This window comes from Uloborus diversus, chromosome 7, assembly GCF_026930045.1.
Source record: "Uloborus diversus isolate 005 chromosome 7, Udiv.v.3.1, whole genome shotgun sequence".
NCBI classification, from domain to species: domain Eukaryota; kingdom Metazoa; phylum Arthropoda; class Arachnida; order Araneae; family Uloboridae; genus Uloborus; species Uloborus diversus.
Genome location: NC_072737.1, coordinates 110,421,541 through 110,493,629, shown reverse-complemented (window position 1 = coordinate 110,493,629; position 72,089 = coordinate 110,421,541). Strand labels below are relative to the sequence as shown.

Below are 72,089 nucleotides of genomic sequence, written 5' to 3'. Positions count from 1 at the left end.
AGCCGTATGCAGCGATTTCAAATAAAACATGCGTGTAATTGTAATTTTGTGAGATTGAGTTATAATTAACAATCCACTTATTACAATTTCATTCACTGTTTTTAAATAACTTCGCGATAGCTGGTACTTGAGGGATTTCACCCCAAAAAGGTTAGTCTTTTGTACTTAATTTTAGTCAGTATTTAGCTATAACTTAATTTGTCAAAATTTAGATTAAGTTTCTTAATTTAACGTATAGCTGTCCATTTGAATGTATCGTTCGAAAAGGATAAAGACTAAAATAAATGATATCGATTTTGTTAAAGAAATTAGTTGTTAAAGTAAAATATTATTGGGAAAATGAAATAGCCAAAGTGATTCTAATTCATGAAGGTTGAAAATTTTGTTTTATTCTAACAAGAGTGCTTGTATGAAAAAAAAAAAAAATAATAATAAAGTAAAACACTATGCGATAAAATGACTAAGTTAAGTACTAATCAAAAAAAATAATTAATAGAGTTGATTAAATAAAATGTGATAAATTAAATGAAACTCTTGAAAAGCATATAAAGTGATGAAATGTAACTTGAGTGCGAAATTTGCTTACTGGAAAAAAATTAAATAAGTTGATTTTTAAAATCCATGAAAATTTCTTAATGATAAGTGTTTATTAATGCTAAGAGTAAATTGATGCCAAGTTTTGAAATGAATTTTAGTAGAAGTTATTTTTCGGTAAGTCTATTTTTAAAATTTGCTGACATGAAGTTTTGATACTCGACTTATAATTTTAACATTTCTTGGGTACTTCATTGATGTTTAACATTTTTGTGTTATGTGTTTTATTTTACCGTAGGTAAAAATAATTAAATAAAAGTGAAATTTATAAATTGTAATGAAAATTCTGTTAATGAAATTGGTTGGTTGTAAAGTAATATTTTGGAAAAGCTGTAATGAATGATAAATAGTAAAACGCAGTAAGTAAAATAGTGAAGTATGGTAAAGTAAAATAAAATATTCAGAGGGGATTTAATTCATGAAAGTTGAAAATTTTGTTTTATTCCATCAAGAGTGTTTGCATGAAAAAAAAAAAAATAAAGAAAGGGAAAATATGATTAACTTAAATATCGATGATAAAAAAATAATTATTAGAGTTAATTAAAAAATGCGATAAATTAAATGAAACTCTTGAAAAGCATATGTAGTGATGAAATGTAACTTGAGTGGGAAATTTGGTTACAGTAAAAAATTATTTAAGAAGATAATTTTTAAAATTCATGAAAATATTTGATAGTGATAAGTGTTAATTAATAGGAAAAGTAAATTGATTGTAGATTTTGGAAAATTAAATGGATAAATGTATAAAAATAATAACGTATGTGATAATGTAAAATATTAACAATGAAAAAAGAATCAAAGACGATTAAATGAATCTAAATCGTAAATGAGTTGCTATTTTAGTAAACTCAAACTAGAGTGAAAAGCATTTTAGTAGGAACATGTTAAAATCTCTTGTGCTAAGAAAAATAAATAACTTTTAAGCATAATTTTGTAACTGGAATAAATGTATGATAAAATGATTAAGTTAAGTATTAATGAAAAAGTAATTATCAGAGTTAATTAAATGGAATGTGATAAATTCAATGAAACTCTTGAAACGTATATGCAGTGTTGGAATGTAACTTGAGTGCGAAATTTGCTTACTGGAAAAAATTAATTAAGTTGATTTTTTAAAATCTGAGAAAATTTGTTAATGATAAGTGTTAATTACTACTACGAGTAAATTGATTGCAAGTTTGACATGATTGCAAAAATTGAAGACATGATAACGTTTTGAAAAATTTGAAGGTTCGATTCCTGTCACTACTTGTGAAAAATTTCTAAGTTTAAAAATATCGGAAAAAAAACGATAAAGTAAAAACAAGCGAGAAAATGATCAAACTCTAAAATATACTAAAAAAAATCGAAATCACGAAAAAATAATCAAAGTCTGAAATGCTTGAAATTAGTTAAAGACTAAAAAGTTAAGAAAATAGTTAAAGACTGAAAATAATTGAAAAACGCTAAAATAGTGAAAAAAAAAATCAAAGTGCTAAATGACAGGAAAAAAACGTTAAAGTTCAAAATGTGTGAAAGAATATTTAAGTTAATTATTTCTTCGAAAATTTAACAAGTAAGAAAAAATATTTTGTTGTATGAAAGTCAAAAAAAAAAAATTAGTTAAGAAAATTATTTCTTCGAAATTTTTACAAGTTAGAAAAAATATTTGTCAATTTGACAAAGAAAAAAGAAATTAGTTAAGAAAATTTAACAAGTTAGAAAAAATAAAAATGATAAAGTTTGAAATGCATGAAAAAGAAAATCAAAGTTTAAAATATATTTCAAGTCCACAAAGCATTGAACCAAATCTAAAATCTCGAATGGGTTGTATTTAAATAAATCTTTACTTAAGTGAAAACTTTGTCATTATGAAAAATAATAATAATGATGATAGTTTCAATTATGAGCTGAAATACAGTTAATGATATGCCATGATTAGTACTAAAGAGTGAATTAACTGATGGTTTTAAAATTAATTTAATTGTAATATTCGTTGTCATGGTACAGATTCACATTAAGACTGAAAGTGTAATGGGAAATATAGCATAGTGGTTAGCATACGTTTTTGCTAACTCAAAGTTTGGGTGTTCGATTCCCGACACTCTGTAAAATAAAAATAATTAAATTCGCGAAACTTTGGTTGTCTTGACAACCATTCGTCGAAATTATTCAAAGTCCAGAAAAAAATACTCAAAGTCACGATAGATGGCACCATGTGCATTTATCTCATGTGAAAATTATATTGAGATGTCAATTAGCGTACTCATATGTAGGCCTTCGTAGCCGAGTGGTTAGCGCGTGTGCTTAATATCCCTCGACTACGAAGACCTTTTGGTGTTCGATTCCGAGCAGCGACACTCTGTAAAAATAAAAATAATTAAATTCGCGAAACTTTGGTTGTCTTGACAACCATTCGTCGAAATTATTCAAAGTCTGGAAATAAAAAATCTCAATAGATGGCGCCACGAACGTTCTTAAAAGTTGCCATCCTAAAACTCTGGTTGTCATGACAACAAGTTCAAAATATTCTAAGTCCAAAAATGCGCGAAAAAAAAAAAAGCGCGCGAAAAAACCTCATCACCTTCTACGGGTTCTCGCGGCGGCCCCGGTTGTGGGGAGGGGGAGGCAGCGCAACCCCAAGGTCGGGGGGGCGGTGGTCGACGGAGGTGGGGATCGACGGAGGTGGGAATCGACGGAGGTGGGAATCGACGGAGGCGTTAACGCCTCAACGCCTCCGTTGTCCCAGAACTGTCAATTATTAACTACTCTTATTAAGTTATTTATTGTAGAGTTTTGACAGTAATTCTTCTAAAATATGTAGAATACCATATCTTGAGAATTAGTCTTTCCTAAACAACGCACACAAATTTCATTTTTGCAAACATTAGCTTTGTGTCAGTGTTTACTCTTCAGTTTTTATTAAAAATGAATTTATTACATATATATGTATGAAAAAAATATAGTTCTTTGATAAAGGTATGAGTTTAAGATAATACAATATCTATAATTATAGATCTACACATTATTTAGGTCTCTTTTATCATGAGTGTTTCTCCATTCTGATGAATGTTATCTGTTAAAAGTAACACTTATGAGATTTATAGAAGAATTCTTCGCTGGAATAAATTCTATCGGTGTTTTCGAAAATTTAATTTAGTCTCTTGTTATTCTTAACAAAAAATACATTACTGCCTAATTGTATATTTCTATACTTAAAAAAAAAAAAAAAAATGCAGAACAAATGATAACTCTTATGAGAGATGATTAAAATACTCTTCACATTGAATTGTACATTTCAATATGAACATATAAGGAATAAATATATCCATTTTTAGACTTAAACATTCTAAGAAGAAACAAATATGGCTTCCCTAACACTGTTGGTAACTACGGTAAAGAAACATTTTGCACTTAAAAAATACTTAATTCCCTGGGGTAACACTCATGACTTGTACATAAGGGCACAACCTGCATTGAAATTTTAAACTGTTAGATAAGCATTTCAGTAAAATCTATTTCAGCAGTGTGTAACTAACAAATATTATTTACTTCTTCAATGCACAAAAAGTGAAAAAGCTGATTGAAAGCGTACAAAAAAGATTTAGGAAATGTGAATTTTCTAGTCAGGACAAGGAAATTTCCGTTACTAGTAACTAAAGTATTAGTGTTGGTCGTTGTTTAGTGGACTGTATAACTTATTTTGAGAAATAGTTGAGGCTGACACAATTGTAGTTTTGCTTGTATTGAAGAACAATTATATTGTATACATCATGCCGCCGCAGTCTTACAGTTTCTTCCGCTCGTTCCAGAGACCGCAATATAAAACTGCAATCCCAGAGACGTTGCCACAGGAAAAGTATAAATACATAAATTTGCATATGCACAGTAAAATACAATTAGAAAAGGCTTATTAATCTACGATCATAAAAAAAAAGCACTGAATGCAATGAAATAATCGTAAAGAATGCTTTACTACATGCTTTTGCAATGCAAAAAAAAAAAAAAAGAAAAGAAAAAGAAAAAAAACTTTATCAACATAAAAATGAATTGATAAAGTCAGGACACCAAACTGTCAATCGTTTTGAAAATCACCCTCTATATTTTTTTCTATACTGTTGTCTTCAAATTTTTTTGACCAACTAATTAAGATTTATACGTTGCCAATGTTTTAAAGAAACATTGTCATCATTTTTCATACTTGCAATCTTCCTCCTTTTTACCCGATTGCGCGTGCGCGACGCAAAGGAGGGTAATGCGTTTATCAGTCTATGTATGTATGTCTGTTCTTATATGGCGTTCTACAGGCTAAACGCCTTGGCCAATTTTGATAATTCTTACGTCAATCGATTTGTCTTAACCTTGGGAGTGCCACTAAACACATGACAGTAATCAAAAGTTCCATTTCAGAAACCAGTTGCCTTTTTGTCAAATTGGGATCGGCGCACGCTGGGTGTCGCACACTGTCGCACGTTACCTGCGTGCGACAAATGCAGGTAGTTTTCGCTGCCTGAGTTTTTTTGTTTACTAAGTCTACTAATTGGGATCTCAGTGGCCGAGTGGTCTAAGCGATTGCTTCTCCCACTTGAGGCGGTGGGTCAAGACACCCTCACTATGGATGTACTTTCTCCTCTTTTTGATGTAAATTCTTTCATGTGTTCTTTATTTGTCTTCTGTACTGTAATAAAAAGTATGTTAGGCGTAACGAAGGCAAGACACTCAGATTCTAGTCCTCATCATAATAAACCCGTGCAATAAGCACCAAAAGAAAGAAAGTCTACTAATTCGATTTTCATCTCTAATAACATGTTGCATTTGTTTTTGCCTCGATTCAAGGGACTGAGTTTCGCGACGTGCACTTTCTCGACAGGCTTTTTTAGTTTTGCCAGAAAGATTTGACTAACGACGTTTCCGATTTCGCGTCATCATGAGTTATACAGGCTGTTTATATAGCTGTGCTGTGGTTGACTTAAGTTCGAGCATTTTTTCCCAAGGTCAAGTACTTGTAGCTTTAAGCCAAGTTAGGTCCGTAGAGGGACTAATTACCAGTAGTTTAGACCTCCGCAAGTTACTTAATAAACCTCACGATACAAACGAACTCTCTCAATGAAATGACAAGATTGTGAAATATACCGTCTTATAATCATAATAACTAAATCAATGAAAATTCACTAAAAAGTGTCAAATAAAAAAAATATTAAATAAAAACAAAAAACCCGGCTGCGTAGAAACCAAAAAAACTAAAAAGAAAAATGCATAAACCCAGTAGTTTAGAATGTTATTCAGTACTGCTGAATAACATTCAGCAGTACTGAACATTTTATAACATAGATAAGACAAATCATAAATTCAAAAGTAGAAAAGAAGGATCAACAGTCGAGGTTCATTCAAATTTTACGGGATTCCTTGAACCAGAAAGGAATAGGCCCCGACTGTTGATCCTGCTTTTGAATTTATGATTTATCTTATCTGTGTAAGGTGTTATATATAAAACTATTTCAACAGTGTAGTTATTCAGTAGTACTTAATAACATTCTAAACTACTGGGTTTATACATTTTTTTTTTCAGTTTTTTTTATTTTTACGCAGTCGGGTTTTTTGTTTTTATTGAATCATTTTTTATTTTCTGCAAAATTAAATAATATTCTCATATAAGGGAACTTTGCTACATATTCGTGTACCTGAATATATCAAATGAACTGTTGCTGCAACATTACATCTAATTACAAGAGAAAATGCTGATGAACTATTCACAAATGTAGCGGCCAGGCGTCAGACTGGCCCACCCTCGGGCCGATGCGCCCCTCCCTCCCGTATATGCGCCTTCGTTATATGTTTTTTTTTCTTTTTGGCGCCCATAAAAACCTGTGCATCTTCGTTTCTTTACATTTTACATTATTTATTACATATTTTAATCGCTAAAACTAACTCTTCCCCTTGTAAAATCGTTGTACGAGAACTTCTTGAACACCTTTACCAACTTAGACAGAGGATGCAAATGAGTTGGTTGACCTAAATTCTATGATCACGTTTGTTTCGTTTGGAATGCCACTCGTGGCGTCGGTGGTATAACGGTTAGCATAGCTGCCTTCCAAACATTTGACCCGGGTTCGACTCCCGGCCGACGCAGTGTTTTTGTTTTACCCTTGTTGATTTTTTATTTAGAAATATAAACTACTTAAAAAATAATAATAATAAGTTATCCATTTGTACATATTCAACAAGTTACATTTTACAAACTATGGGTCATCCCGTCGTACATATTCAACAATGTTAAATTTAACAAATTATGGGATGATGTATGTGAAAAATTACAAATAACCTACGTGGGTAAACATTTAATTTTTATATATACAGAAGATTTTTTTTTTTTTGAAAATGAATGGTTCAACCTTTAATTATTACCTCATTTTCTCGCTCTTCGTTGAAATCGTAACAAATGAAGATACATCAATTGTGGAACTTTCAGAAAGAAGATCTCGAAAAATTTTATTCATTCTATTAATGAAGGAATCAAGGTGACTAAGCGTCGTTACAGGTTAGGCTCCAAAGAAATTTTGATTTCTTTAAAGCATGAACATAATATTCAATTTTAGTTAATGATTGAGTGACTAATTTTCACGTAGCATCCAAAAGGGAAAGAAATGCATGGTGTCACTGCAAACCCTTAAACCCTAAAATACCTAGCCTTATATCCTAGAATAAAAGGGTTTCTGATTCGGAACCCATAACGCCTCCAAATACCCAATAGTTATATGTTGAGAACCTTCTTTTTAAATTCGTCGGTTCGAAATCTGGGTGCCAGTCACTAGCTGTTACCTTGAGTACAGGCAGGGTGTCAAAGACTCCTTTCTCTGTCGAATAGGGAAGTTTTCGATTTTTCAATTTTATTTTTATATGATAGAGTAACATGTTTGAACATCATAGGTGAAAAAATGTTTGCGATACGATAAGTAGTTACAGTACAACCTCGATATCTCAAATCTCTCGGAACGAGGAAAAATTTCGAGATATCGAGTTTTCAAATTATTAAGGTTTTAAAAAAATTACACTAGTAACTCTCACATTTACACACACGTACGCTATATGCATTTATATATTTTATATTTCTAATTGTCGAAAGTGCACAGGATAAGATTTTGAAATGAACAACAATTTTAAATTGGTTTTTTCGCCTAAAAATTAAAAAATTCTAATTTTATCTTTACCCAGGAACCTCAAATTCAAAAAGTTCTCAGCAGCCATTTTGTAAAAGTTAAAAAAGTTGAATGATGAAAATGAGGAACGCATTTTCCGTTTTCGCTTGAAGACCGACGGACGAAAAATCGAACCCCTTTCCTCAAAGTGGACAACATGTTCGAGAGAAATGCACAAAGATTCTAAACTCTTGGGAAAACACTGCAACCCTTTCATGCCAACACTCCCCTATTATCTTGCCCCAATCCCCTATTCACAATATTTCGAAGAAAAGGGATGAAAAACGTTAAGCAATTTTCTCTGGAACTGGTTTTACTACAAAAATTGCCAAAGCAAAACGACAATTGAACCTTGCTTCTGTGCAAAAATTTCGATATATAGAGGGTTTCGAAAAATAAATTTCGAGATAACTAAGGAAAATACATAGGGGTTTTTATAGAAAATGCTGGGGAAAATTTTTGTTTCGAGACATCAAGGGTTTCGAGATAAGGAGGTTCGAGATATCAAGGTTTGACTGTATTTTTAAATTAATTTTTAACGTTCAAGCGCTTGTGACGTCAAATGGCATAGGAAGTGACGTCATGCGCTCTTCCGATAGGGGAGAAGCCGAAGGACGTGCATTCGACTTCGAAGACGAAACGCAAAAGGCTTATCTCCTCGCGTTTCTGGAACATTAAACCTCTCATCCTCTCGGAGATATTCGAATATCATCATTGATGTTACTCGAGGAAGATTATTTAGATTGTGCTTTAACGAATCCGGCCTCCATAGTGTGTTCAAAAGGATTATTGAATTTCTGAAAAATAAAAATATCTGCGCGCTCGAAATGTCCGTAGCAAAAACAAGGGATCTTCGGCGGAAGGCTGCCCATTAGTGCCCTGTGACGTAAGCTCGTGACGTTTCAGAACAGCGCACTTTTGCGCGTGGATTTTTAAAAATTCATTAAAAATCAATCACGGTGTTTTAAAATTCGGCGATAGTGAATTTTTTAGTTTTGAGGGTCAATTAACAATATCCATTAGCCAAAATATGAACATTTAATAGGTTGCAACTTCCCTATTATGCCGAATTTGTGGAGGTTCCAATAACACACTTGCCTTAGCTTGCCGTGTTATTAAATTCTGATAAAACCAGTTAAAACTAGTAGGTGGTAGGGTCACTGAGGTTCCATGTCCCTAAACCGGAGTAAAAGATAAAAAAGATGGAACTAGAAAAAGTTATAAATATATTCGGAGAAATAGCTCTCAAAATGAATAGAACACAAAGGGAAAAGAAAATTTAGTTAATATAGTTCTATAATCACAAATAGACTTCTGAATAGTGAAATACGCGTCCGACTAAAATTGCTTCGGAAATAAACTCCGAATTCATCAAATGCTTAACTTTAACTCCATTCTTAGTAGATCATTATGTAGCACCATTTCAATAACAATATTGCCTTTATTTTATTCTTGTGTTCTTTTATTTTTCCTTTTATGCAAAATTTAATCGTATTTTCACGCAAGAAAACTTTTTTACATTTTTGTGCATTTGGATGTTTTACACAACCATTTACTTCTACAATAATACAAATAACTTGCTAGAAAAAATACAGATAAGCTATTTACAAGTGTAGTGACTAATTCCGTATCTAAGCTTAGGCATGATTAACTTTAACTAACGTTGAGAAAGAATTGCTTGGCGAAAAAGACCTTTTTCGTCTAGCGCAAGAGCGTTTTGAGAAAATTTTTAACGCATTTACAAACTCCAGACAAATGAAAAAGTTTGTAACCTATATCACGGCTAGAAGATAGTTTTGGTTTTGTGTTAACCCAAAGCGTCGGTGGTATAACGGTTAGCATAGCTGCCTTCCAAGCAGTTGACCCGGGTTCGACTCCCGGCCGACGCAGCTCTTTTTTATTTGGGAATTTAGTTTTTGTTAATTTTGGCTTTAGTTATGAAAATTCAGAATTAAAAAAAATATATTTGCCAAGAGAAGACACATTTTGATAAGAATTTGTTGAGCCTTTCTTAGCGAATTGCAAATTTTGTCACCACCTCCCTTACCATAAATGGCACTTCTGTATGTATGTCAGGGGTAAGCTTCAAAATTACTGGACCGATTTTAACCATTTTTTCACAATTGATAGCTACATGCTCAGGAAGCAACATAGGCTATAATTTATTTCTAAAAAACTTAGTTTAAAAAAGTTACGATGGAGAACAGTAAATTGCATGTAATTTCCCAATTAACTGATTAAACATAATACCCATCGTTACAAAAATTCTTTGCCTTACAACAGCAATATTAAAAGCTATCATGATAAAAATAATGAATCAAGGCTTCTCTGGAGCAAGCATGAAATGTATTGTTTCCTTAGGATTTTATCCTCATCTGAATTGATTATTGAAGAAAGGGCATAGGTCACATTTTTTTCAAAATTGAGTTGGCTGTGGTTTTTACATATTTGTATGTAGAGACATCGACATGTGTAGCAGGGAAGTCATTCCTTGTACAACAAAGCACTTTATTTTGGGGCCACATTTTTCGCTTTGTGGAGAAAGGGCACTAAATGCTTCCCTTTTTGCACTAAACGCGAAGAAAGATAGTAAGGCGCAGTGGCAAGATCATAGAAGAACCAGATTTTTTGGCGTAATGATTAAAAACAAATAACTCCTTTGATCTAGCCTACTTTCGGTAATGGTAGGTTTGTCAGTTCGGGGGGGGGGGGAGCGGGGTTCAAAATCACGGAATTGGTATGAAATTCGCTAATTTCTCAGAGGTTTTATTAAGATCATTCTATTAACTGCGAAAAAACTGTATGCTTTCAGTGAGATATACGCTGGTCAAAATAAAAACAACACTGCAGGAGAATTTTTGTAGAAATAATACTGAAGAAATTTAACAAAATTGCTGATGACTTTCCTCTGAGAGGACATTTGTTTGTTCTTTGCGACCGGGATTTTGGGACAGTAAGAAGAATGTTAAACAGATATGGCAGATTATAACCATGTGAAAGCCAATCTCGTATTAGTGAAATCCTGAAATTACATCAATATTCACCGTCAAATTTGTTGAAAACAATGAAATTTGTAACTGCTAAAACTGGTGCCCTTCATTTTTTAAGAGGACTTATTTCTCAAATTGAGATTTTGGAAAAAGATTTTATTGGGCGACAAATGTTTTCAATTATCAACATTCAAGATGTTTAAATATATGATAGAACATCAAAGGAACGGTTTCAAGCTAGCATTTCATAGACGGTTTTCAAGAGAATATTGCAAAGTAACGTTTGTCGGCTGAACTGCCTTTGCCAATATTGAGTATAAAAGGAAAATTTTCATATTGTTGGATGAAATAACAAATATCAAGTTGATTATTGAGTGCAAATTTGAACATAATCATACTAATAAGTACATGGTACTCGGTACACAAAACTAGACAAAAGAAGGATAGAAAAAAAGATTTCCATAGAGGATGTATTTGATGAATATGAATATAGTTTTATTACACACGTAAAACTTTTATTTTTATCTCAGTTTGTTAATTTTTGTATTTTTTTTGTGACACCAATCTTTATTATTTCACTTAAATAAGACGAGAGAAAGACTAAAATACACGATGTATTTTCTTAAGATAATGACTTTATGAATATGGACTTCACTAATTATTTTTGTCACTTATTTATAGTATTTTTTATTGTCATAAATCAGTTTGAAACAAATTTGTTTCACTTGATTTACATTTTTATCACTCTAAACAAGTCTTTCAGGATATTTATTGCAGAAAGGGCATAAGACTTAATTAAAATTTAAAAAAAAAAAAAAATTCAGTGACGGAAGGAAACGTAATTTAAGGTGAGGCAATGATCCTACTTGTGGTTAGATTAGTCATAAAATTTTTCGTAAAATTTACTTCACGTAAAATTTACTTACTAAATGAAATAATCACTATTTATTGATTCCTGAAAAGTTGCATTAGTTGGACTTATGCCCTTTCTGAAATAATCGATTCATCTATGCCAATAATCGATAACGGAACTAAGTAAAAAGACAATTGATTTTTGCAACAGCTGGAAAATAGAAAGTGCTTATTGTCAAAAACTATACACAGGCATGCAAAATTCGGGTCATGAAAAAGTGATTGTACGGTAATGAGTGATTTTTATTCTATTGGGTGCGCTGATTTCAAAAATGACATCCATTTTTCTCAATCACATAAAAGATTTCCACTAATTTGTCTGTAACATATAGGCAGAGAAGCCTATTTTTCCCTATTCTGAGAGAAAGAGTCTTTTAAAAATGTGTTTAAATTTATTACCTACAAACGAGTTTCTTCATTAAACATACAATTGGAAATCAGTTACTAAATACATATATTAATTTCATAGAAATAACAGCATAGTAATAATTAATCATAACGATTCAATTATAACGTAAGGCAATCTTTTCAACTGGCGCTGTTTCTGCAGCCAAAGACTACGTAATAATGTTTCTCGGCTTTCATTTTACAATGTAACCGAAGTATCGCAATTAAAAGAATCTTTAAAATTTCTGTTAAAATGTAAAATAATCCACAAACTAAATTAGGCAAATCTATAAACAGCACAAAAACTTCCATTAGTTTGTTATTGTGCACAATTTCAAATACTGGCGAAGTTTTACTACTTATTTCGCAAGAAAATGTTTGGCATCATTTTATGGTCACCAAAAATCTCTCAGTATTTGGCAACAATATCTCTTTCACGAAAATTAATAACATACAGTTTCACAAAGTAGGAAGGGGGAGCATTTTCCAAGGTATCCCAAAACGATTACCGTAAATTTGATAACATTTTAAATCGCACCAAGAACCCACAATAATTGAAATTTCCTAAAATAACTAAAGCAAGTATAGTGGGATTACGGGCGGCTACATTTTCAAAACCGTTTGTATTCCAATATTTATGTAGAAAAAGTTTTATGTTCAAAAAAAAAAAATAAATAAATAAATAAATAAATAAATAAATAAAAAAAGAAGAAGAAGAAGAAAGAAAGAAAGAAATATTAACTGATAAATCGTTTTAAACAAGTGACATTTCATATTTTGGAAATTCTTCAAATATTTATATGCTTAAATGTCGTGCTTTCGTTTTTCTAACTGAATACTATTTTGTTCTTTTTACTTATTGCTATTTTACTTGTATGGGTAAAGAACAAGCTCAATTTTTAATCACATCAAAGCGATGCGTTTTGAGTTCTTTTAGTTAAAGCAGAAAACGAATGAAAGTAGCGATTGTTTATCACAATTATTACTGACCCAGGCAATGCCTTGTATTTTTGCTAGTTGATCAAATAAATCACAAATGAAGGATAAGAAATCTTAGTTTTGTGAAAGCAGAGCTAAAGAGCTGATGTGTGCATCACATAACTTCCTTTTACTCCAATTTAATGTCATTTCCCCATTATTGGCAATTTTAATCTGATTCAATTGTTTACTTTCTAAATATCACCAACAGTGGACAAATTAAAACCAAATTTAAAAAAAAAACTAAAAAAAAACTTGCAAAATTAGTCGCCAAGTTGGCGATAAAACTTGGCGACCAAAAGACTGGCGATACATTGCCTAGTGTCCGACAAATTACACCACACCTTGAGTTTACATCTAAATTAACAATGATTTCCCCCCAAAAGGAGGCAAAAGAACCCCCTTAGGAACATCCGAATGCAACCAAAAGGGAAGGTGCACAACTAGACCCCACTAGCAGTCTAAGTACCAAATTTCAACTTTCTAGGACATTCCGTTCTTGAGTTATGCGACATACATACACACATACACACATACGCACATACATACGTACATACGGTCGTCACGAGAAAATTCGTTGTAATTAACTTGGGGGTCGTCAAATGGATATTTCGGGTGTCTGTACGTTTCTAGGCATATATCCACGTGTGATCGGGTCGAAAAAAAATACTCAACATTCATTCAGGGGTGAGAAAAATGGAAATTAAGGCCGATTTTTGGGTGAAAATTTTTTTGCGAATACAATACTTCCTTTTTTGTAAAAGGAAGTAAAAATAGTTCTCTCATAGTTTTATTGAAGCAACAGCGATTGCAACAACATTTGCCGCAAAAAAGTTTTGTTGCGGCTGTCAAACTTACAGCGCTGTCTGAAGTGACGCGTAGTGCAATCAACATTTAATAGTTCTTTGGTTGGAAGTGAGTTTTAATAATGTAACAAAAAAAAAAAAAAAGCCATGAATAAGCAATTAGTATCATGAGAGATGTTAATGAAATGAACCAATTTTGAACGCAGAAAATCTACAAATAACTTTTTGGCGCAGTCACAATAAGTTGGAATGCCCTATATTTACCAAATTACTAGTAATATTAAAATTTGCACAGATTAAGAATAATGGTGAGTTTTTAAGAGCAGGAAACAGGTTTTGAAAGTTGTGAGAAATTATTATTTTTATACTTTGGTACAAGTACGGATGACTACGTTTTAAACTTGGAATTTATCTATCTCAAATGATGTCATAGCGTAAATCATGGTCCTTCGACTGAAAGTTGTTTTTGATGGCAGACTAAAAAGTGCCAACTCAAGAGCAATTAGTGCCATGAGGGCATGTTAGTCAAGTTATGCGTAGAACCAATAGCTTTCATAGAAAGTCTGCGAATGAGTTCATACCAGTCGCAAGTTGAGGCAATGAGAAGCAAAGGGACGCAATGGAGATAACCAGACTAAATGTTAGGAGAAACTCTCCTCTGTTTTGGGAAACGTTTCTAATAACAGCCTACCTAGGATCTGAACTTTAAACGCGTTTTACTCAAAACTTTAAAAAGCCCAGTTACACCCCTTTTGCTTCTCACTGTCTCAATCGGTCTTGAAATTTACCCTGCTGGAGAATAATATTGAATTTTTAAGAGAAGGGAGTAAATTTTGAATGGTTCGAGATATTATTAAGCTTTTTTTTCCGTAGATTGGCAACAAGGACTTTTAAACGTGTAATTTATTTCAAAGGATGTCTTAGTACAATCAACAGATCATGGTCCAGCTGAACGCAATTTTTGATCAACTATCAAAGTAACCTCTGACCCTCAAACAATGAAGGACTGCGTGCCAGGCGCCTTGCCTTCAGAAGACAACACAATAGATGGAGGTGCCATCTATGGATAGTTCGAGAATTTAGAACCAGGCCAGGAGCCGAATAACTTTCTGGCCTGGCACCCTCAGAGGCATCGTTTCACTTGGAGGACATTGTGACCACGAGCATATTTAACGTCGCCCAGTCACCATTAATGACGACGGTGGATCTTCGACCAGCGAGGATCGAACCCGAGACCCTCCGACCCCAAGTCCAATGCCTTACCGATCAGGCCACCACGGCCCCAGCAGTTTTCGATGAAGGAAGAAAATTGGCCAATTAAAAAGCATTTCTAATCATGAAGGCGTTTTATCAAAAGCGTATATAGAAAATTATTTTGGGAGGAGCCCAAGTACTATGAAAGATTTTCAAATATAAGCTTAAAAATTTTAAATCCTTATTTACGTTGAGTGGTTTTGAGCTTGTTTTGAGAGGGTTCAGTTCCCCTTCTGCATGTTAGTCAAATTATGCGTAAAACCAATCAAGTGCGTAGAAAATCTGTAATTTATTTTTTTTCTACTCACGATCGATTGGAATGCCTTATAACTACCAAATGACTGGTAATGTTGAAATTTGTTTAGCATAAGAATAATAGTGAATTTTCTGGTGAATGGTGAAGAGAAGGAAATAAATTTTAGACGTTTTTGGAGATTTTATTGTTTTTTTTTTTTTTTTTTTCATAGATAGGTTTTACGTTGATGATCGTGTTTTAAACTTGGGTTTTATCTCGAATGATGTAATGTAATCAATAAATCACTGTCCTTCAGCTGAACGTAATTTTTGATGACGAAATAATAAGTGGCAATGAATAAGCAATTGGAATCATGAGCACATCAAATTATGTGCAAAAATAACGACGTGCAAAAAAAATCTGTGAATATTTTTTTGCCAGAGTTGTAATTGTTGGGAATGTACTATGAATATCATTGGTTGTCAATATTAAAACTTTCTGACTTGAAAAATATTGGCCCCTTTTTAAGAGAGGGAAATTGTCACCAAGGTGGAATTGACTGATTCGATAAACGCATAAGGATTGGAAACGTGTTGTCGTATCACGAAATACGATATGAATTTTCACAAATAAAGAAACTCACGGTCACCACATTTGGCGACTAAGATTTGATTTTTTTGGTAGCTATTTTTAACGAAATGGTCGCCTGTTGGTGACTGGCGACGACTGATCTAGAGCAGAGCTGGGGAGGAGGGAAGGCAATATGGTAAGTGTCCATGACAAGGATTAACTTTTTTCTATTGTAATAGAAATTAGCGTACACGAATGAATGAATTAGTGTACACGAATGGTATACTAAGATACATTTTCCTAAAAAAATTGTACAATTCTGATAAAATATTTTTTTTTAATGAGTTCAAAATATATTTCGTAAACTGTTTGGAATTTCGGAATAGATATCTTGTTATTAATACACGGAAAGGGAACTGTATATTTCTTTCAAGCAATGAGAACTTGTTGTTCCTCCTCCAAACTCGACTAAAATTCTGTGGAGTCAGTGTCGGAGTCGGACTGATTTTGGGGTTAAGGAGTCGGAGTTGATCGAAAACATGCCGACTGCGACTCTGGGGTTTTTTTATTTCTTAAATTTTCTATGACTCTCCTTGCATTTTTTAAAAACTGACTACCTATTAATTTGATTACATGCTACTAATAAGAAAATGCTTGTCCTTGTGGCAACCAGCTGGCTTGATTGTTTATCGAGCTTTCTGTAACATCTACCTGCGCCGTATCCTAGTTTGCTTATTTTTTAACTTTATTTAAGTCATAGCAACTGTCAGCAAACAGTTTTGTTGCCTAACATTTACTAAGTAATCACTTTCAAGTAAAAACAATTTTTTTTAAAAAATCTCGATATCAGTTATAAAATAATAAAAGGAATGTATGAATCGCTTGAGCAAGTCGGAAAACTTCTGAGGGTGCTTGGTAAATTCAAAGAAGTATTTGTTGGCTTGGCCTGAAAGCGCAAAGTCAAAAGATCCGATAAAATTAAAATGTTTTTTTTTTTTTTTTTAATCTAAAGACTTTATCTGAGAAAGCTTGGTTATCATTAAAAAGTTCAAAATAAAATCAATACATGATTTCCTGGTTACAACACTCAATAATAGTAGTTAATCCTAAAATCTTCTTATTAAAGATAATTCTAAAGCTGTCAACAAAACTAAAATTAAAAATTGAGCCAAGAAATGTAGCTATAGTAAAAGATATTCACACAAAACTATATACCACCGCATTTTGGGTAAAATTTGCTCCAAACGTACATGTACCCGACCTTTCCCCGCAATATAGTGCAATATTTTCGTTGACATTTTTAAGATGAAATTTAAGATTTAGGGGGATATTATTGGAGACATTTTTCAGAATTAAAGTATTTCAATTTTTATAAACATTGAGATTAAGTTCAGGTGGTACCCTCAAACATTAAGGGGAAGGTTGAACATTAAAGTTAACCTCTTTAAGTTAGACATTAAAGGGAAGCAAATTAATCCTATTCAATTTTTTTTTAGAAATGGAATTTTTAGGTAATATCTCTTAAGAAATCGCAACTATTGGATGATTTGGTTTTGGAATTGAATTTCTAACGTTGTATGCATTTTAGGTTTACGGTCAAATATAACGCGAAAATTTCATAAAAAGAAATTAATATTTCCAATCTCTGTTTAAGGGTCCACCCCCCCCCCTCCGATGAGGAAAGGGGATTTGGAAAAAAAAAAGCCGGAGTCGGTGTCTGACGTTTCAATATCCTGGAGTCGGAGTCGGAGTTGGCAATGTTTCTTCCGACTCCGCGGCCCTGCTAAAGAGGCACTCGGCGTGACGAAGTTAGCTTCACCGCAAGCACCGGAGGAATCTTTCCAACTATTTGCTTAGCTTATTCATGACTTCATGTGTTATCTCTTTTCCATGAAGAGGATGATTCCTTTATGTAGGACAATTCGCGTGCTTTGTTTAAATGCTCGAACGCATAGCGTGTAGCATCGGTGGTTCAGTGGTAGAATGCTCGCCTGCCACGCGGGCGGCCCGGGTTCGATTCCCGGCCGATGCAAGTTTTTTTTTTTTAATTTGTTTTTTCTTTTTTTCGAAGTTATAAATGAGTAAAGAATCTAATTCATATAAAATTAGTGAAGAATAAAGAAGCCAGTATTGAACTATCGGAGGGACCCAATATTTATCTATTTAGGGACATTTAATGTTTGAAATTTTGCTATGAACACTTATTCTTAATTTTAAATTGATCAGTTTGTTTTACAGAATCTGTTTCGCAATGTAGCGCTATTAAAATTCACATAATATTGCAGAAATAGTTTGAATTGCAATATATACTACAGTCATTATTAACGGTAATAAAAGTACGAAAAATTGCCACAATAACTCATTAATGGTAAAAGATGAAAGTAAAGCCGCTATGCGTTATACAAAGAAGCCTCTTACACTGCCATTTGACCGCCCCCGAAATTCAACATAACGTCCTTAACTCAGAAACGGTACGAGATACATTAAAAAAGTCAACTACTACATAATTTTTCAGCATCATTAAATTAGCAGAGAAAAGATATCTTCCGCACAGAGAGAGAGAGAGAGAGAAGAGAGAGAGAGAAGAAAGAGAGAGTAATGTATAAAATAGTAGAAGCCAAGTGCATTCCAGCTACATGTCGTCGAGTATGGTGGTTGCGCAGAATGACTTCCACGTTCACTAGAACTGAGCTCTTAGTTCTTTTTTGGTAAAAAATACATCACGCAGAGAGTGTACAATACCTCCGCCAAGCCAACATCGCAGGAACTTTAACTGTAAGTAGTCCCCTATGCCAGCGTGTCACTACCTTGCTGTACATTGTGCAGCGGGAAGTGTAGTCCCATGTCAAGATATGTATTTGTGATGAAATACAGTAGACCTTCGTTTTACGCGGGTTTATTTTACGCGGTTTCAATTATACACGATTTAAGATTTGACACCTTTATTTTGTTTTGCGCGGATTAGTTTCGATTTTCCGCGGATGCGGCATTGCAAACCAGATAAAATTTTTCCCACTTTCAAAACTCCTGAGATTGCAGATAACAAGTAACAAACAGCATTTTGACGTGCTAGCGAGCGAGCTTTTGCAACTGTATAAGTTTTTTGCGATTGGTTCCAGAGTTCTTTCCAGATGTAAGGTTATTAAACTCGCACAATTTACAGTTCATAGTAAGAACTTACAGAAGTGACAAATGGAGAAAAAAAAAAAACCAATGCGGACATCAAACGACACACAACCAAAAGCTTTCACACTGAAAACTTTGAGCCATTGCTGGACAATGGCAAATGATCTGATTTATTAGTGAAGGAAGATCCCGTCATGGAAATAAAGCGAGTGACAATAGAAGCGTTAATGCCCCACAAAGAACTACAGAGAAATTTTTTTTTATTGCGTGGGCCAAAATAATTACATAAGCAGCTCTTTTTACTAAGCACTAAGTTAATTCATGTTTTCTTTGTACACGTCGTGCATGTGTATTGGAATAAGTACACATTAAACTTTTTATATAAATTTATCTATCACTGGAATATTTTTTTTATCTATGGAACTTAACCCCTATTACACACTATTATTAACACTATTATTAAGTCTCAATTTAAGCGGTCTCGTTTTGCGCGGCATTTTCGTAGAACGTAACCCCCGCGTAAAACGAGGGTCTATTGTACGCTATTTTAAGCATTACAGACAGAAAAAGTTCATTTCCAGGAGGTGCTGTTTTGCTTATGGCGATCAAGCAAAGATGCATTTTAACCATACTGTTTTGAATATTTCTTTGCTCAAGATGTTTTTTTGTTCTGAAATTGATGATACTGAGCAACTTTATGGTTGACTTTAATCACGTATCTCGCACCGTGTCTGAGATAAGAGCGGTAACTCCGAAATTTACCGCCAGGTCGCACTGTAAGAGGCGTCGTTGTATAACTCATGGAAACTTTACTATACACTGTCAAAAATGAAACGCTCAATTTTGACGATTCGGCAATCCTCGAGCACTATTTCGTTATTTTCTACGATCCTTTCGTCACCGAATCACGTGATATTTGACGAAACCAGAAATCTCTAATTTTTCACGAAATAATTTCGTCCCATTGCAGTGCATTCTGGGAGTTTTTGTTTCAGTCTTGTACTTGCTCGTTAAAATATTTTACGGCAGTTATTCTAAAGGATTCATAAAGAAGGTTAGTATTTATTAAAATTTGTATGTGCAATGTGCCTTCTTTTATGTTTTGTTACATTTTTGTTTAGTGTTGTGTTTATTGTTGGATTTAAAACACATTAAAATTGAAAACGACCTGTTCGATTTGGTTTGGAATTCTGTATAAACTAACTTTGAGTCACCTCCACGTTAGGCTTAACTAGCGTTATTTTTTATTTGCAAATGAAAATGTGTGTTTGTTGACATTTGTTTCCGAAAACGTACTTCCTTTATTTCCCCCCGTTAGACAATTGACAAAGATGATCAAAGCATTTTTACGAATTTAAACTTACATAAAAAATTCCACCGTCGCTACAGCAACGCAGATAATAAATACAGCGCCTTGATAAATAGCATAGAACTTTGAAGCTTTTAATTTCAACGTTGAATATGTTTCATGGTTATGTGTTTTCATTCCTCTTCATGAATTTTACTAATATAATTCTGCTGAACGAAGTGTTTTTGTTTAATAATTCAAATTTTTTTTCCTCTGCAATTTTTATTTTCTTAAACAAATATTCCGCCCTCCCCACCCCCTCTCTAAGTATTGGTATTTTTTTCTTCTTCTACTCTACATGTAATATTTTATTCAATACAATAATAATTTATGCAGTAGCTCTCTCACAAAAGTGTACGTAACACTTATCATTTTCAATGAAATATTGCACTACCCATTAGGTAAGATTAATATTTTGAAATGGGTAAACAATGGATCTTCTAGTTAATTCTTAACAAAACTACATGAAATATTTTAATAGCAAAATGAAATATGATTTTGAAGAAATTAATAATCAGAAAGTATTAAGAACTTTATCTCACAAAAGTGTTCATAAAAATATTTTTTAATAATTGCTTAGCAACCTTTTAAACAAGCCCACAAAAATCGAGGAAAAAAAGCGCTTAATGCAATTAAAAATAAATGCAAACTGTCTATCAGCTTACGGTTCGGAAATGATACCCGCCTGCCTTTTTTTTTTTGTTAGGCTCGTTGACCGGACTTATTAAAGTCGCACCCCATGTTGTTTATGTAATGTCATCCCCTTCTGCAGCTGTCTCTTGTTTATGTTGTATCAATACTTCACTATTTGTTGAGTCTGTTTCTTTCTTTTTTTCTTTTGAATGGTTTTACTTGCAAAATAAAACATGAAGTAAAGTAAGTATTAATTTAAAACAAAGCATTTTAAGTTACAAAGAAAATATTAATTTCTATAAAGAACTATATCTTTGTGCTTCGCAGCTAAATATTTTCAATATTTTTTCAATTTTTCCCAAATTTAAAATAAAATATTGAAGGTAACCTTGATTTAAAAAAAAGGTAAGTTAGCAGCATGTTTGAAAATAATAACAATTATAAAGCGTTCTTTGTTGTTTATTTTCACATTTAGTACGCTAAATTCTATGTTAATTTGTGTTACCTGATTTGTGATAATTATGAATTTTTCCATTATACATAGTTTCTACAGCTGAAATAAATACAGCATTAATTTTATTGCCATATTTGCTGCCTCAAGGAATTATCAGCAAAATAAAGGGAATTCTCTTCAGAAGCATTTCATAGATGAACTACTAGTAAGTCCAAATTTAAGTTAGAGTAATGGTTTTTGCTGCAGACAAAGTAAAATGTCTATGTAAAATTTCAATTGAAAAATTGAAAGGAAAATAAAAAGTATATGATAAAAACTAGTAAACTTTTCTCGATACGCTAGTCACTATTTTCATTACATACCTTTGAATCGCTTACTTGAAATTCTGTCTTAGCGTTGGCCATGGTTGCATTAATGCTTATGGAGCTATCTTAGTAAATCAGTAAAGTTCTAATCAATTATGTTATATAAAGGTACCTAATTTCCCTTGAAGTTCCAGACAGGTAAATATGAAGTATGTACCAAAGTACTTCAAAGTATAAAGTATGTACTGCATGCAATAATACACTTCCTGTATTAAACATAAATTTTGCCAAACAAGCATTCTATATAGAAGCAAAATTAATAAGACAAATAATCGATTGAAAAAAGAAAAAGGTAAGCTTTTTTTAAAGATTATCAAAATTCATTTTCTGTATCTAATTTTCGAACAAAGATATACAAACTTAAAGCTGTACATTTTATTGCACTATTTCTTTAAAATTTATGGTATTAGTTTAAAAAAAATCTTTTTTTTTCTGGAATTTTTTATGCGATGCAATGAAGAAGTAAACCCCCAGCAATTTTCTCTTGAGCAAATATTGATGTAACTCTGCATAAAAGTAACCTATGTCTTATTCTTCCAGAATCCAATGTCTGCTGAGGAAGTAGCACTTCTATATTCCCAGTAGGACTGGACGATGTAGGAATTTTTACATCGTGATGCATCGCCAAACTTACATCGCGAGTAGTTGAAGCAGTTTGAATTATTCTTCCCGCTATAGGTAGCAAACCCCCGATTAGGGGAGTTTTCCTTGCAAAAATCGAAGCTTTTGTCAGAATTTTCCCAAATTTGGCACGAAAACTACCCTATGGGAATTCACAAACATCAAAGGACAAATGTACCAAACTTGGAATAGATCCGACAAAAACCCACGCGGGGGATTCCCCATGCATAGCGGGACTAAAATGGGGGAACTCTCGAGCATCAAAGGAATTCTGTGCCAAATTGTTAAAAGATCTTATAAAAACTGGTTTTTGAAAAAAAAAAAAAAGAGACCCCAATAGCTGGACGAAAACTTCCCAATGAGAATTCCTGAGCATCAAAGAAGTTCTGTGCTAAAATCAGAAAAGATCCCACAAAAACTTGCTTTTTATAAGGAGAACCCCAATGGGGTTGCCCCCCCCCCCCATAGAGGAAGGAAAACTAATCTGCTTGTATTCCCGAGCATCAAACGACCTCTGTGCCAAATTTAGAAGAAATCCGACAGAAATTGGTTTTTATAAGAATAACCCCAATGAGGGGTTGCCCCCCCCCTCCCATAGAAGAACGAAAATTATCCTGATTGAATTCCCGAGCATTAAAAGACTTCTGTGTAAAATTTGGAAAAGATTCGACAAAAACGTGGTTTTTATAAGAAGCACCCCCAATGGGGTTCCCTCCCCTCCCCCCACAATAGAGGGACGATAACTACTTTTTGAATTCCCGAGCATCAAATGACCTCTGTGCCAAATTTAGAAGAAATCCGACATAACTTGGTTTTTGTCACGAGAAACTCCATGGGCGTTGCCCCCCCCCCCCCAGCCCCATGGAGGGACTAAAACCATTGTGTGTGCATTCCCCAGCACCAAAGGACCTCTGTGCCAAATTTGGAAAAATCAGACAAAAACTTGGCTTTTATAAGGAGATTCCCTATGAGGGTTGTTCCCCCCCCCCCCCCATAGCGGGAAGGAAACTGCTCAATGAGTATTCCTGAGCATCAAGAATGAACCTCTGTGCCAAATATGGAAAAGATCCGGCAAAAAATAGATTTTTTGCAGGAAAATCCCCCTTATGGGGTTTTAGTTAGATACCATGGGGAGTTTATGGGACCGGACTAACATGCGGGTTTCCGTTCTTTTTTTTTTTTTTTGCTTGGATAAAAAAAAAAAAAGCTTCGGTGTAAGCAAACTTGTGGAGCACACCGATCTATCGGTTTAGAGGTTTTTATTCTAAACCGGTGTAATGATGTAGGGTGTACTGTACATCGGTATTTTACGATGCATCGTAAAGCCCTAATTCCCAGATATCATTTCACATTGTTCTTTAACTTGAATTTGCAATAATTATTTTTACATTTTAAAGAAATTGTCTGCTTGTATTTTTACATTAATAAAAAATTTTTTAACATCTTTTATGTGTCTCTTTTTTCAACAAATACTTGCCTTTTGCTTTAGGCGGAGGGGGGGGGGAGTGCAGGCCAGTCATTTCGATTTTTTTTCCAATTGTGGAAAAAGGTGTACACTCTTCAAAATTTTTATAGAGAACCAACTAAAACCACGGCCTTTCGTACGTAAAGAATAAAAGTTCAAAAATCAGGGGGGGGGGGAGAAATGTCAACCCCCATAAATACCCCCCCCCGTAAATGACGGGCCTGTGAGTGTGACTATGCGCATCAAAGTGGGAAATTATGGTGGTAAGATTCTGAAGTAAAGATTTGACTAAATCTTATAAGATACCGTCGAACCTCGTTAAAACGAACTTTAATGAATCATTAAAATCCATTACTCTTAACAGAATTCGTCTTATCCGAAAAACAAAAAACAATGGGACAGAGAATACAAAAAAGTCCGTTTTAGAAGTAATTCTTTTTAAGCGTGTTCGAATTAACGAGGTTCGTCAGTATCGTCAAAAGAAAAAGAAAGAAAGAAAACTAATCAGCTCAAAAAAGAAAAAATAAAAGAAATAAACTCAAAAAAAATTACGAAATTAACATGCTCAAATGTGACGAAATTAATTTGACGAAACTAATACTCTCAAAACTACGAAAATGATTGTCGATTTGACGAAACTAGAATGAAGAAATATTTCGTTACATTTGACGAAATTAGCATCTTCAAACCAGAGACGAAAGCAGTTTCCTCAATTGGACGAAATGTTCGCTCGGAGCATATCCCTGGAAGCGATTTCGTCAGAAATGAAGAAAATTTCGTCGAATATGAAAGTCCATTTCTGAGAGTGTAGATAGACCCCATTTTTATGACTAAGCCATACTGTCGCCGACCAAACATAAGCCGCTCCAATTATTGGTGAGACAATGGACATCCTGTACATCTATAGTCTTGTAGATATGTTCACTGCTCGACATTGAAAATACAACACCAAGGAGTGTTCAGAAATTTATGCAAATTTTAGAGTAAACGTACATCACTGAGTTATGTAAATGATGTGAAACGCCCAGCTCTCCGACGCACGTGAAGTAAGATATAAAGGAAGAAACTTTCAGAATGGGCTATATTCGTGTCGTTATTTCTGACTAGAGAAATATCGAAGAAATTTTGTTTTTATCTTGGAGGATACATGTAACACGAGAGAATGCCAGGCCGACGTCAACGAAGGCACTTCCAGCAGTTAGTCGATTTTACGAGGGGTATGGTGATCGGACTGAGAAGGGGCGGTTGATCCGTACGTCAAATCGCAGCTGATACCCACATGGATGCGAGCACGTTGCATCGGCTGTGCCGAAGATGGTTGGAACAACGAAATGTGGCAAGATTGAGGGGTGCAGGGGCAGCCAGAGTAACGTCAGAACGAGTGGATCGACGCATCACCGACAAGCTGTAGCAGACCCACAAGTCACTTGTTCCTCGATTCTGCAGCAGGTGCAAGATACCCAGAATGTTCCCAAGTCAACCAGAACCATTTCTCGTCGTTTGGTCGCACGTGGTCTGCAATCACGGCGTCCGCTAAGAAGACTGCCATTGACCCAACAACACAGACAGCAACGTTTAGTATGGTACCGGACTAGAGCGACGTGGATGACAGAATGTCGTGTTCTCAGATGAATCCCGCTTCTGTTTATCCAGTGATAGTCGCTGCATACGTGTGTGGCGTCGACGTGGAGACAGATCTAATCCGGCAGTAACTATGGAACATCCCACCGCACGACAACGTGGCATAATGGTTTGGGGCGCAATTGCGTACTATGCCATATCACCTCTAGTTCGTATTCAGGGCACTATGACGGCCCAACGATACTTGGATAATGTGCTGTGGCCGGTGGCTATCCCTTAACTTCAAGGGGCTACCTAATGCATTTTTTTAGCAGGATAACGCCCTACCACACAGTGCTCGCATCTGCCAACATGCTCTCCAAGGCACACAGATGCTTCCCAGGCCACCATACTCTCCTGATCTGTCACCAATCGAACATGTATGGGATATGATTGGACACCGTTTGCAGACTCTGTTCCTGCCTCGTTCAGAAGACGAACTGTGGCAAATGGTTGAAAGGGAATGGAGAGCCATCCCTCTGGACACCATCCGCACCCTTATTGACTCTATGCCTAGATGTGTTCCTTCGTGTATCGCTGTCCGCGGTGGTCCTACATCCTACTGAGCCGACGCCGTTCTCGCTCTGTATTCTGCCTATCATTTTGAAATTAAGATCATTTATTATTCCTTGCTGTCTCTGTCTTTTTTCCAAATTTCATCACTTTCTGACCACTCCTTCTTGGTGTTGCATTTTCAATGTCGAGCAATATATTAATAAATATACAGAGATATAGATGTATCTGCATATATATATATATATATATATATATATATATATATATATATATATATATATATATATATATATATATATATATATATATATATATATATATATATATATATATACACAAACAGGAAGATAGATTAATTGAAGACTTCGGTATAAGTTAATTAAGAGATAACATTATATTTTATTAAAACGTCATTGAAATTGATTTCGTAACATACTACTGAATTTATTGTCGAAGTACTTAAAAACAAACTTTGAAAATAGTCCTTATTTGTGTGTGTGCGTGCGTGCGTGCGTGTGTGTGTGGCTGTGTATGGTGTGTGTGTGTGTGTATTTTTGGGTATGTAGTGGTGTGTGTGGTGTGGTAGTGGTGGTGTGTGTGTTTTTATGCGTATGATTCCTGAAATTTTTTTTATTTGGAGCTGTCCCCTTCCAACACCGAGTGCTTCAATTGATAAATGAAGAAAAAAAAGAATCTTCCCCAATTGATTTTGAAAAAAATGATAATAGTTAACCTCAAACCTAAAAGATCAAAACAGATAGAATTCTCATTCCGTTTAAAATCTACTCGATTAAATGTGTTTGGTTGATCTAACTCTTCAATTAGGTTTAATTGAGGTTTAAATTAAAAGCTCTCGCACAAACTTTTCGCCGACTAATAAATCCCGACCTAACACGAACCAATCGATACTAATGAACTCAGAGTTCCTCTGCTGCTAAAAATTTTCTCAAATTAATGGATTTAACTCGCGAACTGATTCATTCGGGACTCAAGTAGCTGGGAATTGACCATTTGGTTGAATCTCGAATAAAATTCCTAATCAATCAGTAATTGAAAGAAGTATTTGAAAAGAACTGCGAGCCGAAAAAAAGATGAAAAATTTAGCTTTCTTTTTGAAAAGGTAATTGTTCTTAGAAAGGAAAAAAAATGATTAAAACGTTTTGTTTTTCACACAAGTAATAAATTCCGCCTATTTGGCCATCTGATTGATTAAAATCTCAATGATTCCGCAATTTAACTTTTAAGAATTAGTGCAATTTCCTTACCAACAATTTTGTATAGTAGGGTAAATCCTCACTTTTTTTTTGTAATTGCGTCTCATGTTGCACATAAAATAAAACAAAACATGCTGTAACATTTAATTATTATTATACAACATGTGTGTACTTCGACGTTATAGTAATACTAATAATATTTTCAAGATTTTTTTCTAAACCTTTCACGTCGTCCGTGTGTTAAGGTAAGACTAGTGCGGGATGGCTAATGCCGTGTCTGGCATCAGTGGCGGATGCTAGGGGAGGGTCATGGGGGTCGTAATCCCCCCCTAAACCGTTGGCAATAGTATCCGTCCACATTCGGTTCAAAAATTTTATGCATTTACTGTAAATGATTTCAGTAGTCTTTCAATTCATTAATTATTTTTGAAAGAAAATATTGAAAATACTACTTTGTTTCATTGCTTGTGAAATTAATTTGTAACTATTCTTGACCTATTTGGTGTTTTTTATAATCATCTAAGCAGTTTCCGTTTTTTTTTTTTTTTTTTTTTTTTGTGTGTGTGTCCAAAACTATAAATTCGCTCATGGGATGGTGGGTGGGCAAATGGAATTCTGTATCCGCCCCTGTCTGGCATACGAATAGAATTAAACAATAATGCCTGAAGTATTATTTACTGACTAAAAAGAAAAAGAAACTCAATAATTGCAGTACATTACATTTTATATGTTCGAGCATTCATTAATATCCGGTGATCCGTCGTAGGATTCTCACGTTATTGGAAATTAAATTCCACATTTTTTGTTGTATCTATTTTTATTTTTATTTTTGAATCTTTTTTCTAAATTTGTTTTATTCGCAGTCCTATAATCAATGGTGGCTGAGAGTACTGCCGTTTTCTTTATTATATGCTCTGCTATCACCTAGTAATTCCAAGGCCTAGGTCCTAGTTCTTAGTTCCAAGTCCTGTAAACTGATTTGAGATTTGCTGATTAGTACTACACTTAACGAATGTTGCTCCTCTTGCACTGTGTTTTCGGTATCAGCTCTTATCTGTCCACTAATGTCTAAAACAAATAATCTCGAAGATCGTAGTTGTGAAGAAAAAGAAGAAAAATGTTCGTAACATTAATCGAACTGACAATACCTTCTTCAGTAATATAAAAGTCAGTAATATAGTAAAATGAAACATGGTTAGATCAAGCAGTAGCGTAACTATGGGGTCTATGGCCCCTGGCGAACAAATTGCGCCCCCCTTCCACGGGGTCGCACACATGGAAAGTCACCGGAGGGCATTGTAACCTCAAAAAAAAAAAAAAAAATTTTTTTTTGGAACATTTTAATTAATTGATTCGACAAATAGGAGGCAGCATTGTAATTTTCTTTCTTATTTTCGTTTTTAGAATCGTTTTCAATGACGCCTAATGTTCCTTCTCAGTAGATAATATGTATGTGTATATGCAAGCCCTCTCGCTCTTTTTCGTGCGAGTTTTTTTTTTTTTTTTTAAATTTTTCAAAGCATTTTTCAAATGATATGATAAAAAAAACCTTTTATTATTATTATTATTATTATTATTATTTTTGAAATCAGTCGAAATGTCGCCCTCCTGGCTGCTGCGCCCCTGGCGAGAGCCACTCCTGCCAATTCCTAGTTACGCTACTGAGATCAAGTCCAGTTTTAGAAATAACTCTATCCCGTAAAGAGAAACTGCGGCATGTATACCGGAATGCGGTGCGGCACGTAATTCATATTGTTCGGTTCGGAAGACGCACACCATGGTTGCGTGCCCTTGTACAAGAGAATAGCGTGTTCACATACAGTACTCTATACGAACCTTACACTTAGTTTTGAATTCAAAACCATGCATGGTTACAATCAGGGGAGTTCGGCCCGCCGGACCATCATCCTGTTGGCCAGAGCACTATCTCTTTCGTGTGCCCTTGCATCGTCAAACCTGTACGCCTTCGTTTTTTTGTTATGTTATTATTATTATTATTATTATGATTTGTGCACCTTTTTTTCTCTTTTTTATGCCCTTGAACCTGGGCGCCTTTTCGAAGGCAAGGTTGGTTCCCTCTTGGGGGATGCAGTCCGCTCCTGGTTACAATATTTAGTGGTTGTGAAACTTTTATCACATTTGCCTAAGATGATAAAAGTTGCAGAAAGGATGCTTAACCAAATGCAAGGATTGTATAGCTCCCAGCTAAAAATAATCTTCAGAAAATGTGCAGAAAAAAATTTTTTTTGAAGTATTTTTCAAGATTTCTGCAGATTTTTGGACGACAAGCAAAATCTGCTTTTTGTCTTCAAAATAATCTGCAGAAAATCCACACAAAAAAGTTTTATTTTTAGTCTTCTTTTAATATTCTGCAGATTTTTTAAAGGTAAAAAAATCTGCAAATTTTCTTCAATTAGATCTACAGAAAATCTACACAAAAAATTCTCTTAGAGTTTTCTCTAAATAGTTCGCACGTTTGTAGATATTTTATGGTCACCAAAACGAAATCTGTATTTCAATTCAAATTATTACTTAAAGTTTTATTACAGCATAAAAGTTTTTCACACTTTAAATTTTTTTTTTTTTTTCAGTTTTTAGAAAATTAAGCACATTTCTTTGTTTCTCTTATTAAAATCAGTAATAAATTACTTAAACTTTTCCCCCAAGACTAACTTTGATTTATATTTTGATAACTTAAATTGAAATTTAAAAGCATTTCAACACGTTTGAAACATTTACTAAATAAAAAATGTCTGTTTATTGTATTATACAAATAATATGACATGAAAATCAATTTTAATATAAGTGCATGATTCAAATCAAATAAAAGTGAAATTACAATACATCATTTTTTTTTGAAAACAAAACGATATTGAATAACGCAAATTATTACATGGTTTGAAAGGGCTTTCAAAAATGTCATTTTCAAGAAGGATACGGATTAGAACAGAGTCAAATTTGTCTCACTTGGAGAAAAATCAGGAAATTGAAATTAAATAAGAACAAATAAGACTTGAAATAATGTTCTCGAACAGCGCGCCGTTCGAGTACAAACGCACCGAACGCCAAGCCTCTTACCGTCCACGGAGGCCTCGGTCCGTCCCGCAATATTCGGGTGCCACAAGCACAAGGCTACGAGAGTAGATTACCCCTCGACCAGGTGACGCGTATTGTTTTTTTGCTCCGTCACGGAAACAAATAATTAGGGAAATTTTAAGTTCCATCATTGGAAACCCATGAAAACATATTGGATTCATGCCTCGGTTCACAAAAAGGTAAGACACTTTAAAATTCACCAATTATTATTTGATTAAATTAACTTTTATTTAATAAGTGTATAGTATATTAGGGTTAGTTTGAAATGTTATGCCTAATCGGAGGTTTTTAATTTTTGAAATTTTTTCTTTTTCACCGATTGACTTAAAATTTTGAGCGAACATTGACGTTGTCAATATCTATTAATAAAAAAATATGTGTTACGATGTCTCAATAATAACCAGCCTAATTAACTTAATTACTTTCCACCACGTGGTCGATTTGGAGGAATTTTTCGAAATTTTAAATTTTTACAAATTGTTCAATATATTATTTCGTCTTGAAACTTTATACTAATTTTACAATCATAGCGATGTATTTTTGTGACAAATTTGGTTTAAATATTTCAATTTGCAAAAGCTTCAATTCAATAAAATTTAAAATTTCGTTTTGGATGCGTAGTTCAAGTTTTAATTATATGTTTTGTTAAACGAACATGAAACAGCACTCTGCAGTGAATTTACTCATTTTTATTAAAGAAATGTCGAAACTTAAAATTAAAAATGTTTTCGGATTTTTATTGCATTAATTTCATTTGTTATTAATTGTTATCTACTATTTTTAATTTGCTGGGTGCATTTTTTGCAGTTTATCTACAGATTTTCTGCAGAATATTTAAGTATATTTGAAACATGCTTTCTTCACAAAAACTGCAGAAAAAAATCCGCAGAAAAAATCTGCAGAAAATTTGAGCATATTTGGAACACGCTTTCTGCAAAAAATCTACAGATAAAATCTGCAGATTTTCTTTAGAAAGCATGTTCCAAATATGCTTAAATTTTCTGCAGATATTTAAAAAAGATTTTCTGCAGATTTTTTTTGGCTGGGCTAAAAGTCCCTAAAAGGAGTGTATAGCTAAAAAGAATTCGAAATTATGCGATAGTTAAAGAAATACCATTTTGCACTAATTATTTGCTGCTGACTGCGTTCAATCAATAATTACAAGAAATCTAAGGGGTGCGGCATATGACCCAGCAATGGCGATTCCTGCTGATCTACCATGTACTTCATGAATAAAAGCCAGATAATACAATAAAATAAATGAGTTTTGGTATGAAAATCGCAGTTAGAAATATTTGCTGCACACCGTTTAATATTTCTTTTTCATTCGAAGTATAATTTTCTGGAAATTGTTAACATGATGCTGTCTTAAAATGTTGTGATTTTCTAAATTTCGTGAGATTTTGATCCCAATGTAATTTTTTTTAAGTGTATGTGCTAATTGAAATTGGCGGGGAAAAAACACAGGATATCTTGATGCATAAAATGGATGTGAGACGAAATAATACCTTTTAGATGACCACTATAAGGAACGGATGATTTTGAATTAAAAAAAAAACACCTGAATTATTTAACTAATAATTTGTTTACATAGGGGAAAAACGCAGAAATTTTTTGATAGTAAATGAATGGCCCCATGCTGGACGTAGGAAGTTCAATTATAGGCATTAAAGTGATTGCATGAAATACATGAAATACACCGCCAAGCTCAGTTTTTCCATCCGAGGACTGCAGTTTCGTGCTTATTTGAAAATTGAAAATTAAAGTGATTGCTTTTCCATTTGTTTGTTCATTTTAATTCGTGCGATAATTTCGGTAAATTCAACGACAAAACGGTTTCATCAAATACATTGAATCAAGTTTGTCTAAAAAATTTAAATTATTCTCAAGTAAAAAGCGTATATACATTCAAAAAAAAAAAAAAAAAAAGCATATTCTGTTCAAATAAAACTGGAAAACAAAAACCTCTATCAGAAAATTTTACCATTGTTATTAATCGTTTCTTTTATGCATTGGTCAAAACAATCAAAGGATGTTATAAGTATCATGTGAAGTAAAGGAATAAACGTTAAATTACGTTAGACATTTTTTTCCTGAATATTCTGAAAGATTTATTTACCCTTGCATAAAAAGTGGGGGAATGTGGGCCAAAGTGAAATAGTGGGGCGAAACGAAATGGCAAATTATTTACTCTGCTTTTAGCGCACATATCTGGTAAGATTTGAACTATGTAGTAACACGTGTAGACTCTCCCAGTCAAGAATAGGTTACCTCTGAAAATCATAGAATACGATAATATACAAGAAAATTTCAAAAATTGATACACATATTGTAATATTTTGTTGCATATCAAAAATTATTTTGTTATTGTTAAATGACAAAATTCTTGTTTTTAACATTTTTAACAATAATTGAGACCTATTAAAATTAAGTACAGTATTAATTTGATTAATGTTAAGCGTATTTGTATTTTCAATGCTTTGTACAGTTAGTCAAGTATATGCGGGGCAAAGTGAAATAGCTCAGTTCATTTACCTATTCAATCCGCTATCAAAGCACATTCGTACTCATTTATTAATTATCTCATTCCAATTCTTTCATTTAATAATTCCTTCATTTATTTATTCATTCACTTATTATCTTGTTCCATTGTTATTTTATTCACCCATTTACATTTTCTCATATATTAATGAGTTTATTTATTTATTCGTTTATGGTTTCCTTTTATTTTCATTCATTCATTCTTTCTTTTATTTCACTCATTCATTTGATCAAATATCTCTTTAATAATCAAATAGAAAATATTTCATTAAAAGAGATTTTATTTTTTACTTTGCCGCAGGAAAAAAAAAGAAATATTTAGACTTTTTTTTTTGGAGGTACCAATTTACTGCCAAAATAAAAAATATAGTTTCGATGCAAGTTTTACTTTTAAAAATAATGTTCTTTGTTTATGTATAATAATTTTCCGATCAAATTTCTAATTTGTTCTCTTTGAAAAAAGTAAGTCATCACTATTAAGTCACTATTAAGTCAATAGTAAGTCTTAACTATTTCACTTTGCCCCACATTCCCCTACAATAAATTACCTTCCCATTTAAATATTTGTGAATGTAAACTATTATACCAAGCAAAGCTTTATTTTATCTTTTTTTTTAATTAATTTATTGTAAAATAAAAATTTACCGGTTTGCGCGAAATTTTTTCGCGCATTTTTGCTTGCCCGCAGGTCAAGAAAAGTTGAGAAATACTGCTCTAAGCAGAGCAAAACAATATGAAACGCTAAGATGAAAAAGAAGAAGCAGGGAAAATAAAACAAAGAAAAAAAAAACCAGGAGTTGATGTTTGCATCACATGACTTTCTTTTATTCCAATTTAATGTCATTTTCCCATTATTGGCAATTTTAATGTGATTCAATTGTTTACACTCTAAATATCGCAAATAGTGGCCAAATTGAAACCAGATTTTAAAAAAAATCGCGAAGTTGGTGACAAAACTTGGCGACCAAAATCCTAGCGATATATCGCCAAGTGTCCGCGAAATTATAACACCACTTGAGTTTACATGGAAATTAACAATGATTTCCCCCCTAAAAGGGGCAAAAGACCCCTTTAGAATCACCCGAATGCAACCAAAAGAGGAGTTGCACAACTAGACCCCACTAGGAGTCTACGTACCGAATTTCAACTTTTTAGCACATACCGTTAATTCGTTATGCGACATAAATACGCACATACACACATACGCACATACATACATACGTACATACAGACGTCACGAGAAAACTCGTGGTAATTAACTCGGGAATCGTCAAAATGGATATTTGCTTGTCTATACGTTCTTAGGCTCTTATGCACGTGTGGTAGAGTCGAAAAAAAAAAAAAAAAACTCAACGGGGTGAGTAAATTGAACATTATGGTCGATTTTTGAGTGAAAGCTTTTTCGCGAATGCAATACAGCCTTTTTTGTAAAAGGAAGTAAAGTGTATTTGGCACAACCACGTGAAAAGTTAGCTTTCCCCCGTTGAAAAGCGGATGCCACTGCTAAACGCTAGGTCTTGAATAAATTAAACAAAAAAAGTGGCTCTCGTATCCTGAAAAAGGCCAAAAAAAGATCCGAAGACAGCGCCATTGCCCCCAAATTAGAAAAGCTTCCTTCTAAGCAGAAACGATTGTTTCGAAAAAGAAAAAGAGTAAGTCACGACCCAATCAAGCATGCAATGAGGAAGTGATTGCCTCTAAGGTCAAGAAACTAAGCCTGTCAGTCCTCCTTCGAGATATAGAATGCATAAATAGAATAATAAGAATTTCTAGTTTTATTTTTGTTGAATTCTTATTGCTATTTATTTATTTTTAACATCCTGAATGTTCTATTGCTAATTTATTTGTAGCAAGTGTTCTTGTTATAAGCAGTGCTAGTGGCAAAAGTGCAAGTGTTATTGTTAAACAGTTGTTACAAATATTGCAAGTATTATTAATGTTTATTGTTTCTGATGAAGAGTTGAAGGTTGTAGCGATAAGTAAACTTAGCAGTGGTGTAATAACGTAGAAAACTCTGGGGCTAAGGCGTATCAAACGAATTCATTTTGTTTTGATATTTCTAAAAGAATGGGGGTGTTCCCATCAGTCAAAAGAGTACTACATTTAGTACTTCTACGTTTATTAATATTTTTTTTTTTTTTGAATGTCCGATTTTTCAAATATGTTCACAAGTGATGAACTTTGGCGCGCTAATCCTTTGGCGCACTTAAGGCTTACGCTTGCTGTCTACCGCCATTCCAGCTTATGATAATTCAAAAGCACTCTACGCTATCAACCATATCGTTGTCAGTACATGTGAGTACAGCAGCGAATTAAATATTGTGCTCTGCGCTAGTGGCATCGGTGAATGGCATTTGATCACTTGTGATGTCATGTGCAGAATGTAAAAAATGAAAATGAATCCGCGCACCGATTAAAATAATTATTTAAAATATTAAACTTTGTCAAATTATTTAAAAAATGGTCAAACCCTCTGTTTTTTGGCATAATCTTTCAAAAAAAAAAAAAAACTTTTAAAACGTCGGAAACGACCCCATTCTACAACTCGATTGAGTAATGGTGATTTCCCACTAATTGTCATGACGGCGCAAACATAGACGTACACTTTCAACGCACGTTATTGATCGTACATAATTTAAATTACGTGCAGTCGTAGTATTAACTTAATGTAGTCATTCGCTTACACATTGAGCATTTCTAAAATCTCAGTAAAACTAGTACGTTGTGGCCAGGGGCAACCGAAACTCAAATTTTTGCCGAAGAGGACTCTAAATTTCGCCAAATGGAACTCCAAATTTTGTCGAATGATGGTAAATTTCCTGAATAGAATTCAAAATTTTCCCGAACAATGATAGTTTTGCCGAATCGTCAGACAAAATATGCCGAATAAGGAAATTTTTGGGAGGTCACAGTGACCATCTGTCACCTCCCATCGGAGCACCCCTGGTTGTGGCCATTGCGAAACTTTTCTTAGCTATTTCTTTTATGTTTGCTCAGATCTTACCTAAACACGCAACTACTTAGTTTAACTGTGTGCTAAAGCAGAAATAAGAGGGAAAATAGAAAATCATTTGCTGCTTTAGAAACCTCATTTTTGATATAAAACCAACTGAAAATTTTTTATTTGTTCAACAAAAAGAAAATGGCAACACAGGAAATTTAAATTTCATGTAGGGCAACAGCATCAGTAAAAGACATGCTTAAAACATCGCTCTCAGGTTAACTCTGTTTTCTGAGCCTTTGAATGTATTTAGACTTTTAAAACTATTTTTCTCTCATGCAACTACATCTCATCTAACGTTTGGCTGCTTCTGGATCCTCGTAATTAGTTAATTCTATTTTTACTTGCTCAATTTCGAAAAAAGGTTCGACCCCCAATAGCAGACACTGAAAAATCTGTTGACACCCAGTAACAGATATGACGAGGAAAGGATGCGTAGAGGATAAAATTCCCCTTTACTCTTCGAAATATGCAAAAGTTCTTTATTTTTAGAACTAAAGCCTTATTAAATTTAAATGAACATAAAACACCAGCTGACTTCGTGGTGGCTGTACATAACCTTCCACCAAGTATCAACTGGCTCATAAAATTCACTCTGATAACACTAGCTGGTTGCACTGTATTTATGGGCAACTGCAACATCAGTTTTACCCGCCGAAAATTCTTATCATTTAAATCCAAACTTATGAGTGTCTGTTATTGGACCCTAGTCTGTTACTGGTGCCGTTACCCTACGTTTAGAATTTTAATTAAGAGTTTTTTTATGGTCTAAGAGAAAGAAATCACTACAAACCACGTGAAAAAGCTCCGATTTTTTTTTAGAATTTTGCATTTTACTCCTATATAGCTCCAATTAACCTCAAAGAACCTCACAAATTTCATCTTATGAAGAAAAACTCACTCTTTCAATTGGCATGAAAATGTCGTACATGCGAGCATGCCTTCACCTAGAAATTTGCAAAAGAATATATTTGCAAATTTAACTTTAAATTATTATTGCCGTTAATTAAAGTCCTACATAAATGTGATTTGGTTAAATGGAATCCTCGGAAAAATTCCCATTTTTCGATATTTTTCTAAATCACTCACTCCCAAGTGTTTCTGATACGGTTATAAGATAATGTAACTGAACTTAGTTTTTCTTTCACGTTAGTTATTTTTTTTAATCGATTATAAATTATGTAGTTAAATGACGATTAAATTTTGTTATTTACCCATTTTCTTAATGGATGGCAATACATGTTTCTAAATTTTCCCGTGAAAAGATCTTCAGTTTCGTTCTGTTTATCGGATTTTTGTAATTTTGCAGTAAATCCCTCATTTTATTCAAACCACAGTATGTTTGTACTGTTAGAATCAGACGATGATGAGAAAAACTTGTTGCTCTTCATGTTTAAATAGCAATATCTCAGCAGGGAAGAATGTACATGTTTTACAAGGTACTATTTGGAAGCCCATTGTCTTAGTGTTTTCTTCAAAAAATAAACGTCTTGAAAGTTCATTCTTTCCAATCTAATCTCCCACGACAAATTTTTGAAAAGTATATCTGTCTCTAATATTCTGATATAACGACCAAAATTCAAAAGAAAAAAATCCATTTTTGGCCTGTTTTTCTCAAATGTACTCCGTAGGCAAAGGGTTAGCTGCAAATAAACGCTTTTAATTCTCTAAATCTTTCTCTTTGAAACATATTTTCGTGATTTTTTTCTTACCTGTCCTTCAAATCTGAGTAATTTAAGTCTTGAATAGTTAATTTCAAAAAACAGATTAAAAATAACTTCAAAATAATTTCATCTTCAGAACTTCAAAATAATTTCATCTTTTGCAATGATTTTACTTCTTTATACTGGAAGTACTGTATTCGCGAAAACAATTTCATTCTAATTTCTGTCTAAATTTTCATTTTACTCACCCCAAAATGCACCTTTATATATGTCTAATTGAAGTAAAATTTGTGACCACATGGCAAGGTATTTCCGAGCTTTTGACCGCCTAATTTTTGCTGGCAATTTGGTGGTATCGTGCTAAATCAGTGACGAATTTGGCGAAAAAAGTTAGTGTCAAATTCGGTATCAGGTTGACGCTATTTAGCGAGATTTTTTTGAAACGTAGCTAAAATTATCGATATTTGGGAAGAGAATCTTACAAGGAGACCTTACGGTCTCGGAGATTCAGGTAGAAATTCGGCAGTTAGTAGTACACCTTGAGAGTATCCACACAGTAAAATAATAAACCGCACTAGCCAGAACATTCCGAGAAAACAGACCCTAAAGTTTTACGCGCAGCTAATATACTAGTAGAAATTTTACGCAAACAGAAGCGCTGTTGCTTTGTGGTCAGCGTACTAGATTCCCGTGTAATATTCCGGGTTCGATACCACTTGAAGAATTCTTTTTCACTCCAAAATATACCTACCTCACTAGTTCGACCTTACGACGTCTATTTTTAAATAGTGCATATCTCGTTGAAAATAATAGAAAAATAAATACCTGTGAAGCCTGCATAAAAATACAATCAATAGTCTGTCATCAGCTACCATCGTCAATTTTTAGTGAAATGATTCGGTATGTTTGGTATACTTCCAAATTTTCTGACAAAAAGAGAAATTTCCATGAATGTTAATGAAACATGTTTACCTACGATTCTTTTACAAAAAGATTGTTGCTGTAAACAATCTTCCTTTATACATTGTGCAAGATGTCAAAACAGTGTTTGTTTTCCATATTTTTATGATAATAATTATCATTCTGGTGTATGTATATAAATAAAAAATTGATACATAAAACTTATATTGTTAAATTTTATACATAAATTAACAAATCCTAGACTAATTTTGTTGCCGTTTTAATTAAAATTTAAACTTATAATCGATTGAATGACTCTCTATTTTCTGTATTAAAAATACATTACGTATTTAAAAATCAAGTATTATCTTCCATTCACATTTCAATTAGCTGTAACAGTTGCTTTATAAATTTACATAAAAAAAATTCTTCGAGAGGTATCGAGCACGGTTTACTGCACGGGAATGTAGCTTGCTGACCACACAGCCACCGAGCAGTTGCTTGCGAGAAATCTCTACTAGTATATATAAGCTGCACGTAAAACTTTAGGAGCTGTTTTTTCGGAATGTTCTGGCTAGTGCGATTTATTATTTAACTGCATGGAAACTATCAAGGGTTACTACTAATCTGCTGAATTTCATCCCGATCTGAATTTCCGAGACCGTAAGATCTCCTTGTTAGTAAAGCCATCTTTTCAGCATCGGTTGAAAAGAATAGGTGGAGGAAAGTATTTTGAATGTTTTTCTGCTCTTAAGCCAGAATTAATAAGTATTTTTGTTTCTCTTACATGTTTCATATAGCTTCTAATTGCATTTCCAAGTTTCAAAGAATAAAAAAAAATTTAAAAAAAAAAACATTATATTTCCTTACATTTGAAAGTACCGTTCTTTATGTTTTCCCATGCTTTTGTTTCCCTGATGTTTATTCACCAAACGTTATGCACTTAAGAAGTGCCATGGGCCGGTAAACAGCAGTATCTGCAGAAATGAGTTTTTGAGGTATTTGAAGAAACGTGTTTTGGATTCAATACTAACGATTCGGAAATATTGGAATTTAGATGTTTTTTTCGTGTTTTTTTTTCCAACCGGAAACCAAATAAGCAAGCTTTTACAGTAAAGTGAACGCACATTATGATAGGAATGCAAAAAAAAAAAGGAAAAATGTGCAGTTACTGCCCTTTACCTGCCCACGGAAGCCTTATTCTAACACGTGTACATGACACGCGCCCATCCTTTTGGGTTATCAAAAAACATAAAAGGTGTTTTTTTTTAAGTAGAGAACTTTAGGTTCAAATAAAACACAGTTGTTGCTAATTGCCATGAATGTTGCTTTATTCGAAAGATGATTCTTTGCCATTTTTATTTAAATGTGATTTCTGGCATATGGCCACCTCGGTTGGCTCGGAGAAAGTCCAATTGGAAAGTCCAATTTTCTCACTTTTTGCAGCAATAGAGGCCGTATGTCAGTAATAAGGTGGCGAATGTTATCTTCCAAGGCGTCAATCGTCTGTGACTCATCGGTGCAGACCAGAGACTCCACATAGCCCCGTAAAAAGTAGTTCAGCGGTGTTAAATGGCATGATCTTGACGGCCAATTCACGGGCCCATTACGCGAAATTATTCGTTCACCGAACGTTTCTTTCACTAAATCAATTGTGACACGCGCTGTGTGGCATGTTGCACCGCCTTGTTGTCTATTCATGATGAAATGGCAAACCGAACTGAGCACTAAACAAGTGACAGCTATCAAAATGGCACACATATCAAACAGTGTTGCCACCTTAAAGTTCTATACCTGGAAAAAAATTACCCTATACATTACTGGTGTAGTACAAGCTAGTAGAGTGTTGTTGTCGTGTGCCAGCTGAGCGAGCTGGAAATTTGGGCTCGCTGCTTCACTTTTCCAACTGTACCGTAGTTTGGTGTGAAGTTCACACATGCCATAATGTTTCGTACAGGGTTAGAAACCACAGCATAACAACACATTCACACAAAGAAAAGACAAGAGCAGGAGAAAGAAAGTACATTCATGACCTAGCCGCGATTCGAGCACGGGACCTACTCATCGCAGTCAGACTTCTTTGACCACTAGACAAGGCGGGCGGCAGCAAGTAGTGTGGGATCCAAGTTAGATTTTCTTGTTGTTTTCATTTAAAATTTAAGAAGGGTATAAGATATCTTCTGTGTTGAATAAGAAAAAGAACTCTTACGTTTCGAATTTAAATATATTTTAGAATGGAAACCGTAATGATTTCTGGCAAAGTTGGATGAAGTAACATTAAATGCATGCATGGATATCTTGTGGGCAGCTTCAATGATTTTTTGCATCAAGACCATATCAATTAATAAAGAAATAGGCACATAACACGTCATTTTCCATTTCATTCCAGTATTTTCTTTTAAAGTCTTCACTGCTATCTTAAATTCGATTTCTGAGCGATATTTTGCCACCATTTTAAAAATCGGACGAATATGAATTAAAATTTATACTTTACAATATTTTTATTTCACATTACTTAAAAGTACTCTTGAACAAAGCCGTTAAGGTCGAACTTCATTGATTTTTAAAAATGTGACCAAACATGTCGGATTCTTTCGAACCCAATTTTCAGTATGCTTCTATCTGAAAATAATCGTAAGACCAGCCCATCTTGCCTTTTCTCCCGAGACCAAAGCGAGCAAGATGGAACGAGTACATGGTATAGAAAGAGAAAGAGAGAGAATGAGAAAGTTTTTGACGAAACGAATAAGGTGGATTCCGCCTAAAATAGACAACTATCTCTCCGTGTGTGATGCCCTCTTCCTCTCGCTTTCTGCTACAGAACTGATTGGACAAATATCGAACATTTTTACCTTTTCTGATATTTTCACGTAAAATAGCGCTTATAGTAAGGAGAAGAAGTATGAAAGCATTTCTGATGTATATACTTATACTTTCAATTTGAAATATAGAATATATTTTGTTCGTCCAATTGCAGATGTTTATTATGTGTAAAACAATTTTGCTCAATGTATACTTATTCTGCATGCACGTCATCAACTATTCAGAAACACCGTTAAAGATTCATCTGAAGTGACGGAAAATTTTTACAAGAACGACCTGCATTAAATCAAATGACTACTAAATTTACAAAGTTTAAGAAAAAATGTGTGCACTCATGCGCATGCGTCAGATGTAATACTTCTAAAATTTGTAATTTCTTTTTTGATTTGTGAGTTTTGGTCACAAATGTTTCAAATTTCAAACTTTGTTTATTATTTTAAACCGGAGATTAAAAGGTCCGAGTTAAAGTTAAGGGATCAAGGGTCCGTGTACAAAGTTACTAATTTTACTTTTCGCTACAAACTTTCACTATCGTAACTCTACACCTTATTTTGACTACTTTTCCAACTGGAAGTAAGCATTTAGGACTAACGGTTGTGAAAATAAAGTTCTTGGAGGTGAGACGGGGGCACGCTGACGACGATACGCAGAAAATATTACAGACACGTGTTTTGAGATTACAATGAACCTATTTTTCCAATGCAAAAAGATGTGAGTTCATGGAAAGTCTCATCTGCTTGCATTTAAAAAGAAGTTCCCCTAAGCACCAAAATACGTGTGTTTTGTTGAATGATTATAAGATAAGCTTTGTTTATATCAATGAATTTTCTGTCAAGACTTTAAAAATTGCATTTTCTGCAAGTTTTGAGAAAAATGTAGGTCTTGGTTTGCAAATGATACTATTACACAAACAACTTCCACACACTGAACCTTCTTTAGCAAAACCAATATCTTTAGTGAAGAATTTATTTTCCTTCTGCATGAAACAAATAAGCATAACTTTAATCACAGAACTATGTTTCTGCTGTGCGAACCAAGTGCATGACTGTAGTGCTAAGCATAAAAATGGAATCTACAGTTGAGCTCAAACTGAGATATTGCGTTTTAAAGTTTCGCTCATCCATATATTTGATTCAAATGTCGTTTTTTTCAGATTTTTTGAAAAAAGTTTCTATTAAATGGCCCTAAAACATTTTATTTTTTAAGTAAAATACGAAACAGAGAACAACTTCGTTACAAAAACTCATTTTTGTTCAAAAGTGCACGGATGACTACTTTTGCTACAACTGTGCTCAGCACGGCCGTATAGTTAACTGAAACTCCAGTTTAAATTTTGGTTCAGCTTTAAAAATCATTACGCAGTTTTGGCCTGGTGTTTCTGTTGAAGAAATAAAGAAAAACGAATCTAGTTTTGATTTAGACTTAGCCTGAATTGGAAAAAATCAAAACTCAATAACTTTCATTTTACAGACAGTAAAGTTACACTGCAAGGAAGAGAAATCATTCCCCCCCCCCCAAATATCAATCATGTTTGAAAGCCAATAAGTACTATTATTAATTCAAGTTTCAAAGGCACTCTAAAATAGAAAATGTAATTGTTATGATTAGACACACCTTACCCAATATTATTGGTTGAACGACGATTTGACTTATTTCTGGTGTTTGACCAAGAAAATTTTTAAAGCAAAAAGGCTATTTTTTTCTAATTAAACCTACCTGTATGTATATTTGTGTCAAGCAGAAAAAGAAGATGTGCGGATTGCATATATTTTTTAATGCTTAGCCCTTTATATGTTCCAAGAAAGACACAGCTATTAAGATACCCAATTTTTATTCATTAAAAAATCAATTTTTCCATTTTGTCTAATTTTTCCCGAAAAATCGGTTTTTTCCTCCACTTCAAAATTTTCGGATATTTTACTTCTCTAGGTGTAACCAAAGTTTACATTAAAAGACAAGCCTAACTTAATAACCCATTTGATGAAAAAATTGCCTTAGATTCATATAGAAACTCTCCAGCGCTGCAATATTGGGCTCCCTTTCCGCTGAAAAGTCCTAAATCATATGCAATTTTAAGCTATATTTAAGGGAAATTTTTAGAACTGAAGTATTTATCTAACGCACAAACTCTTAAATAAATTATGGGTGGCATTTCCCAGAAATTGTCCTCCGATTCAACCCCAAGGTGGTGACGCTACTGATATACACAACTAGTAAAACATCCTGTGCATTTGTACTATCTATAACCGCGTACAGGCTGACAATTATAAGCAAATGATCACAAGTGTAACCTCTTAAAACATTCAAATACATGAAAAATAAGTAAAAAACTAAAAGCGTGCATCGGCCGGGAATCGAACCCGGGCCGCCCGCGTGGCAGGCGAGCATTCTACCACTGAACCACCGATGCTACTACAACAGTCAGTAAACTTTTTATTCTAAAATAGATGCAATGACCTATCTAGACAGTTCTAAAAGATAAATCTCCATCACGAAACCTGAAAGAGAAGCAACTCAGCTGCACGCACTTTTTGCAGTGAAGTTAACTTTAAAACTCTGACGTTTTTCCTATCAAGTTAAAACTGAAATTTCAAAGTTTTCCTTTAAAATCGATGTATTTTCATCACACAGGTCAGGGGGTTGATCACGAATTCGTGGCTTTGAATTTCAGAGAGGAAAAAAATATTTTTAATTTAACAATAAGTTTAAATTAACTGGCGTTCGTAATGGAAGAGAGCGTTTCCGTGAAACGTTTCCGTGCTCAGAGTTTGAAATCTCAAGACGATAAAGGTCTTTTACTAACTAAATATGACGACGAAAACAATTTTATTACAGAACTAAATTGCGCTTGATATCAAAATAAGTAAATAAATAAACATGAGTGCATTGTGTGGATTTTTGAGAAAATGTAATGTCAGACTTCAACATATTCAATCGTTTTGGTCAGACTTACAGGTGTGTGGTGTTTTTCCACACAAAATAACAACATTAAATCGGTTTTTGCACAGAACCAAGTAGTTTACAAAAAATATATTCAATATCATTCGTCAAATGCTAAAAACGTTTCTATCAGAAAAGTTTATTAAGATGATTTGTTTTATATTGTTTGCGTAGGACCTGCACATAGTGCAGTTTAAAAAGATCCATGCATCAATAGATTGTATTGAAGTCTTCCACTTTTGATAATCATTCCTCCCATCCCATTTTTCGAAATCAGAGAAAGTTTTATCTTTTAAGTTCCTGTGTGATGATATTAGGAATAGGGGTGTTTGTTCAAGGGGGAGAGGCACACAATTGAAGTTAAAAACGCGATTGTGGGAAATCATTTAGTGGAAGGGGAAGGAAAGGCGCTTGGGACTCCTCACGGAAATTTTTTGAAATAGAAACCTTAAGCACTCAATAGTAAGTCATGTTAGGTGACATTAGAAGGGTTGAGGTTCAGGTTTCTCTCTGGAATTTTTTGAAATTGAAATCCAAAATCGTAATTTTAAGCTATCTTTGATAAATTAAGAGGAAAAAAATGGAGATCGGGTGCTCTTCCCTGGCAATTTTTTCGAAATCGAAGTTTTAAAAATGAAATTTTAGACGAGTTTTTATAAAGATGTGAGATGGTTCTAGTGGACGGGAGATGAAAGGCTCTCTCACAAGGTTTTCAAAACTGATGAGTTATGAACGAAATTTTAGACGTTTATTAATGATCTAGGAGGAGGGCTGCGGACGGTAGAGCTTCATTGACAAAGTTTCGAAATTGATGCCTTAAAAACGAAATTTTAGATTTTAGACCGTCTTTAGTAAGGTAGAGATAGGTCGCTCGGTGGTTCGTACCTGGAAAATTTTAGTTTTCTTTTAGAATTCTTATAATTTTCGGGGTCGGCTGAAATTGAGGCGGTTCTCCAGTAAATTTCCGAAATTGAAGTGCAAAATACAAAATGTTGACCGATACTTAATGGAGTAAGGCCTTCATGGACACTTTTGTGAAAAATTTCGGAATTGACATTCTTTAAACGAAAACTTTGTTTACCTTAAATGATATTGAGCGACCGTGTCCGAACGGTCACTGCCGCGAATTTTAGTCGACACTAGGAATCGCGAAGGGAGCGAGAGTGCGCGATTCCTGCCACTTTTTCTAAAATCCTACTGAATAAAAATCCGTTTGTGGGTTGTTCCCGCTGATGACCATGGCGCACATATGAAGATCGCGAAGGAAAAGTTTCAAGTGAAATGACAAAAAGTAAAGTCTATCTGACACTATGAAAAAGCTAAACTTCAGCGCATTAGGTGTGATAAGTTGAAAATGAGAAGTGTAATAAAACCATTGTGTCTAAACATGCGCTATGTTTAATAATGATTGAAAGGATTTTTCATTAAAAAAAGTATCCCATTAAAAAATAATGGCTGTCAAAGGCGTTGGCGCACCGGGAATTTTAACTGTATTCCAGTGCCCCAGTACGTCACTGACAGAAGATGCTTCTCCGTGTTCACACGTTCCTAAAGAGAGCGACCTCTAGAAAGGGGGTGGGGTGGGGGAAAAATTGATGCTAGTTTCTTGAACCAAGATCAAATGCATACTTTAAAAAAATGACAGATATATATGGAAACATGAAAATTAAAAATGCATCGGCCGGGAATCGAACCCGGGCCGCCCGCGTGGCAGGCGAGCATTCTACCACTGAACCACCGATGCGCATCACTATGCGTAATTTTTCAAATGTAATGAATATTCAATGACCTAAATCTGAATGAAGCATCTTCAGGTAGTTCAGAGAAGAAATTTACCTGGATTCTCCTTTGGGTAGTGCAGTGAAATCAACTTTAGTACGTACTCTGTTCGAAGTTTCTCCTATCAAAATGTAACGCTTCATTTTAAAACACTGTTTCTTTTTTATCAAAATGTAAAATTGTCATGTGAACCCGGTGGGTTCTGGAATTTAATCACCGTTACACATGGAACTTCAAAAATGTTAAAATTTGGTGGAAGTAGCAATGGAGGAGCAAATTTTTGCAAAATATGTTCTAGGTCCACTCTAAAGATGTCCATTTATCTAATAAAACAAACAGTATACCAAACACAGAACATCAGACGATCAGAGGCAGGTTTCTAGAAAAAATAATAATTACAATAAATATGACAATTTCACTGATTCAACTGTGTCAAAGAAGTCAATAGGTCTTTTAGTACAGTAAAAATAGGGGTCGGACCCAAACATCCAAAAAAAAAAGCTAAACCTGGTGCAAAGGTATAAATATTTAGTATTCTATTGTTGTATTGCTCATTGCTCTCATTAAGACTTGTTCTATCGTAGAATCACTACAGGTTCTAGACCACCTGAATTTGTCACTGCGTTAAATCGTTGGATAGCTGATGTTTTAGCTGATGTTTGATGTGATCAAATTTTTTTTATCGCATAATGTACTCAAAAGTTTGAGATAGTGTTGCAAGTATACGTTTGCATAATTCGCATAACCAGCTGCGTAAAAGAGAGGTAGCTCGGTGTTTGCAAATGAGAACCCCCACCGACTTAAAGGGTGCAAAATTGCAGCATTGCCCGTCTCACTATTGGCAATTTCGGTTTGTCCCCCCTTACGGTGATGACAAAAGATTGTAGAAAAGTTAAAGTAAATTATTCAAGAAGTAGAGAAACTTTAGTCAATTTGGACTTATTTTATACTGCACAGGAATTTTGTTTTCCAGCGCTCTAAACAGTTTAATAACTCCAGTCACAAATAATTTGGTTACTGAGCTCGCTTAGATCTTTTAGAATTATCATTCTGACATTACCATATCATTGTGTAGCATTTTGTACTTCGGAAAAGTTTAAATCTGGGGAAATTTTTCGTGAACTTCACTGCAATAGTTGATTTTAGAATGTAAATTCACGCCCCCCCCCCAAAAAAAAAGCGTTGGCGCACCCCTTAAGTGTGACGGAGCATCCATCCAGAATAAAAGCCCTCAAAAAAGAAAGAAATACCCCTTGAAAAAACTGCCTTAAAAATTCCAATGACGCAAAGCTGCTCCATGAACCTCCCCCCCACCCCACCCCGCCTTTGCACCCCTGTTAATTAGAATTTTTTTCTGTGAGAGTTTATTATTTTACTATTATAGAGTGGTTTCCGCGAGGTGTGAGAATTTTTTTCAAGTAACAGAAATTATTTTTATTTAAATAGAGGATTATTTCGTCCCCCCCCTTCCCCCCAAAACCCGACGCGCAAAGTGCTGGGATTTTTTACCCCTTCTTGCTGGAAGGGTAAGAAGTAATTTGCAACAGGTTTTACTTTTTTTTTTTTTTTTTGGATCTTTGGGTTTGGCCATTTTTTGGCCTAATTTTACTGTACTATTTGTGATCTAGTTCTGAATCTAGTTCTGAATGCACTTGTTTCAAAGAAACAAGTAACCTGTTTCCTGCTAAAAAAAAAAAGAAAAAAAAAAAAGAAAAAAAAAAAAAAGAAAAAGTGTTTATAGTGAAAAGACATCCTAAAATTAAAAGTTATCTTTTGTCGAGTGTCTTTTCATCCACAAGTTTCTTTCTTTCTTTTTTTTTTGTATTAAAAAAAAGATTCTTTAATGTTCAACATCATGGATCAAATGCTTTTTTTTTATAATGAATTTCACTTTTCGCACGAAGGTAAACATTTTGATTGCAAATTATACTTAATGCTTATAACTATCTTTGTACTTGTTTTTATTTGCGACGATTTAAAAAGGTTTTTCTTCATGAATTTAGTGAAAAATTTCAGTTTGCTGCTTTCATATCGAGTTTCCGTAAAAGATATTGCATTAAAATTGTTCTTACATTCTTTTTACTTAATGAATGCTGAAATTTTATGTAGACGGATTTATTTTTTGTAATCCACTTTTGTATTTTGTTTTCATATTTGCATTTAAGTCATTCTGACACTTAACATGAATGTAGCATGTTCTTATCATAAACCTGTATTCCTGGAATAACTAAAACAGTCATTTAAATTTTACTGCGGAGCGGAGTCGGAGGAAAAAGATCGATTCCGTCTTGTGGAATTTTAGTTTCCTACTCTGATTTTCTTGCTTCACAAAATCTATTTGTGTCCGACTCCGCAGCCCTGGTTGATGAATTGCCAGTGGAGTTCTTGGTCTCTATGATTGCGTTCGACTAACTCAACCGGTAGCTACCGGTTAACCGATCATGTGACAGCTAATGATCGCGTGCTTCAATCAACCAATGAACAGCTTAAAATGGTAACCGGTGCGGTAACCGGTAGACCGAACCGGTCGACCGGTTAGGTTTGTCGAACGCAACCTATGTTTAACATTCAAACACATCGTCAGTCAGTATTTAGCTGTAATCGTTTTTTAATTTAACGTTTTAACTTGATTCATTTCGAAAAAAATCAATATTATTTTTAGAAATCATCACTGCACGTTTGTCCCAAACACCACAATAAAAAGGAATTTAAATTTTTGCGTTTGAAACACTTTAATTCAGAAAAAGTGTTCTAGTTGCCTGAATGTGCACTGAAGTGTTTTCCGAATGAGCGTCGTTAAAAATGAAACACTTTGCAATGGGCTCCCACCCTACTCCGAATGTGTCCCGTTCTGAACATTTGTTAAATTTAAGCATTTAAAAATAGATAGAGGCACATTTCTGTGCCTCAGAGCCAGAGCAACGTAAGTCACATTATGATAATTTTACGGTAGAGGTAAAAAAAAAAACTTTTTTCTTTCGCATGCAAAGGATGGGACGCGTGCTGTTTTAACTATGGTAAGAAATTGAAAAGTTTTTTTTTTTTTTTTAAAGAACTGGGAGGCTTTGTTCCCTGCTCGCTAATGCTCACCAACCCCTTCGAAGTTTTCTTCGCATTCTTACTTGATTCGCAAAGATTTAATCGTCAATTAAAATGAAACAGATTAAAAATGCATTATGTGCTCCCTTTGGAACAAAAAGCACCCCTTCCCAGGGTTTCAAAATAATTTGTACCAACTTGCAGAGCCATAGGGGCTAAGAGGCTCCTGAGCATTGCAAAATTGCAGTTGTGTACATTTGAAAAGTCGCTTTCATATTCGTGGTCTCTAGTAATATATTTTGTTCTTTAGCTCGGGGTTTGAAATGAGTTGAGCCTACAATTTTCTGTTAAAATCAAAACCCTTAAAATTTGTGAATAAGAAAGAATAAACAAACTAATCGAAAAGACGTAACTATGGCAACGCCAAACAAAGCAGCAATTTAATTTGAATTAAAATGAGATTTTTCGAACTTCATTAAAAATTCCTTTAACTTTTTTTCTTTGGAGATAGAAGCTAAGCTTTCGATCATAGGTCGAGTTAGATCTGGAGTAAAAAAAGCCGCTCTTTTCGGTGACGTCAAAAAGAAAACTGTGGGACAAATCCTTCACTTTTTACTGATAAATTTAATGAAGAAAGTAGTGACTAAATGTTAACTAAGCATAAAAAAGTTCAAGCTAAAAACGCAAATAACTTCCGCCGTATTTAAGTTAGAACATTGAAACAAATTGCGTAGAACGTGGAAAATTCTACCCTTTCCAACGGTATATAATATTAAGATATGCCAGTAATTTTTGACCCCTTTAATAGGCAATAATAAGCAATTTACGCGAAATTTGAGCTTAAAAAAATAATTACAAAAAACTAATTTTAATTTAAAAAAAAATAAATAAAACCCCTGATGCACACCTCCAGGGCTCGAAGTAATTACAAAATTTCAAGGCTGTTGGTGCCATGGAATCTCCTGGACGTAGTTCCGCCACAGACTTCCTTCCACAATTTCTTTGAAACCTTAAATTTTATATCTATATTACTTTTATCTACAATCACTAGGGGGCTCTGCCCCTGCTCGCTTACGCTCACTAAGCTTCGAAGATTGCTTCGCAATCTTATTTGATTCGCAAGGATATAAATCGTCAATTAAAAAGAAACAGATTATAAACGCATTATGAGCTCCCTTTGGATCAAAAAACACCCCTTCCCCGGGTTTCAAAATAACTTGTACCAACTTGCAGAGTCGTAAGGGCTAAGAGGTTTCTGAGCATTGCAAAACTGCAGTTTTGTACGTTTTGAAAAGTCGCTTTCATATTCGTGGTCTCTAGTACTATATTTTGCTTTTTAGCTCGGGGCTTGAATTGAGTTCAGCCTAAGCTTTTCCGTTAAAATCAAAACTCTTAAAGCTTGTGAATTCGCAACTCCAATAAACTATATGGGGAGCAGCTGTCACTGTCTAATGGCGGATGAAAAAAGTAAAACAAACAAATGCCGTAACTTTAACTTGCTTTGACGCTTAGTGAATGACAGTAATTTTTCATCGTGTTTGTGGGAAGCTTTCTTTTCTATTCTCCTGAAATTATACACCATAAACTGTCTGAAGCCTGTAATTTACCCCAAAGAAAACACGTGGAATGGAATGTTTTACCTTTTTCTTTAGTATTGTTAATCAGCGCAAGGTAGCGTATTCGAGCTCTGGAGTTGCGAATTAGAAAAAAAGAAATATGCGAATCAAAAAGATATAACTATGGCTACGCCAAATAAAACATTTTAATGGAGATCAGATTATTCTAAAATGATTTTTAACGGCTTGTAACGTTTTTTTTTCCCTTTATAGATAGAATCCTAGTTTTTTTCCACCAAAGGTAGCGTTAGATCTGGAGTAAAAAAATCCGCTCTTTTCAGTGATATCAAAAAGAAAACTGTGGGACAATTCCTTTGTTTTTTACTGATAGATTTAATGAAGAAATTAGAGCCTAAATTTTAGCTAAGCATAAAAAACTTAGAGTTAAAACGCAAACTCCCGCCGTATTTAAGTTAGAGCATTGAAACAAATTGCGTTGAACGCGGAAAATTCTACGCTTTCCAACGATGTATAATAGTATTAATATGTGCAAGTAATTTTTCATCCCTTTAATAGGCAATTTACACGAAATTTGAGCTTAAAAAATTAATTACAAAAAGACTATTTCGACTTTTAAAAAATAAAACCCCAGGTGCACACCCACGGGGCTCGAAGTAATTTTGTACAAAACTTCAAGGCTGTAGGTGCTATGGGGTCTCCTGGACGCAGGTCCACCATTGACTTCCTTCGAGAATTTTTTGAAACCTTACTTTTATTTACTTATAAAGAGATTACGTTCACATGGCTTGATGCGGAATAGGTTTCTACATTGAGGGGGTTTGCATTTTTACTTCGCTCTAAAATGCGAACATTATTCCGAATTTAAATATTATACGAAGAATATGATGAGTGAATTTTTTGAGAGACTCATTTTAAGCTTGGAATGCTCGACATACAAGCGTTCCTTGAGGCTACGTCAATATTTCATATCCACGCAATGATTTAAGAAAAATATAACTCCTTAGTGATATAATAAAATAAACTTGGCAATGTATTTTAAAGCTAACATATATTCAAAATAGGATCCATTTAACTCAATACATCCAAACCTTTTTTTATGTAATACTTTTTTTTTTGCGCATTTTTTTTTGTGCGATTTTTTTTTTTTTTTTTTTTTTTTTGTGCGATTTATTAAAATTTCAATCAGATTGGGATTCAATTGACGAAATAATTGTTAAAAGAAGTGCCAGGTAGTATCTTCAAGTGAGGACATTGGCACCCCGATGGGAAGTCACTGTGACCTCCTTTCCTAATTCGGGAAATGTTCTCCGACTACTAGGCAAAAATTATCATCACTTGGTTTGCTTTAATTCCGCTTAGAGATTACAATTAGGTAAGTTTTTAGGTTATTTTCTATGTGAGACTTTTTTTTTATGCGATCCCTATCCATCGCATAAAAAATATTTAACTGTGTTGCGAAAACAACTTTTTAAACCTACTCGTAAAGTATCGATTTTTTTTTTTTTGCAATTTTTTCATGTGGTCCCTATCTACTGCATAAAAACAGATTTGAGTGTATGCATTTTAAACGGTCAACAAATTTATCTAGACTTTTTAAATTCTATTTTGGGAATGTTCATTAGCATCTGTGTCACACTCCTTGAATGGCAGGAACATCATCGTAAAATTTGTAAAAATTCCCTTTTATTTCAGTTTTCAGTTTCGGGAACAGGAAATAATCACACGGTGATTGGTGATAGATCAGGCGAAATCGGAATGTGATCGTAGACGCAAATCTATTTTCTGTTCCCAAAACTGAAAACTGCAATGAAATGAGCTTTTTACGATAATGTTCCAGTTATCTAAGCAGAAGCAACATGTCGCATGGTTTTTTGGTTAGAAATATTTCTTTAATGTAGAAAAATTAAAAAAAAAAAAAAAAAAAAAAAAAAAACTTATTATAAAGTGATTTACAAACTGTGTGGAAGATTCAAAAGCATCGATTCTCCGTGAGAGATCGAAAATGTTCTACGACTCTTTTGGCATCTCTTAAGTATCCATCAGGAGACATATTTTCCACAAAGGTAGGATAGGCCGGGGCACGTTTACGCAGTGCCCTTTTTCCAAAACGAGTTATAACTGGAGAGTCAACAATCATACCAGATTAATACTGCTCCCTAGCAAATGTTCTCACAATTTTTTGAGCATCAGTCGAGCCGGTTTAGCATGCGGATAGGAAAATCTGTTTTTTACCTAGTTGAGTAAATTTTGTGTAGAACGTTTTGCAGCTTATTGTGAATTAATAATACTTCGTTAAGAACAAATAAATATATAAAAATTAGCAGAATTTTATCCTTTTTTGAGAATTGTATTTGTATGTACACAAAAATTATTAAATTTTGTGGCACGTTAAATATAAACCAAACTTGCCGACGATGCACGTTTACACATTTTCATCGGGGCTCATTTACGCACGTTTTTACTGTGTCTTGTTACTTTGTCTTACTTCTAAACAGGCCCCAGACACTTTTTTTGCTGTGTACTATTTAAACCTTTAGTATTTTCAAGTTATTTAGTTTCGAAAATCAACAATCATTTTTAATTAAGTAACAGATTTGTAACTTACAATCATAGTATCTCCATGCCTGTTCATCTTTAACTTTATTCACTATTCAGCCTGTAATACATTTTCTTTATTTTAAAGGTGGTAAGAAATTACGTTCAGAACACTAACAGAACCACGTTAGATGTCAAAATAATGAACAGGTTTGTCCATAATCCAAGTATTTCTCCCAGTAGGCTTTCCACATCGTCTCATATTGACTACCCAAATTGAGACCATTTGAAAAAGTTGGACTAAAGTTTAGGGACCAGGAAAGGAAAAAAAAAAGAGTGCTCACAATCCTAATACTCCGATTAAAGAAGCCCTCAGACAAGAGCGATTAGAAGCTACAAAGAAAAAACGTAATGGCCAGAACAAAACAAAAAATAGAAATTACTTTAAAATTTTCAACTTTCTGTTGAAGCAGATATAGAAGACATTGAAGGAAAAGTATGAAACCAAAACCTGCGACAGGAAAAATATTAGTACTCTCTGTAAAAAGGAAATTAGTTTCTGTTTGCGAAGTAAAAAATTGTGCTTGCATCTATTGTTTGAAAGCACACAACCAATCGAAAAAAAGGACAGGGTTCAATGTCTTAGATGTCAAAACGCAGTCCCATGACAAGTATGCGAAAAGAAATGCGTTATTTTTGTTTGTAAAATCTAGCAGTGATGAAGAAGATGACTAAATAATTTCTGTTTTTAATTAGCAGTAAGCCCTATGATTTTAGTTTAGCCTATAAAATGTTCTTTCGATAAAATTTCCTATTTCAAAGTATAAAAATTCGAAAATTCATTGAAAAAAATCCTCGTAAACATGCCCCTGCCTACCCTACTCACTTTTGATAGAAGGATTATATATGTAGATAGATTTGTCACTGCAGTAATAAAATTTCACATTTGCAACATGACAATACAAAGATTCATGAATAATGCTTCAGTGACTCTACAAGTTCTTTTCACCAATAGAAATCTACAAAAACATTACAGTAGAGTGATTTACAACCTCGACGGATAATTCGTAAACCGGATTTCTCACTCACGGATAATTGGAATTTAAGTGTAGTAGATGCTACAACTCTTCTGGCATCTCTTATTGTCCTCCAAGAGATTCATTTACTATAAGCTAACAATTTTCCCAGTTACTCAGTGGATTTATCATTGTGATTGTTGATTCTCTAATCACTCATTGTGGACCGTTGATTAATTCTTCCGCAGCTTCATGCTTCTCTTTTTAAAGGTATTTCTTCTCTTCTCCATTATGTTATCGCTCAGCAGACGTGTTCAAACTTTGTTCAACTTTATCACTTTTTCGTCTCTTATGAAATTCGTCAATCGATACATCAAAAAAAAAAAAAAAAACCGTACATTATTAATTCCAAACTAAAAATTTTCAATTCGAAACTTGTTTTTGGAGAATGAAGTAATTGAAATCGTTGAAAAAATTTATTAATTCCTTTAGAAAGAAAACAGTTCTGAGAGGGAAAAAGACATGAAATTTTCTATGAAAAATTCACCACTACACAAAACTTTCTTTCCTTCTTTCTCTTTTTTGTCTAGTTTATTTACATTCTTAGTCTACACAGTTCGTATCCAACGAGAAAGAGAAAAAAGACATAAACCGTTTCGCGAAGTTTAATTCATTTCTCCAAGGGAATTAAGGCTGTTACTTCAAAAGAAAAAAACTGCAGAATTTTCAATTTTAACTTCTTGGATCATTTTAATGAATTTACTTTTAAACATCGAAAAGACAAGAGCGTTTATTTTTAGCGTCGAAAACGAGAGAGCATTCTTGTTTAATCTTTGCATTTTTTTTCTACCTCCTTTTCCGCAATTCGTTATTTGCTCTCTCTCCCAGACCAACCTCTTCATAATGTGACAATTTTGTCCTTTCTTTCGCTCTAAGCCCGGAAGCAAACAGTTTAGCTAAGAAATGCCACATGAGATAAAAGCGGCACTAAATCCTTGGAGCAGCTTTCTCCTGAATGTGGGGAGATATATTCAGTGCGGAGAAGATATTTCACGATCACATTCCAAGTACACCCAAACCCAGTGCCGTCTCCAGAGGTGTCCACCCATCCTAAGAGCGACGGCTCACCTCTCAAATCACTAAGAGCCCCCCCCCCGCCAGAAGCAAGAGCCCCCAAAATGGAAAAATACTCCTCAAAACACCCCCCTAAAAATATTAATGGCGCAGTCTGCGGAATGCCTCGCCCCCTAGGTGGGCACCCCTGGTCGTCTCCATGGGGCTTGAGGGGGGCTCGAGCCCCCCTTCAATAATTTGTGTTTGTTTGTGTCATGTTTAAGTGGCCACTGCTTCGCTTGAAGATGAATTTCTTTTTACTTGAGGAGTGTCAGTAACAATTGTAAAGTTCTAAGGAATATATAGGCCTTTATCAAATTCCAAATTTCAAGGCAAAGACCCTATTTAATTTACTAAAAAATGTTCTCCTACACCAAGACTTGCTTTTTCCGGCTTTGGACTGCTATATGACGGTGTTTGTGTCAAATACGTAGTGGAAATCTGATGAACTTCAAAAGTTGGATTTGCACTTGTAGCTACCAGCAATATATGTCCACTGCACGGCTCACTACTAAATAGAACTGTAAGAATATTTTTTAAGACAAGTGAACTGGTGTAATTGAACCAGAAAACGTGCACACCAATTTTTAGATTCCAATACCTTGAAAGCGTCATGACACAATAACTAGTTCATGCAAATTACACACATCAGGAAATATGTATAAAATAGCATTTTCAATGTACAAAAATCTCAAAATTTTTCTGGGGAAGACGTCCAGACCCCCTTTATTTGTGGGGGATTCGATACCCTCTTAACCCCCCGCCCTCGGCGACGTCCGGCCCCCTCAATAAGTTTTGCAAGTCGGCGCTCCTCCCTCCCAAACCTGATTTAAGGCGGACCGCATAAAAAAAAATTGCACAAAAAAAAAAAAAAAAAAAGTTCGAAACTTCACGTGTAGCTTTAAAAAGTTGTTTTCGCAACCCAGTTATTTATTTTATTTTATTTTATTATTATTTTTTTTAATGTGGAGGATAGGGACCGCATAAAAAAAATCTCACATCAAAAATAACCGGAAAACTTACAAAATAATCTTTCAACAAAATCAAAATAAATCAAGTGATGCTAATTTTTGCCGAGTAGTCGGACAAAATTTCCCGAATAAGGGGGGGGGGGGGTTGGGAGGTCACAGTGACTTCCAATTGGGGTGCCTATGTCGTCACTTCAAAATACTTCCTCGCACTCGTTTTAAAAATAATTTCGTCAATTGAATCCCAATCTGATTGAAAGTTTAACATACCGCACAAAAAAAAAAAAAAAAATTGAATTCCGAAATTTTGAATTAAAATTATGTTTTTCGCAATCACGAGTTGCGACACGACCCTACTCATTGGAATTATTGTTTCTAGAAACGGCTCCTGTCTCTCAAACCTGCCCCTCTTCCTTTGCGGTTACGTGTGTATAGTGGTTTGTGAAGGCGCGTGTGTGTATGCTTGTGTGTGTGCGTAGACTGTGTGTATCCACGTAGGCGTGTGTGTGAGTTTGTACGTGTGAGAGTGTGCATGTGTATGAGCATGCGTGTTTGTAGGACATGGAGACAACCGACCAGGAGCGGCGGATTCCGGGGACAGTGCTCAGGACCAGAGGCCGGTGGGCGGTGGTGCTGCAGAGGCCCCTGGTTCAAGCTGAAAAAGAAACCAAACGCCAAAGATGGTGAAGTGAGAACAATAAGCAATCGTGATTGCTCAAAAAAAAAAAAAAAAAAAAAGACCGGACCACATAAAAACAGGTTTGGCTGTAATTACGCTAGAGCAGTGGGGTGATTCCACGGTCACGTGTGGGAAAATTTGAACCAAATTTTCCTTACTATTTCATCTATACACATATTAATAAAAAATGATTATTAAACAAAAACAAAAAATCCAACTGCTTAAAAACTAAAAAAAAAAAAAAAAACGAAAACGAAAAGAAGATAACCCTGTAAACTTTAAATGGGTTCCGATTGTTGATTGTTCTATTCTGCTTTTGAATTCATAATTTCTCGTATGTGTGTATCTATTATAAAACTATTTCACTAGTGTAGTTACTCAGTAGTACTTAATAATATTTTAAACTACTGGGCTTATATTCTTTTCTTTTTAATGTTTTTTTTTTTTGGCTCTTAAGCAGTCGGGGTTTTTGTTTTTATTTAATAATTATTTTTTTATTTTACACTTTTCAGTTAATTTTCATTAACTTAGTTATTATGGTTATAAGGAGGTAAAATTCGCGATCTTGTCATTTTATTGAGAGAGTTTATATCGTGAGGATTATTAACTAATTTTTATTGGTTTAAACTACTGATTATTAGTCCCTCTGAGGACCTACATCGACTCGGAAACGTCGTCAGTCAAATCTTTATGGCAAAACTAAAAAAGTCCGCCAAAAAAGTACACGTCGCAAAACTCAGTCCCCTGAATCACGACAAAAACAAATGGAACATGTTAGAGATGAAAATCGAATCAGTAGATTTAATAAACAAAAATTTCAGGCAGTGAAAACGCTACCAGCATTTGCCGCCCGCAGGTAGCGTGCGACACGATCCCGAATTGACAATATTGCGACTGGTTGTTGATATGGTGAATTTTGATTACTGTCATCTGTTAGTGACACTCCCAAGGTCCAGACAATTCGATTGACGTAAGAATCATCAAAATTGACCAAGGTATTTGGCCTCTACAAAGCCACATAGGAACAAACATTACATACTTTCTTACATACATACATAGACTCATAAACACATTACCCTCCTTCGTGTCGCGCACGCGCAGTCGGGTAATAAGGGCAGGCAGTTAAAAATTTGTTGACCCTACGAAAGTACTGGACTCTTGTGATTTGCTAAGCAAATTTTTTTTTTCTAATTTGTTCTTTAATTGGTAGTTCTTTAATGAAGTTAACCTGTCTCATGTGGGATACGCTTTTGGAAATCAGCTTTAGAGTTCTTAATTCTAGCAACAAATCCTTCGATTCTGTTGTTGAAAATCTATTACATATATACTTTGCGTTCCTGCTAATTACTTTCTAGTGATAATTAGTGATATTTTAAAAATGCTACAAACAAAGATTTTTTATTTAAGATACCACACATACACGTGTGATTTCTTTGGGAGAAAACATTTGGCTTATTATAAGTTTTGAAACGAAATATAGATCTATCACGTACGGGACAAAATATCAGCTTTTTCGTGGAATAACCCAGTGGTTCCTGATCTGGTGGTAATGACCCCAAAAAGGGTAAAATAGAATTTTTTCAGGAGTGATAATAAGTACCGGAATCAGATCATTGATCGGTAACAAACTAAATTATTAAAAAATCATGTAATCAAATTTAACTACCTAATTTGTAATCATTAGTGATTGATAAAAAGATAATAAACTTGGAGCTCGATGTGCCATGTACATTGGAGGAAATAATTTTTAAAGAAATTGTAATTGTTATAACTAAGCAATTTTTAACTGCCTCATTGGTACTACTTGATTTTATAACAAACTCATAAAAAAGTAAGAAATAATTCTTTGTCTACATGAATAAAATTACAATTAAAAGTATTATTTTTTTTTCATAATTAAAAAAATGCAACGGCTGATTAACATTTATAACAATCGTTTTCGGGGGTAATTGTTAATACGTTACACACTTTTTAGATTAGAGTCTTAAAAATATTGGGAGGAGCTGTACTAGTAGAGCGAGTGAAAAGTTATGCGAGTGAACGCATTGTTAACTTGAGAACCGCGTTGTTAACTTTCTAAACTAGTGTTTGAAGTAGGGGAATGTGGGGCAAAGTAAAATAGCAGGAAAAAGTGAAATGGTGAAATGTTTACTCTGCTTTTAGTGCCACCTATCTATTAATACGTTAATTATGTAGCAATATGTGTAGTCTATTTCAGTCAAGGAAAAAAAAAACCCTCTGAAATTCAAATCATATGATAACAAGCAATTTTCAAAAATTAATACTCAAATTGTAACTCTATTGTTGTGCAGTCGGATCCCCACTTACGCTAGGGATGTGTTTCGAGGCTCCTCGCATAAGTCGAAACTTCGCGTTGTGGAAAATTGTATAAATATGTTTTTTTTTTTTTTTTTATAAACGTAAAAAATTGTTTTAGACATTTTTATACACCTTTCAAACTGTTTTAGGATTTTTTTTTTAACTATAGGGTAGCCCGGAGCACGTTAAAGCGGATTTTTTTCAATGAATTTTCAAAATTTTATGTTTTAACTTAGGAAATTTTCAACATCGCAGTTTGATGAAGCAGTTCATGGAGTCAAAATTGGTACTTATTTTGACATCTAATGTGGTTCTGTTAGTGTTCTGAACATAATATCTTACCATAGTTAAAATAAAGAAAATTTATTACACACTGAATAGTGTATAAAATAAAATCTGAACGGATATGAAGATAAAACTACAATATTGTAAGCTATAAGGTACGAATTTTTCACTCAATTAAAAATTAAATAGTGATTTTCAAAACTAAATAGCCTAAAAGCTAAAAAGTTTTGGGACAGTTCGGAGCAAAAAAAAAAAAAAACATCAAGGCACGTTTAGAAGTAAGATACAGTAAGAACGTGTGTATAAAGGTGCTTAAACGTCAACGCGTAAACTTGCCCCGTCGCCAAGTTTGGATTTATTTTTAACGTGTAAAAAAATTAATAACATTTTGGTTCGTACAAATACAATTCTCAAAACAGGGTAAAATTCTGCTGATTTTTATATATTTGTTCTTTCTTAACTAAGCATTATTTATTCACAATAAGCTTCAAAACGTTCAACTAAAAATTTACTCGACTCGGTAGAAAGCAGATTATTCTTTCTACATGCTATACCGAAGCTCGACTGAAGCTCAAAAACTTGTGAATATATTTGCTAGGGAGCAGCATCAATCTGTTATGCCTGTTGGCTCTCCAGTTTTAATTCGTTTTGAAAAAAGGGCACTGCGTAAACGTGCCCCGGTCTAATCAAAGTTATCGTTACTTACATAAAGATTTGAATTTTAACTGTATTTCAGAAAACGCTGCATCATTCAGCATAAAATAATGTTACGATGTGGATCCATGGGAGCGAGAGACATAAAAGAAAAGGCACGGTGTGTACAGTATGCTGTAGTTATAAAACGCTGCATTATAATAGTACTACTGTACAGTAAATACAATTATAATTATATTTATAACTTAAAAATTGAAGATAATGATTTATGTTGATCAATCAGACCGTTATTTTGGTTTATTTTTTAAATACAGTAGCTTCGCATTTTCTTTTATAACGTTTCATTCTAAGGTAAACACTCTTCTTCCAGGGTCTTTATAATTCACAATAGAAGAGCAGCTTCTAATTTCGTACTGTTTGCATTTTGCTTAGACGCTACTCAGCAAGCTTCATATTAAAACTAAGTTCTGAAATTATACGAATTGCCTTTTCTTGATTTCTAATTGTATGTATGTAAGAGTCACTCATATCTAAGTGTCGTGCTACCTTCGATCCACTTTTTAGTTGTTCAAGTGTATCAAGAATCTTTACCCTTTCTTAAACTATCGAAAACTTTCGCTTTTTGTTTCCATCTTCACAAACTTTTGATGAAACAGCGTGCTTTAGGGTCCACAATATTTCATCACATTTCATATTTAAAATAAATAAATGAAAATGTGGATTGATTATTTCATTGGCGCTGTGCTAAACTAACTGATGTGAAAAATTGTGTTTTTCAATTCAATGTTTACCGTAGTACTGAAAAAGGGTTACTGGTTATAACTACTTCAAATAGTCGGTGAAGTACTTATTTAGATACTATCTAGCTTATTTGTATTTTTAATATTTTTCACAATTAGTCAAGTGCATGCGGGGCAAAGTGGATGGGGAAAAGTGAAGTAGTTCATTTCACTTACTGATTCAGTCTTTTATCAAATCCCTTACGAATTCATTTATTAAAGTGCGTCCGAAAGTTTATAGACAAGCATTTTATTGAAACCACTAGCTAACTATATGAGTAAGCAAGACGAAATAAACTATACAAGTAATAAATGATGACATAAAAATCATAAAACACTGAAACTACTTTCATCGATCATAGATTTAATTAAAAAAAATATATTAACGAAAAAATGCTGTCCAAAAGTATAAAGACAATCGATGAAAAACCTGATTTTAGTATCGATACTCAAAATTTGCATACTACAAGGTCATTTTCTTGTGACACACAAGTTTTCTGATATAAAAACGAACCTGCGTTTTGATTTCTGAACGATTGCCAAGATATCTCGCAATGTGGAGTTTTCTAAAAAGGAAATTTTGCAAATCTATCGTTTGATGGAAAGTGGTGGACATTGCAAGCACAATTGGGTGCAGTAGGGCTGCTATTTTCCAAATTTCGTCGAAAGATAATAGTTTTCAAGCAAACTTTCGTTCTGGAAGACCAAAGAAAATAACTAAGCGACAAGACAGAGAGATAGAAAGATAAGTTTCAACCCAGAGCCTGTCAACACGGTCAGTATGTAAAGAAGTAAGCTTTCTAGTGTCAAAATCAACAGTGCATTGACGACAGCAAGCAAGTGCATTTCTTGTTTATCGCAAAATTCGTCGTTCGCCGAAGTTTACAAAACTGCATAAAGATGCTCGTGTTCACTGGGTCCGAAATCACATGAATGAGACAAATGAATGGTTAAGTGTTCTTTTTGGCGATGAAAAGAAATTCAATTCAAATGTTCTTGATGATTGGAGATATTACTCTCACGATATTTGTAAGGAACCCCGAACTTTTTTCAGCAGACAACAAGGGGAAGGTTCACTCATGGTTTGGGGTGCATTCTCTTTCAAGGGAACAACCAATATATCTTTTTCGAAAGGTCGTCAATGTTTCGAAGATAATAGTAAAACACTCAAAGAACAGTTACTTCCATTTGGAAAACTTCTTAGTGAGAACCAATGGAAATTACAACAAGACACCTGCTCTGTTCAAGTATCTAACTCTACAATGATGTGGTTTAGACAAAACTAAGTAATTCTTATGAACTGGTCAGCCCTTAGGCCTGACTCGAACAAAATAGAGCACGTGTTAGGAATATTAGCTAGAGATGTATATGCTAATGGGAGGCATTTTGCAACAGTTCAAGATTCTAGACTGCAAATTGAGCGCAGTTGGTTTTCATTAAAGCCAGAAGTTCTTCAATCTCTTGTTCGAAGTATGCCTGATCGAGTTTTTGAAGTTCTTAGAAAAAATGACTTACAATTTTGAACATTAAAGGAAAATAATGATTTCTCTATAAACTTTTGGGACATTAAAATTTAAATTCAAATTTTTATCACAAAGTCTGTGATTGTGTAAAATTTTTTTTATCAAGTATTAATAGTGTACTGACAATTTTTTTATGATTCTAAATTGTTTTGAATTCGTTACTTCTCTTTTTAACTTGAAAAACATGAAAACCTTGTTGTCTCTAAACTTTTGGGACACACTTTAATTAGTTCATTTACGTTCCTTCATTTGATAATTCCCTTATTCATTCATTCATTCACTATTTTATTTACTCACTAGACGCTTTACCCGATCTACCTAGGAAATAAAAATTGTGTCATGAGATGCATATTCAACAATCAGGCTTAAATAAAAGAAAAAATTTCCCTTCCAAAAAATGACGACATATATTAAAATACTTAAAAGAAATTAAAATGAGAAAGAAGGATCTAAAAAGCGTAACCATGGAAACAAAAATCAAAATAAGATTAACAAATTAAAAAGGTGGAAAGAAACAATGGATTTAAATAGCGTACCCGTGGAAACGAAAAAAAAAATGATTAACAACTTGAATGTAGATGAGATTTTTTGAATTTTATTTAAAAAGGCTTGTAACATTTTTTTTCCTTTGGAGATAGAAGCTTAGTTTTTCGACCATAGGTCTAGATAGATCTGAAGCAAAAAATGTCGCTTTTTCCAATGATGTTAGACAGAAAACTGTCGGACACTTCCTTCACTTTTTATTGATCTATTTATTGAAGAAAGTAGTGCCTAAATTTCAGTTAAGCCTAAAAAAATTCGAACAAAAAACACAAATAACTCCCGCCGTATTTAAGTTAGAGCATTGAAACAAATTGCGTATAACGTGGAAAATTCTACTCTTCCCAACGATATGTAATATTAATATGTGCAAGTAATTTTTCACACCCATATTCGGGAATTTATGTGAAAATTGGGAGTAAACTGGAGTAAAAAAAGAAATATTTATCGGATAATTTTCGAACTGGTCTGCAAACCTTTCCGGTGATGATAGAAAGATGCAGGGCCATTTCAGCGTTACGTGTGTGACTTTTTGACACCATTTATTTGCAAAAAGCAGTAAAAATCAATATGATATTTTAAAAATATCTCTTAATTGTTTCTATTGGAATTACAGAACATATGTAAGAGTTTCGAGAAAAATAAAAATAATTATTAAATAAAAACAAAAAACCCGACTGCGTAAAAACTAAAAAAACTAAAAACAAAAATGTATAAGCCCAGTAGTTTAGAATGCTATTAAGTATTACTGAATAACTGCACCATTGAAATAGTTTTATATTCGTACACAGATAAGACATATCATAAATTCAGAAACAGAATAGAAGGATCAAGAGTCGGGGCCCATTCAAATTTTACGGGGTTCCTTGATTCAAAAAGGAATGGGCCCCAAATGTTGATCCTTCTATTCTGTTTTTGAATTTTTGATATGTCTTATCTGTGTACGAATATAAAACTATTTCAATGGTGCAGTTATTCAGTAGTACTTAATAGCATTCAAAACTACTGGGCTTATACATTTTTCTTTTTAATTTTTTTAGTTTTTACGCAGTCGGGTTTTTTGTTTTTATTTAATAATTAGTTTTATTTTACACATTTTAAGTAATTTTCATTGGCTTAGTAATTATGATTATAAGACTCGCAATCTTGTCATTTCATTGAGAGAGTTTGTATCGTGAGGTTTATTAAGTAACTTGCGGTGGTTTAAACTACAGATAATTAGTTCCTCTAGGGACCTAACTCGGCTTAAAGCTACATGTGCTTGACCTTTAGCAAAAATGCGAAAACTAAGTCAACTATATAAACAGCCTGTATAACTATTGATGACGCGAGCTAGCGAACATCGTCAATCAAATCTTTCTCGCAAAACTAAAAAAGCCTGTCGCGAAAGTACACGTAGCGAAACTCAGTCCCCTGAATCACGACAAAAACAAATGAGGTGAAAGTATATCCGGAGCGAGGGTGGAAGTCCCACCCACCGCCTCGTGAGAAGCAATCGCTTAGACCGCTCCGCCACTGAGGCACCCAATTCGTAGACGCTAGTAAACAAAAAATTCAGGCAGTGAAAGCTACCTGCATTTGCCTCACGCTGCGTCGCACGCAGGTAGTGAGCGACACAGCGACTGCGTCCGACACGATCCCGAACTAACAAAATGGCAACCGATTGTTGATATGGAGAATTTGGATGATTGATTATTAATTTCTCAGTTTCAGTTTAGTTCAAAGGTTTTCCGGAGCATGAGAGAGAAAATACTATGTAGGGAGGAAAAAATCTGTTCGCCCTGTTTTCGTAGTCCCGCAGTGACGGTGCGGAGTATTCTGAAAATATAAAAGTACTCTAATGCTAGTGTGGACTCGAGTCCTAACAATCTGAGTTTTGAATTAATATATAAATGCACATGTTAATAAATTTTCATTCTGGTAAGGTAAATCAGACAAAGGGTAGAATTGTTAACAAAACGATGTCATGTGATGCCGATTTGGACTCTTCCTGTAATGTATACATTGAGCTTCTTATGGAGTAAGAAAACGTAACATGCATCGGCCGGGAATCGAACCCGGGCCGCCCGCGTGGCAGGCGAGCATTCTACCACTGAACCACCGGTGCTACGGAAATCACTCATTTTCGAAAGCGTGGTGTATACAGACCCTAATATTAAGCGATATCTTTTTGGCAAGAAACATATCGAGAAAAATAAAAACTCCCAGAAAGCGGCTCAGTAACTATTTTTAGATTGATTAAATTTAGAGTTAATCATTGTTCCCGCATGTATTTATTCGCAGCTTAAACAGCAAAACACAATAACCGCTGCGTCGGCCGGGAGTCGAACCGGGGGTTGTTGATCCATATTTTTATAAATTACAGTATATTTTTCCGTTGAGAAACTATTAATTTTCACCGCCTATACGAATAAAGCTTTTCTGGATCAAATATTTCTACATAGATGCAATGTAAAGGATCCTCAGTTAATCAAATAATTTCACCGTATAATCAAATAATATATTGGTCAATTTTCGCAATATTTTTTTCTGCGAAAAATTTTGTATGGTTAAAACAAAATTTACTTTAAATTACACATTGTACTTTATTTAGTTTAAAATATGAAATATTTAATTTTTCGCCAACAACGGGCGAGAAAAACATCGTCAACATTTTCCTATTCCATAAAAAATATTTCCACTATTCCGTCTAATTTCTTTTGTTGTTGCAATTACAAACAAGAGAGAGAGAGAGAGAAACTAGATAACGTTGACGACATTAAATTAACACAAAGAAATATAAACGTTACAGACGATAATAATTCGATAAATATTTGATGTAAGACACGGCAGATGGGAAGGGGTTGGAAGTTAGAAAAAAAATCCCAAAAAAGACATTGAGCAGTTCCACTATTATGCATTTTTTTCAAAATAATAATTTCGTGAAATCTCTTCTAATCTAAACTTTTATAGTTAAAGTTGTAAGGATTTTTTTCATAATTCTCATACGTACTTCTATAATACATATTTTAGGACCGTAATCAGGCATTTATTTCGGGGAGGATTTTACCTAACGTATCTCTCGTTAAATTTATATGGTCAGTGAAGTTTGATTTAATTTGTTTATTTATTGATTTTTGCTACAATAGGTTTTTTAAAGGAGAGATGCTGCCTTAAGGACATTAATATACTAATGTAAAAAATGACGTATCTCGTAAATGAAGGAAAGAAATCCAATTCGTTAACTATACTTCTTTTCTGATAAACTATTCAATGTCTTTATAAAAACTCAAAAGAATAGATTACATGCATGTACTTATATACGCGCATTCGAAGTGATGCCTCTTGAAGTCATAATTTTTTAAGGAATAAGATACGTTAAATAATGGAAATGCACTTTCAAATTTAAAAAATTTTAATCTTTTTGTCAGCGTGAGTCAAATATTTAAAATTTGAAGGAAAATTTGCTTTGCTGTATCGTTTCGTAAAAAAGAATATTCGCAATAATAACAATATAAATAATAAATACTGAAGATAAAAATCGTGAGTTTTCACTCTTTCAATAACAATTGTAAATTTTTTTCAAGTGAAGTGTGAAAAATAAATAAATGAATGAAATATATAGTAATAACAAATTTTTTAGCAAAAAAGCAATAAAAAGCATTTTTTGGAATGACTTGAAAATTTTCATAGGTGGTTTGAACCCTAAAAATCCACCCCGTACAGTACTGATATACACTGTAAAAAAAAATTCGGAAACGTTTCTGAGTATATCGTGCAGCTGCGGTTCATGAAATTTTCGAAAACGTTTCTGAGTATTTCGGAATTCTCTTTCTGTAATGTCCGGAAACGAGTCTGAGTATTTCGGAATCCTCTTTCTGTAATGTCCAGAAACGTGTCTGAGTATTTCGGAATCCTCTTTCCGTAATTTTCAGAAACGTTTCTGAGTATTTCGGAATCCTCTTTCCGTAATTTCCAGAAATGTTTCTGAGTATTCTGTGCAGCTGTGGTTCATGAAAGTTTCGAAAACGTTTCCGAGTATTTCGGAATTCTCCAAACAATTTTCAAAAACGTTTCCGAGAATTTCGGAATCCTTTTTCCGTGATTTTTTCTAAAATATAATTCTTTATTATAGTATTGCACACCATATCAGTTTCAATTCTTTCATATCTAAGAGCAATAATACAAGCAATTTTAGAATCATTCGTGGATTTTTTTTTTTTTTTTTTTTTGGAATTTCTAATGACAAATAGCATGGTTAACAGCATAACATATGCACAGTTATAAATTTTTGAAAAATTATGAAATAATCTAAGTTTCATTCCTAATCACAAAATCGTCGGGGAATTGGAGTGGGGGTACCTTCTGAAAAGTGGGGATTGTTTGTTAAACAATCTTAAACTTCAGTTTTTTTCTCAATATTTTCAAGACAAAACTATCAACATATTGTATTTTTAATGCAGAATTTAAAAACATATCTTGTATCAAACTTGATAGCTTTTATCTTTGGATAAAATTTGACAGGACTTACCTACCCTTCGCGTTCCGGAATTCGTTCACCTCAAGTCAATTTCTCTGACGAACAAAGTGTACCGAAAAGTACCAACAGAGAAATTGATGAATTTAAATATGACACCAAGTCCCTCTGCTGGAACCATTCGGGTTGATTCTTCTGTTCTTGCCCTTTTCCAGCTCATCACATATATAAATACTTACTCAAAATAGGTTACTGATTTTATTTTTAGTGTGCGCAAAATGCATTATATATTTTATTTATTAAAACATTGAACTCTATTACATGATTATTCCATTTCATATATACGAGAATACCCCCCCCCCCCACCATAAGAGTGATGGTGCACCCATAAAATGCTATGAAGCGCCCCCCCCCCCCTTGAAAAAGCAACATCATATACATTATAAATCAAAGTATCATATAAATTATAAGTCAAATACTTTAATTTGGTGTAAAAATACAAAATTATTTTATTAAGTCTTTTTTTTTTGCTTTTGGTAAAATTGAGGCTCGTAAAACGAAAAAAATGAAGACACTTTTAAATACATATATGTATTTATTTGTTAAATAAATTAATACACATTTAACTAATTTAAAGCCTTTCGCTAATGCAAATATTTAAAGAGATATCGTCATTTAGATAATACTGAAGCACTATGTTCCTAATTACAAGAGATAGTTTTTTTTTTTTACTTCATACAATCTAGCTACACTGTTTACAAGAGAATGAAAACATGCAACCTTAAAGACGAACTATCAAACCTGACAATTTGCATATTATAACATTTAATTCATAATGCTTGATACATAAATGTTCAGCCAAATATTAACTGAGATTGACACATAAAAACAAAGTACACAATAACACTTATTTAAATTTTTTTATAATCTTCAATTCATAAATTTTACAGAATAAAACTAGACACACTTGCACTTTAAATATGTGTTCTATGTAATGTAAAATATTTTCAAATTGCAATAGTTCACAACGAAAAAATTATACTGAAGAAAATAGTTTTTTTTTAACGAGATTTATATGAACTAAATCTCTTTAAAGTAATAGAGTTGCAAAGCGACTTACCTATTCGTCGGTGGTGGTCTTTTGCAGGCTTTGGTCACCAAAAAGGTGATTTTTATGACAGAATAAAATTCTGCCAACAAAAATTACCCATTTGGTAGAAAGAAGAAAAGTATCCAAGAAAAATTACCTACACAAGTTATGCGACGCAATGAAGTTACATGGCGTCCTCTCGGCAATTATTTGGTTTTTAATTTCAGTTTGTATTCCTTCCGCGAGCATGCGTCGAGAATTTGCACTTCGTACTTAAAAATAAGTGACATAGCTTCAAATTCAATCTCATGACGATACATAAGCAAGGAAATATAAGACTTTAACATTATCTTCAGTGAATTCATGCGAGGAACAAAACTTTTACTAATCCCCTTGATGAGTGTTACTTCGCATATATGAGTCAGCAGTTGTTTTCATTGCGTGCTTTCGAAAGTTTCAGTTTAGATTTGCTGCTGGACTATGAAATTGACGTGTCACCTGCGCATGCGTCGACTCTTACTTTCTTGCTAAACGGGAAACGTTTTTGATTATAGCAGAAAACTGCGGAGGGCGTACGAATCTGTGTATTACGGAAAACTTTTTTGTATATTCAGAGAGTTTTCCGAGATTTTTTACAGTGTACTTAAGAGCCATTATTTTGAAGTTCAGACAAGGTGTGGCAGTGACCATTTTTGATTTTTATAATTTTTTTATAGGTCAAAGTAGGTCATGAGAAGTGAACATTCTGAAATTTTTAGCCTTCCAAAAAATTTTTTTCGCTCGTTAAAAATTCCCAAAGTTTGACGTTTTGCAGCGCTTTTTAGAAAAATTCTAAAAGTCGCGTATCAGTGCGCTTTAGCTCTTTACAGAAACACCACCCCACGGTTATGTTTATATTTATTGGTTGTACTGTATCTAGTGATGATGACTTCATAGTTATTTTGGTTGGGGGTTGTTGCTTTCTTCAGATAAGGGGTCGCAAAATATGGATTTTATCCGTTTTCGCGCAAGTTGAACCTGCGTTATTTCCCCCAAAAAGCCACCCCCCGAAAAAAATGTAACATATACTGAAAGTTTATACTATGAAGAGAGTAAATGACACAAAATTTGCTTGAGGTTTAATTTTTTTTAGGGGAAAAATGCCCTGATATTTTTCAAATTATCGAAAATTGTGCATTTTTGATCGCAATTAACTCAAAACAGCATCACTAGGAAAAAAAAACCTTTTATATATTATGGTACCTGGCTATGTGTAAAACATCATGAAAAAGAAAGCAGCATGGGATCTATTCTTGTTTTCCAGAAAATAATTTTTTTTGTAGCTCATTTTATGCATTTCTATTTTCTATGTCATCTTCAAATACCTCTAAAAGGCTGTCAGTTCTTGATAAATCAGTATTATTCGCTTTTTCTTGCTTGCGATATCAGCTAAAAACAGTTTGAATTTGACTTTTTGTCAGATATTCGTTCGGTTGGGATATTTTTATGTCTTCAATCATCTCTGTTCTCATTGCATGTTCTACTTGGTCGGACGTCTGTTTTCTGCCGGTTTTTTTACCATAAAGGAACTTTTCGTAAAGAAATTCTATTTGTTGCAATGAAAATTGTGTACTTTTACGAGTTGGGAGAGCCCACCCCTCACGTGAGATTTCCAAAATGTTTTCTTCTTTGTTTTCTCTTTTGCTGCAGAACATGCAATGAGAATAGAGATGATTGAAGACATAAAAATATTCCAACCGAACGAATATCTGACAAAAAGTCAAATTGAAGCTGCTTTTAACCGATGTACAAAGGAAAAAAAAAAAGCAGATAATACTGATTTATCAAGAACCGACAGCCTTTTAGAGGTATTTGAAGATGATATAGAAAAAAGGCATTTAGAGGAAAGTGAAACAGATATTGTTCATGATATTTCTTCCATTGCTACGGACATAAATAAGAAAGAATTATTTTGGGATTGATACGATAAATATATATATATATATATATATATATATATATATATATATATATATATATATATATATATATGATATCTATTTATCGTTTTCTGAATTACATGCAATTAAAATAACATCAATTTGTAAAAATCAGAAAAATAAAGTATTACTAGTCTTTTTCTTTCTCTATACACACATATATACATTCTTACTACATCCTTAAAGTTTTAGAAGATCTAATCTGCATACTGGACACACGTTTTACGTACGAGAAAACGCATAAAATGAGCTACAAAAAAAATTATTTTCTGGAAAACAAGAAGAGATCCCATGCTGCTTTCTTTTTCATGATATTTTACACATAGCCAGGTACCATAATATATAAAAGGTTTTTTTTTCCTAGTGATGCTGTTTTGAGTTAATTGTGATCAAAAATGCACAATTTTTGATAATTTGAAAAATATCAGGGCATTTTTCTCCTAAAAAAAATTAAATCTCAAGCAAATTTTGTGTCATTTACTCTCTTCATGGTATAAACTTTCAGTATATGTTACATTTTTTTCGGGGGGTGGCTTTTTGGGGGAAATAACGCAGGTTCAACTTGCGCGAAAACGGATAAAATCCATACTTTGCGACCCCTTATCTGAAGAAAGCAACAACCCCCAACCAAACTAACTATGAAGTCGTCATCACTAGATACAGTACAACCAATAAATATAAACATAACCGTGGGGTGGTGTTTCTGTAAAGAGCTAAAGCGCACTGAAATGCGACTTTTAGAATTTTTCTAAAAAGCGCTGCAAAACGTCAAACCTTGGGAACTTTTAACGAGCGAAAAAAAATTTTTGGAAAGCTAAAAATTTCAGAATGTTTACTTCTTATGGCCTACTTTGAGATATAAAAAAAATAGGAAAATCAAAAATGGTCACTGCCAAAATTTCCGTTTTTTGTCTGAATTTCAAAATAATGGCTCTTAATGATTGTACTATTTACTGGCAGTGGCGGCTCATGCCTTGAAAAAGTGAGAGGGCCTGATAATGGACGCACTCGCACCCCCCTTCCCGCATTTATACGCTGGAAAATACGGTACAATCCAGTTTTTCTATTTCTTTTTTATTTCAAGCACTTTCGCACAAAAAAATTAAAATAAATCAATGTTATAAATTACTGCCTGAAAAAAGAGAGGGGGACCGGGTCCCCTCTGGTCCCTCCCACGAGTCACCACTGTTTACTGGTATTCAATTACAAATGTTTTCAGTGAAGAGATCTGAAGTGTTTGTTCGTTTTAGTCGACAATTTCACTTTTACGCACGTATTGTGAGCGAAATTTTCATGTAACTAAAAAGCAAACCAAATTAACGTACATAATACAGTACCGACAAAAAAGTCTTTACATTTAGTTGGCAATTAAAACCTTTACATGCAAACATCTTTTTATAATTTTACTTGGCATGCTTCGTAGTTATTTGGTCGAATACCGAATATTCGTCTAGATTGTGGCCGAATATTTGGTGTTCGGCCAATTCACAAGGGAGCATGCCAAGTAAAATCACGACAAGAAAAATTTAT

The 72,089-nt window shown here is 33.8% G+C and overlaps 5 non-coding genes across 5 annotated transcripts; 2 read left to right on the top strand and 3 right to left on the bottom strand.

Moving 5' to 3' along the window:
• The first annotated feature begins 9,586 nt into the window (after nt 1-9,586).
• Trnag-ucc (transfer RNA glycine (anticodon UCC)) lies at nt 9,587-9,658 on the top strand. Its single transcript has one exon. It is a non-coding gene; the product is annotated as a tRNA-Gly (tRNA).
• Nucleotides 9,659-17,862: 8,204 nt separating this feature from the next.
• Nucleotides 17,863-17,933, top strand: Trnag-gcc (transfer RNA glycine (anticodon GCC)). Its single transcript has one exon. It is a non-coding gene; the product is annotated as a tRNA-Gly (tRNA).
• Nucleotides 17,934-43,627: 25,694 nt separating this feature from the next.
• Trnag-gcc (transfer RNA glycine (anticodon GCC)) lies at nt 43,628-43,698 on the bottom strand. Its single transcript has one exon. It is a non-coding gene; the product is annotated as a tRNA-Gly (tRNA).
• Nucleotides 43,699-45,901: 2,203 nt separating this feature from the next.
• Nucleotides 45,902-45,972, bottom strand: Trnag-gcc (transfer RNA glycine (anticodon GCC)). The gene has a single exon. It is a non-coding gene; the product is annotated as a tRNA-Gly (tRNA).
• Nucleotides 45,973-65,070: 19,098 nt separating this feature from the next.
• Trnag-gcc (transfer RNA glycine (anticodon GCC)) lies at nt 65,071-65,141 on the bottom strand. Its single transcript has one exon. It is a non-coding gene; the product is annotated as a tRNA-Gly (tRNA).
• Between the last annotated feature and the right edge of the window lie 6,948 nt (nt 65,142-72,089).